The sequence below is a fragment of the Bos javanicus genome, chromosome 18 (assembly GCF_032452875.1).
Source record: "Bos javanicus breed banteng chromosome 18, ARS-OSU_banteng_1.0, whole genome shotgun sequence".
Classification (NCBI taxonomy): Eukaryota; Metazoa; Chordata; class Mammalia; order Artiodactyla; family Bovidae; genus Bos; species Bos javanicus.
In genome coordinates this window covers 42,999,494-43,060,441 of record NC_083885.1, presented here as the reverse complement: position 1 = coordinate 43,060,441, position 60,948 = coordinate 42,999,494, and the positions used below count along the sequence as shown (strand labels likewise).

Sequence of the window (60,948 nt, the reverse complement as noted above, 5' to 3'; positions counted from 1 at the left end):
CCTGATCTTCACAACAACTCTACAAGGTTTAAGTATCACTGTTTTACTGATGAAGAAACCAAGGCTCAAAAAAAGGTTGAAAGCCTTACTCAAGGTTACATAGCTTAGACCCAAGGACCATCCAGAACTGTCAGAACTTGAGTAGGTATCTTACAGATGATCTTCTCCTTTAGTCCACATAACTCTGAGGTAGGTATTATAACATCAATTTGACATTTCAGAAAATAAAAGCAATAACTGAACTTACAAGAGGTTAAAACAGGTAAAAGCAAACTATATTTTGTGCCAGTTAAGGTAGCAATACTCATTTTGAGTACAGCCTAGTGGGCTGTCCAGGGACACGATGACTGCTTCCCCATTAGGAGGATTCACTTTTTTTCCCCCCTGTGATTACAAAGCAGGTTTTTAAAAATGTCGCACATGGGGCTTCAGGATGGAGGGGACACATGTATGCCTATGGCTGATTCATACTGATGTATGGCAAAAACCATCACAATATTGTAAAGTTAATTATCCTCCAATTAAAGTAAATACAGAGTCACACAGTAAACTGGGGCCTTTTTATCAGCACTGGAGCACAGAGCACAGGGGTGGCTCCAGCTGGGCAGATTCTGAAGGGTTTGTTAACCTACAAGGTGACACCCTGCATGGACTCATCTCAGCATCACGACCATACCGTCTGCCTTCTCATGCTTCCTATGGAGAAGGGCTTAGAAAATAAAGAACCTCGAAACCACTGGTTTCCCACAATTATTTAATTATCTCTGCACAACTATTTTTTGTAGAATGTTAGCTGTAGAGGACCAGAAATAAATACAGCTTCAGATTTGAACCGTATCCTGCTGTACTTTTTCTTAGAAGCCTGAAATAGAATTTTCTAACACCTTTTGTGGTTGGAAATACTGAATTTAAATAGGATTGCAGATACAAACATGTAGATTGATGTGTCTATTTCCATAAAATGCAGCCACCATATTGGTGAAGTATGGATACTAAAATTAATAAAATGACAAGTAGAAAAAAAAAAAACACCCAAATCTGGAGATAGGCACTGTAGTGACAATAAGCCTTTACATAACGTTAGGTGCTAATAAAAGATGTGAAAAATGAGTAACTTGTTTTATTTTGTTGAGGGACTCTTCAGGTCACAATTTTCTGTTGTGTACCTATTTAAGATGATACACTTTATTGATAAGTCAACAGGGCTTCCCTGGTGGTCTGGTGATTAAGAATCCGCCTGCCAGTGTGAGGCATATGGGTATGATACCTGGTCTGGGAAGACTCCACATGCTGCCAGGCAGCTAAGCCAGTGTTCCACACCTACTGAACCCCAAGGGCTCAATAGCCTGTGCTCCACAACAAGAGACGCCCCCACAATGAGAAGCCTGTGTACCGCAACTAGAGTAGTCCCATACGCAGCAACGAAGACCCAGCACAACCTAAATAAATCAATCTTTAAAAACTAATTTTAAAAACATGTTACTATTGCTGATAGCAGTGGCAATGACGTGCATAATTATTCTTTCAATTTTTAAGAGGATAAAGCTGAGAAATTGGGGCTTACCTTGTGGTTCAGTCAGTAAAGAGTCTGCCTGCAATGCAGAAAACCCGGGTTTGATCCTTGGGTCAGGAAGATCCTGTGGAGGAAGAAATGGCAACCCACTCCAGTATTCTTGCCTGGGAAATCCCATGGACAGAGGAGCTTGGTGGGCTACAGTCCATGGAGTCACAACAGTTGGACACGACTTAGCAACTAGACGACGACAAAGCTGAAAAATTAGAAAGATGGAAATAGCTGGATCTGACTGCATGGTTAAAGAATAAATAAAAACCCACCCACCAGTCTTGTCCTTTTCAAACAACGGCCCCATGTGCCTCTGAATTGCCGTGAGGGTATATATGTCTTACATTCAGGTTTGCAACTGTCCCAAATGGTTCCTTTACTATCTGGATTAAGTGACACAACTGGTGTAAATGTAGTTGAGTTAGGAAGCAAAACAATACCAACATTTGATGGTTTTTTCCTATAATGGTAAGAATTTATATTAGATGCCTAAAATTAAGCTTTAATTCAAAGGATGATCTACTATAATCAACTTTTTTTTAAGGCAAACAATTTAAACAGGACTTACTCATACTGGAAAAGTAAGAGATAAAAATCAATGTCATAGCATTTTATGGTTCAACTGAGAAAACTGGATACAGTATATTAATATATCACCAGAAAAATGAGGTCTACAGTTCCCCAACACAACACACACTGGATTCTGCTGCACATTTAGGACTCTGGAAATGGTTTAAGCATCTTAAGTCATTTGGATTCTATGATATAAATCAAAACATACTATCTATTGTGTGGCACCAATTAAAAACAGAAACGTCTCTAAGAATTTACAGGGCCAAGAATGTTTATTTTACATCTTTGCTGCTTGATACAGAAGAATCTATGTAGGTGAACACTGTGACTTTTTCTTAGGTCTGCCAGTTTAATCAACAGTTCTACATCAAGGCCAACCACAACCATACCCGACCTGAATCTGGTTCTAGGCTCAGAGAAGCTATTCATTATAAAGAAGTGTATCTGAGGCTCTTCTTTATATCCTGGATTATGCAAGTCAACTGGTCACCACGGTTGAGTGGATTAGCTGCCACAGTTAACTCCCACCACAGTTACATCACTGAAGGGGTGAAGTAGGGAAGGTACATCAGCACCATAAGGTTGTCAGGAGGAAAAGGGTACTTTTTAAAATGGCATTATTATTTATGTTATTTTAAACAAATGATGTTTGGCTTTAAGTAGGGATGATGAAACACTTAGGTTGAAGTTGTAAAGTATGGGTAGGGCTGTAGAAGAAGACTATAAATATTATAGAGGGAGAGATAATATCATTATAAAATAGTGCTATATAATAATGTTTTCTTTATAAGAAGCCTTTTTTCTTTTTCAGAGCTTTAAAGCACAGATCATACCACAGTTCTATGTCAGAGGTCAGCAAACTCTGCCAAATGATTTACTATTAAACAGATCGTAAGTTGGGTTTCATGGTGCATGTATTTTCTAACAACTATTTAGTGCTGCTGTTGTACCTCAAAATTAGCCGTATACAATATGCAAATGACTGGGTATGGCTGTGTTCCAATAAAACTTTATTTTTACAAATATGGGTGTCAGGCCAGATTCCAAGCAAGAGCTGTCAGTTTACTAATCCCTCTTCTAAATAAATTACCACAGAAAAACAAGGTGAGCCACATATGCAATTTAAAATTTTATGGCAGCTACACAAAAAAATAAGCAGGTGAAATTCATTTTAATATTTTATTTAATCCAAAATATCCCAAATATCATTTCAACAAGTAATCAATATAAAAAGCTATCAATGAGATACATTAAAAAAATACGTCTTCAGACCTGTTGTATATTGTACAGTTAGCATCCTCGTCATTACAAGTGCTCAGCAGCCACATGTGGCTGGTGGCTACCAAACTGCACCGTATGTTCTGGATCTTCTGTGCTGGGATTTCTACAGCTATCTGGAGGTTGGCAACAGAGTTGGGATTTGGCTCTTGAAAAGATAGGGGATATAATTATGCTGCCTCTGGGAGACAGGACAAGGGATTAAAGCTTTTGGGAAGAAATATGTGGCCTCGGACACTAGCAGTTGAGGTAGCCCATGATTCTAGGGCAATGTAACTAGACCAATGATACAGTCAGACTAGCTCCACTGCCAGTGCAATGAATCAATGCACATGCAAAATTTAACTGCCATTAAGAGAGCTAGTCTTTAGCACTTAGACTGTATCAGAATTTAAAGCATATATGGATGTGAAAGATAGCTGGGTAGCAAGGAAAAAAAAGCCTCAAAAATTAAATTGAATTTTTAAAAAGATTAAAACAATCTAAATGCTTTTTCAGTTACCTCTGTCCAACACAGTATAATGCTAGTCACCAATAGTTTAACATGTTACTAAGAGGCAATCATAACCCTTATTTTAAGCCTGGGGAAATTCTTCATTATTTAAGCCCAAATTTCTAAGTGATTAAATCAACATTTCCAAATTAAGAATGGACATAACTTTTTGTTAATAAAACTTAGAGGCAAGTGTTTTTAACAAAAAATTTATTACCAAAATACAATATTAAAGTCAATACATGACAAACTCCTGTAAAGCAAAATAAATTATTCTAACATTGTACAGTATTTCCAAAGGTAGTTAAAGAAGCGCTAAGACCTTGCTTCGCTGTTTATTGAACAGATAAACTGTTCTACCATGAACACAATCCTAGAGTTTTAGGCGTTAAGGCATGCAGCTTGATGTGCAGGATAATTTTACAAAATGCAAATCATCCTATTTTAATAAGATACAGTGTCAGAATTAACTGTAGTCTTTACATGTCAGTGTTTCGGAAATTTTCAGACTTTGGCTATAGAAGCAATGCCGTAGTGTTACACAATACTTATTTCTTAAAAAAATACATGTATTCATGTCCATGAATATCAAACTCAAATTTCTATTAAATATATTTTATAGAATATTACTTAGAGCACCTTGCTGTACAATAAAAAAAGATTAAATAAGTGTCTATGAAAACTAAAAATATAGTAAGTCTCAAAGAGAAGCCTGCTTGTCTCTGTCAAGCCAAGTACATTGCAGGAAGATACAATGTAAACGTAGGTGCCCACCATTCGCTTTGTGAGAAGAGACAAAAAAAAAAGAAATAGTAGCAAAGCCACTGATAGCTACCTCGAAGGACCAAAGATCTAGAATAAAGGCTTCAGTCAGTGTCACTACACTGCGCTGGTTGGACTCAGAGCTTGAAGTCTACAGGTCAACTGGAATACAGGCATGGTACTGTTAGAACACTGGGGATACCAACCATATTCGGGATTACTAGAGAAAGAGAAAATGATAGAGCCCTGATAAAATATTATTTATAATGATCAGAATGCATCATCTTCCCCCTCCCCACCTTTGCCTTATCCAGTAAGTTTGTTTTAAAAACTATGCTCACTGTCAAATCTTAGAATTTAAGTGTTCAGCATGGAAAACACATACTGAGTTTTCTATAACAAAAGATCGAGTACCAGTAAATGTTATTCCTATATAAAGAGAATTCCTGCTGATTATTTTAATACCTATCTCTTCTAGAATTAAAATTGCATATTTAGTCTTCATCAGTACTTTTAGAAATACTCAATTGTTCTTGGTGGAGACAGTTAACTTAAGGCTTGTCACAAAACCATTATGGGAAAGTACAAAACATTTTTGGTGTATGGTTCCTCCTACAGGCCAGGAGAAAGCTTTTGGAGATATTTTAGGCTAGAGTCAGATGAATATTTAAAGACTTTTGAACTTCTGGGTTAATTTTTTTCCCATGAGCTAGGTAAAATTTAAATTTGTGATTCCAAATGGAAAATTTAACAACCAATGGAAGTGGTTTAAGGAAATGAAGAAAGTTAATTCAAAAATTCATTGTTGAAATTTTGGGAATGTTTTTTAGTTATTAATATTTTCCAAATGATTATGTAAAATTAAAGCCAAGGAAAATTTATGAAACAAAAAAACTCTTCTAAGGTTGTCAGTTTTCAGAGTAATAGATTTTTATACATAAACACTGAGCCAGAGCCACCAGTAATGAAAAATCTGAGTGAAAACAATATAATAATAATGGAACCATTTAAAATGTATCATTTGAATTTGAAATAAAATTTCACTGTGTTTTAATCCTGAAAACAGGAGAAAATGAGAAAACCGACTGTATGGGGTCTTGAGTAATGCAGTTTAGTATATAAGAATTCATCTTCTCTTTTAAAAACCAGATATCAGAAATGGATTAACTTTCACAAATAAATTAAAGCTACCTAAATTAAACAGCTGCAAAGTTACAATCAATTCTGTTTGTTCAAATATCACCATCAAATGAGATTAAAAAAAAAAAAAATCAGACAATATTTCAAGTGCCTGGCCCCGCTTAAGTAGTTCCTAAGGCTATCTGAAAAATGTTAATTCATTTGACTCAAACCTGGACTTTGGGAAGAGAATTCTTTCCTAAAATGTGTCCATTGAGTATCCTACTCAAAAACTTCCGTTTCACTGTTTTCTAAGCTTATGAGAGTCACAGCCTTAGCTCTAGAGGATGAAGAGTCAGGTTCAGAAAGAGCACCATGAAGATGGCTCAGTGCATGGTGCAGGTGCACCGCCGCTTTCTGATTTGTAGGCAGAACTGACATTAGCAGAACAATGCACACACAATGATCAGGGCTACAAGAGCAAACCAACAACTGCTATCTTCACCCTTTGAAATACGCTCGAATACAAAATGTGTAATTAATGAGAAGATTTCATCTATCTGATGGCGCGTTTTCACTGGCTTCCCATGTGTCCTATTGCACACCAAAAAAAAATGCAATTTCCTGGATAGGAGAAACCCAAATGTTTTTTGTTATTAAAAGTTTTAGAAAAACTTGGATTTTTTTACTATATTTTAGCCACATTTGGTTATACTTCGTATGCTAAGTGTAACTAAATAAAAAACTAAAGGAAATAAAATCTCAATAGTAGTACTCATTTGAAGGGGCTTCTGAATTTCATCCCACTTCCCCTAAATGATTTTTATTTAACAGTTTAAACTATTTCCAAGGTCTCATGGCTAGACGCAGTTGCCTACTTCGTTGTTTTAACAGACTTTTTTAGACAGCAAGCTTGGCCTAGTTTAGAAGAGCGGATTAGAAGGCCTAGGTAACTACTGAGGAAACTGGGGTTTCTATCCACACTCTGAAAAGAATCTCTGAGAAGTGCACTGTGCTCCACGTTTTTATGAACCTTGAGTTTTGATTTGAGGTCGGTAGGAATTCACCTTTCTCCTCTTTTGCTCACAAGACATTCACTGTAAATTTAGGACAATAATTTACTTTGTAAATGGTTACTTATAATCTAGATTTGGATTTAGAGATCTCTTTTCTTTCTAAAGAGTAAAGTATTAATATATCTCAGGTTGAGTGTAGATTTATTCCTATCAATCTGGTGAAAGATTTGGATCGATCATCTCAAAGCCCTGTAATAATCTTTTTTTTCTTGTTGATACCACAAACCCTCAGACACTTGCCTCCCATTTCTCACAAGAGGCCTGTCATTCATGTCAAAATTGAGAATAAAGAAAACTAAGGTCTGCTTAAGACTGTGACACTTTAGTTAACAGTATGTTTTGGAATAGTTCCTGAAAAGCCCCTTCTTAACTCTTTTGCTTGCATTTCTACACTATAATAAGCTTTTAATAATAAATACACTCAAACTAAGAGGTAACAGAAGGTTATTATAAGGTTATATCTTTGCTGCCTCCTCAACCCACTTCCCCTCACTCAAATGCTTAAATATTATTACCCCTTATCTATTTGGAATTTCTTTTATTACATTACAAATTTGGTTCCAAAGTACCATCTGTCATTTCCTCAAGAATCACACCAACTATTTCTTCTGTGTCTAGTAAGTTGCTGGACAGCACGAAGGGCAGACTGCAGTTTAAAGGAGTCTTCCTCGGCTGGTTTCCTCTTTGGATAACAATTCCATCTAATTTGTGTTTAGAGTTGTGTTGTGGTCCTTATTCAGGATGATGTTTACAATTTCACCCTCATGCTCTTTCATATGATCCAAGAGATTCTCTTTGCTGGTAGATTCAAAACCACATATACAACAACAGAAGAGTAGAACGCAGTACTCCACGCCAGGAGGGGCCAGACTGGAGTTTTTTGAGGTATTACTTGCAGGGCTTAGCTTCTCATTCTCGTTGGGACCTCTGACTTCATTGGGAGCCTGGGGAATCAGCTCTGAGGATGACACCAAATTTTCTGAACTTCCAGAAGTGAGAGAATCGGCTCTTTCTTCATTGCTGTTTAATACTGTCTTTCCAGAAGATTTCCCCCGAATCCTTAAAACACATCAAATACTGAGTTGGTTATAATGTAGACTAGTAGATTTAACTCTAACTTTACAGAAAATATATAGATATGCAACAGTAATTTATTTATATGTAACAGTAAGATCAAATACCTGCCACTTTGTGAAATTGCATCATTAATAGCCTTGTTCACTTGTTCGTAGTTGTAATTTTGGTCACTGGCATGCTTCCACATGTGAGACTTCAAAGAAGGAGGATGGCTGCACACATACCCACACAATGAGCATCTGAAAAACCGAGAAGGAAATCAGATGACCCCACAATTTCATAACAACTGTTAAATTTGTTCTCCTGAGGACTTACTAGATATCACATTTCACTGAATCTAAGATGCCACTGATTATAAGAGACATATTGATATCAGAGGCTAAAATGTCCTAGTGCGGATCTCTCAGAATCAATGAAATAAAAGTATTTTACATTATAAAGAAATGATAAGAGTCAGGACACAAACATCTCAAATTACTTTAGCTATTAAGTATTTGGAAAGATTTTCTAACATACTAACATGCTAAATCTTTGCACTAAATTATTTAACCACACACATACACAAATACACAAAATCAATTCTCTATACCACTTTATTTCTTAAGAAAGCAAAAAGGAATTAAATAATTTTCAACATTAACTCTGTGCTTACTTATAAATTCACAGGAAATGTAAGCAGTAGGCCTGAAATGCTTCAACAATGTAGATTTCATAAGTAAAACAGATACTTATCTTAAAGTTTCTAGTCCAAGTAACAACTGTTTGACATAATTGGGCACATTCAGTAAAATCTGAACTGAATAAACTCCTCTTTTCCTTCTGTACCCAGTTCCTATCATTGACATCTCGCATCAGTATGGAATATTTGCTACAACTGATGAACCAATATTGATACATTATTATTAACTAGTGTCTACAGTTTATATTAGGGTTCTCTATGTTGTACAGTTCGATGTATTTTGATAAATGCATAATGCCATGAATCCATCATAACATCATGCTGAATAACTTCTCAACCTTAAGCACCTTCTGGCACTCCGCCTACTTAGCCCTCCCGCCCTACCCACTGGCAGTCACCAATCCTTTTGTTGTCTCCACAGTTGTGCCTTTTCAAGCATGTTGCACATTTGGAATCATACTGTATGCAGCCTCTTCAGACTGGTTTCTCTCCCTTAGCCATTTGCATGTAAGTTCTTCCATGTCTTTTCAGAGCTTGAGAGGCCCCTCTCTCCATCGCTGAATAATATTCCACCAAGCTACCACATTTGTTACTGTTTTCCATTTGTTGTTCTTGTTCTATTATTTTCTTCTACTCTTTTTCTGCCTTTTGTGGTTTTCACTCAGCATACTATATGATTCAATTTTTCTCCTTTCTTAACATGTCAGTTATACTTATTTTTTTACTTTATATTATTGGTTTCCCTAGTGTTTGGCAAATACATTTACAGCTAACCCAAATCCACCTTCAAGTAACACTATACTGGCTTCATGGATAGCTCAGGTACATTATGATCAAATAAAGACATCTAGTTGCTCCCAAGTTTTGTCAATTATGAAAAAAGCTTTTATTAAACATTCATGTGCAGGGTTTTCTGTGAATATTAGTTTTCATCATTTGTGTAAATAGTTAAGAGCAGAATGTTTATCTTTTTAGGAAACTGCAAACATACTTTTAAACAGTCATTTTTATTAAATACTTAATTACCAATCTAACAAATCAGGTAACTTACCTGAACTCTTCACCACCACAACAAGAGAGTCAGCAGAGGGGTAACAGGACCACTTTGAGACATGCCAGAACATTCTGTTCTTAACAAGGTCTGCTCTCAGGATAAATTATTTAACCAGAGCCTAACCTACTGGAGTTTTATCAGAGCATAACTGACCTGAGGGAAAGAAATACTCAACTCCAGGACATTCCAGCTATCTTGTCAACCAGGGGCTGGGGAGGGAGGGGGCTGAGAAGCACAGTTGACAGCCCAGAGGCACAGGCTCACTAAAAAACTGAGACCTAGGCATGGACTACAGAACATTTTCCCTCCCTTTACTTTTAACCATCACATTCCTACTGACAGCAGAGCCTTTTACCCAGTACATCATGCCTGATTATCATGAAAAAATTATAAGACATACTAAAAGGCAAAAACCAAAGCTGAAGAGACAGAGCAAGCACATGAACAAGAGTCAGATATAGCAGGATGCTGGAATTATTAGACCGCTGATTTAAAACAACTATGATGAATAATTCTAAGAGCGCCAAAGAAAAATACACAGCACGGGAAAACAGATGAGTAACAAAGATGAGAGACGGAAATTCCAAAAAAGAACCAGAGGGAAATCAAAGAGGTCAGAACCCTATAAAATGAGATAAAAAAATAGATAATAGAAATTCGGAGTCCTATAATGGGCTTATTAGTGGACTGGATACACCTGAGGAAAGAATCTCTGAGCCTGAGGATATCACAACAGATAGAAACCTCCAAACCAAAAAGCAAAAAATAAATAAATAAATAAAAGGACTGGAAAAAACAGAATACACAACTACAAAAGGTGTAATCTATGTGTAATGGGAATACTAGAAGAGAGAAAGGAACAGAAGAAATTTATTTTAAACAGTAATGACTGAGAAGTTCCCTAAATTAACATCAGATATCAAACCACAGATACAAGCCTCTCAGAGAACACCAAACAGGATAAACAGCAGAAAGACTACACGTAAGCCTATCAGTTTTGAACTACAGAAAATAAAAGAAAAAGAAAAAAGGAGCCAGAGGGAAACATAAGCAAAGAAGAATTAAACTTCTCAGAAACAATGCAAGAAAGTAGAGTGAACTATTCAAAGTGTTGAGAGAAAAATCAACCAAGGTAGAGTTCTGTACCAGCAAACTTACTCTTCAAAAGTGAGCAGAAATAAAGACTTTCTCCAACAAACAAAGTTGAAGTAATCTGTTGCTGGTAAATCTGTCTTGCAAGAAAGGTTAAAGAAGTTCTTTAGAAAGAAGGAAAATGATCAAGTTCAGAAATGTGGATCTACACAAACAAAGGAGAAACGTCACACTGCCGCTGCTGTTCAGTTGCTAAGTTGAGTCTGAATTTTTGCCATGCCGTGAACTGTAGCCCGCCAGGCTCCTCTGTCCATGAAATTCCCTAGGCAAGAATACTGGAGGGGGTTGTCCTTGCTCCCTCCTGGGGATCTTCCTGATCCAGGGATCAAACCAGTGTTTCCTGCATAGGGAGGAGGATTCTTTACCACTGAGCCACCAGGGAAGTCCCAGATAAGGTGTAAGAGAGGGTAAAATAAAAGTTTTTAATTTTAATTGATCTGAGAGATAACAGTTTGTTTAAAATAATAATAGCAACAATATATTCGATTATGTATGCTTATGTATGTGTGCACCACGTGCGTGCACGCGCACACACACACACACACTCTATGTATAAGTGAAATGAAAGAAGTAATGCAGATAATGGAACAGAAGAATGAGGTTATTTTCTTATAATGTACCTGGGATACCCATGAAGCCAGTAATGTTACTTGAAGGTGGATTTGGATTAGCTGTAAATGTGTATGCCAAACCCTAGGAATCCATTAATGAAAAGTAAAAAAAATTAAGTACAACTGATATGCTAAGAAAGGAGAAAATGGAATCACATAACATGCTCAATGAAAACCACAAAAGGCAGAAAAAGAGTAAAAGAAAAAAATAGAACAAGCACAGCAAACAGAAAACGGTAACAAATATGCAACTATAATTTCAACTATTATCAATCATCATTTAAACGTCAATGGTCTAAATACACCAATTAAAAAATGGAGATTGGGACTTTCCTAGTGGCTCTAAGTCACTTCAGTCGTGTCCGACTCTGTGCGACCCCATAGACGGAAGCCCACCAGGCTCCCCAGTCCCTGGGATTCTCCAGCCAAGAACACTGGAGTGGGTTGCCATTTCCTTCTCCAATGCATGAAAGTGAAAAGTGAAAGTGAAGTCGCTCAGTCTTGTCCGACTCTTAGCGACCCCATGGACTGCAGCCTACCAGGCTCCTCCGTCCATGGGATTTTCCAGGTAAGAGTACTGGAGTGGGGTGCCACTGCCTTCTCTGTCCTAGTGGCTCAGGGGATAAGAATCGCCTGCCAACGCAGAGGACAAGGGTTCAATCCCTGTTCTGTGAAGAGACTCCACTACAACGAGAAGCCCACACCACACAATGAAGAGTAGCTCCCACTTGGTGCAACTAGAGAAAGCCCGCATGCAGTCCCAGTGCAGAGCCCAGCGAAGACCCAGCACAACTAAAAATACAGAAAAAGACAGAGATTGTCAGGCTGGATCAAAAACAAGACCCAACTATATGTTGTCTATAAGAAACTCTCTTTATAAAGACACACATCTAATGCATAAAGAAGATCTACAGTAAGCCTATAGGTAACATCATACTTAATAAGAAACTAAAAGCTTTCCTGGTAAGTTTAAGAACAAAGCACAGATGTCTTGTCTCACCATGCCTGTTCAGCATCATAACTGAAGTCCTAGTTAATGCAATACATGTGTGTGTGTGTATACATGTATACAGTTTGTTCATGTGTCATCTGATTGTCTACACAGAAAATCTTAAAGCACATGCCAAAAAACTAGAGCTAGGAAGTAATTATATCAAGATTGCAGGAAACAAGGTTAATATATAAAAAAAAGTCAATTGCTTTCCTATATTCCAGCCATAAACAAGCAGCATTTGAAATTAAGAACATTTAATCCCACTTACCTTAGCAGTACTGAAGACAAAATACTTAGGTATAAAACTAACAAAATATGTACAAGGTCTGCCTTTATGAAGAAAACTACAAAACTCTGATAAATCAAAGAGTTACAAATGTAGAGAGTGTCTATATTCATGGATAGGAAGATTCAATACTGTCAAGATGTTAGTTCTTCCCAACTTGATCTACAGATTCAATATTATTCCAATAAAAACCCCAGCAAGTTATTTTGTGGATACTGACAAACTGACTCTAAAGTTGACATGGAAGGCAAAAGATCCAGAAGAGCCAACACAATGTGGAAGGAGAAGGACAAAGTTGGGAGTGTGCCACCCACATCCATGGAATCAATAAAAGATGAGTAGTCACCAAGGTCTGAGTCACTGAGGGGGAATAGATAGGTGGGGTTCAGCTGACTTTTTTAGGGCAGTGAAACTCCTCTGTATGATACTGTAATGGTAGATACATGTCATTATACATTTGCTCAAATGCACAGAGTGTGCAGTATCAAGAGTGAACCCAATTATAAACTACAGACAGCATTACAATGACAGGTCAATATCGGCTCATCAATTCTCACAAATATACTACTCTGGTGGGGGATGCTGATAACGGGGGAAGCTATGAATGTGTGGGGCACAGAGTATATGGGAAATCTTTGTGCTTCTGCTTGATACTGCAGTGAACCGAAACCGCCTCTAAAAATTAACCTATTAAAAATAAGCTGACAGTGGGGCTTCCCTGACGGTCCAGTGGTTAAAGCTCTGCATTTCCACTGCAGGGGGCATCAGTTTAGTTCAGTCGCTTAGTTGTGTCCAACTCTTTGCAATCCCATGAACTGCAGCACGCCAGGCCTCCCTGTCCATCACCAACTCCCGGAGTCCACTCAAACCCATGTCCATCGAGTCGGTGATGCCATCCAATCATCTCATCCTCTGTCGTCCCCTTCTCCTCCTGCCCTCAATCTTTCCAGCATCAAGGTCTTTTCAAATGAGTCAGCTCTTCGCATCAGGTGGCCAAAGTACTGGATTTTCAGCTTCAACATCAGTCCTTTCAATGAACACCCGGACTGACCTCCTTTAGGGTGGACTGGTTGGATCTCCTTGCAGTCCAAGGCGGAGAAGGCAATGGCACCCCACTCCAGTACTCTTGCCTGGAAAATCCATGGACGAAGGAGCCTGGTAGGCTGCAGTCCAAGCGGTTGCTAGAAGTCGGACACGACTGAGTGACTTCACTTTCATGCATTGGAGAAGGAAATGGCAACCCACTCCAGTGTTCTTGCCTGGAGAATCCCAGGGACGGGGGAGCCTGGTGGGCTGCCGTCTATGGGGTCGCACAGAGTTGGACATGACTGAAGCGACTTAGCAGCAGCAGCAGCAGTCCAAGGGACTCTCAAGAGTCTTCTCCAACACCACAGTTCAAAAGCATCAATTTTTCGGCACTCAGCATTCTTCACAGTCCAACTCTCACATCCATACATGACCAGTGGAAAAACCATAGCCTTGACTAGACGGACCTTTGTTGACAAAGTAATGTCTCTGCTTTTCAATATGCTGTCTAGGTTGGTCATAACTTTCCAAGGAGTAAGTGTCTTTTAATTTCATGTCTGTAATCACCATCTGCAGTGATTCTGGAGCCCAGAAAAATAAAGTCAGCCACCGTTTCTCCATCTATTTGCCATGAAGTGATGGGACCAGATGCCATGATCTTAGTTTTCTGAATGTTGAGCTTTAAGGAGAGCTTTTCACTCTCCTCTTTCACTTTCATCAAGAAGCTCTTTAGTTCTTCTTCACTTTCTGCCATAAGGGTGGTGTCATCTGCATATCTGAGGTTATTGATATTTCTCCCGGCAATCTTGATTCCAGCTTGTGCTTCCTTCAGTCCAGCGTTTCTCATGATGTCCTCTGCATGTGAGTTAAATAAGCAGGGTGACAATATACAGCCTTGACGTACTCCTTTTCCTATTTGGAACCAGTCTGTTGTTCCATGTCCAGTTCTAACTGCTGCTTCCTGACCTGCATACAGGTTTCTCAAGAGGTAGGTCAGGTGGTCTGGTATTCCCATCTCTTTCAGAATTTTCCACAGTTTATTGTGATCCACACAGTCAAAGGCTTTGGCACAGTCAATAAAGCAGAAATGATGAGATATTAATTTTTTTCCCTAAAGGCTTACTATTCCAGTGACTAAATAGCCTAGCCAGCTTCTTCGTATTTAACTTAGTTTGTACCTTTAAAGTTCCAGAGACCTTTATATAAAAGTTTTTTTTAAATATGAAGTTTTTATAAAAATAATATACATGGCATTATTTACTATTATTCTTTTAATCTACTATAGAAGTCTGTTTTCCAGCACTTTATTCAGTATTCCTGCACTGATAGTCCTAAGTGAGATTGGTGTATATATATAGTTTTCTGTTGCCCTTGCCAAAATTTAGTATCAATATTATTCTAATTTTATAAAAAGACTTTGAAAGCCTTTTTATAAAGGCTTTATATTAAAGAAAAAAGAAAAAAACTTCTATAAAAAGGTGAAGGGCTTCCCAGGTGGCACTAGTGGTAAAGAACCCGCCTTCCAATGCAGGAGACATACGAGGCACAGGTTCAATCCCTGGGTCGGGAAGATCCTCTGGAGGAGGGCATGGCAACCCACTCCAGTATTCTTAGCTAGAGAATCCCATGGACAGAGGAGACTGGAGGGCTACAGTCCATAGGGTCTCTCAAGAGTCGGACATAACTAAAGCGACTTAGCAGGCATTGCCATGTTCTTCATGGGAGGCTTATTTTAGGAACACAGAGAACTTAATATTAGGAAATATATTATAATAAATCATTATTTGAAAGGATCAGAAAGAGACAAGTCATTTTCACTGATGTTACTGTAACTTAATCCAAAGAAATTCAATATCCATCTTAAAAAAAATTTTTATTATGGACAACTGAAGCAAAAACTAAGTAGGAAAGTATAATGAATCTCCATTTCTCAACTCCAGTAATTACTGACATTTTGCTCATCTTGTTTCATGTAATCCCTCAAATTTGCCTGATTTCTGCAGAAATGGTTTATTTGAATGAGGATCCAAATAAGATCTATAGAGTTATCCCTGGGTATATGCAGGGAACTGGTTCTAGGACCTCCCATAGATATCGAAATCTGAAGATGCTCAAGTCGCTCATGTGAAATGGTTTGGTTGGCACACATCTTGAACTCTTTTAATATGTAATAATTCTTTCTTTTCCCCATCCCCCTCATGCCATTCGTATGCTGAAGACTCCAGGTCATCTGGCTCCTAGAACATTTCACAAGCTGTACTGATTACTTTCTGTTAGTGTCATGTTTCTATATTCCCCACATCTTTTTTTTTTTTTTTGTAAGCAGTCAGAAGGCAATGGCACCCCACTCCAGTACTCTTGCCTGGAAAATCCCATAGATGGAGGAGCCTGGTGGGCTACAGTCCATGGGGTCGCTAAGAGTCGGACACGGCCGAGCGACTTCACTTTCACCCATTGGAGAAGGAAATGGCAACCCACTCCAGTGTTCTTGCCTGGAGAATCCCAGGGACGGGGGAGCCTGGTGGGCTGCCGTCTATGGGGTCGCACAGAGTTGGACATGACTGAAGCGACTTAGCAGCAGTAGCAGTGAGAGATCTAGAAAAGTTTCTAAGCCTTTGCACTTGACATTTGGGCTAGACAATTCTTTATTGTGGGGGCTGCTCTGAGCACTGAGTGTATCAGTGCATCAGAGCATCACTTTCCTCTACCCACTAGGTGCTGCTAGCATCTTCTCTTCCTCTTGTGAAAACCAACAATATCTCCAGACACTGCCAAATGTCTCATCTGGGAACTATGATGTAGAGGTTTTATCAGATTCAGGGTTAGTTTTTTCCATTTCTATTCTTTTTCAAACATAACTTCATGGGTACAGTTGTGTTCCCTACCACATTTTAGGAGGCACTTGAATCAGGCTGATAACACCTGAACCCAATTAACACTCAATAAAATTTCTCTCCAAAATATGCTAGGCAAATAATGCTTCAACATGAAAAAATATATCTACCTAAACCCCCAAAACTAGCATAAAGCTTAAAGCAGAAACATCAGAAACTTTCCCATTAAGCCCAAGAACAAGGTAAGGATGGTCACTATCCCCACTGTTATTTAGAATTGTGGAGGTACTCTGTTGCTGTTATTTGGTCACTCAGTCATGTCTGACTCTCTGCAACCCCATGGACTGCAGCACGCCAGGGCTTCCCTGTCCATCACAATCTCCAGGCGTTTGCTCAAAGTCAGGTCCATTGAGTCGATGATGCCATCCAATCATCTTATCCTCTGTTGGCCCCTTATCCTCTGTTGGCTCCTCTTGCCTTCAATCTTTCCCAGAATCAGGGTCTTTTCCAATGGGTCAGTTCTTCGCATCAGGTAGCCAAAGTATTGGAGATTCAGCTTCAGCATCAGTCTTTCCAATAGAATACTTAGGGTTGGTTTTCTTTAGGATTGACCGGTTTGATCTCCTTGCTGTCCAAGGGAACTCTCTAAAATCTTCTCCAGCACCACAGTTGGAAAGTATCAACTGTTTGGCACTCAGCCTTCTTTATAGTGCAACTCTCACATCCGTATATGACTACTGGAAAAACCATAGCTCTGCCCATATGGACTCTGGTCAGCAAAGGGACGTCTCTACTTTTCAATATGTTGTTTAGGTTTGTCATAGTTTTTCTTCTAAGCACCTAGTGTCTTTTAATTTTATGGCTGCAGTCACTGTCTGCAGTGACTCCGGAGCCCAAGAAAATAGTCTGTCACTGTTTTCATCTTTTCCCCTTCTATTTGCCACAAAGTGATGGGACCAGAGGCCATGATCTTAGTGTTTTGAAAGCTGAATTCTAAGCCAGTTTTTCCTCTTTCACCTTCATCAAGAGGCTCTTCAGTTCCTCTTTATTTTTTGCCATTAGTGTGATGTCATCTGCATAACTGAGGTTACTGATATTTCTCCCGGCAATCTTGATTCCAGCTTGTGCTTCATCCAGCTGGGCATTTCACATGATGTACTCTGCATAGAAGTTAAACAAGCAGGGTGACAATACACAGCCTTGACATACTCCTTTCCCAATTTTGAACCAGTCCATTGTTTCATGTCCGGTTCTGTTACTTCTTGACCTGCATACAGGTTTCTCAGGAGGGAGGTAAGATGGCCTGGTATTCCCATCTCTTGAAGAATTTTCCACAGTTTGTTGTGATCCACATAGTCAATGAAGCAGAAGTAGTATTTTTCTGGAATTCCCTTGCTTTTTCTATGATTTAACAGATGTTGGCAATTTGACCTCTGGTTCCTCTGCCTCTTTGAATCCAGCTTATACCTCTGGAAGATCTCAGCACTGACATACTGAGTGCAGCACTTTAACAGCATCATCTTTTAGGATTTAAAATAGCTTAGCTGGAATTCCATCACCTGCACTAGCTTTGTTCATAGTAATGCTTCTTAAGGCACACTTGACTTCACACTCCAGGATGTCTGGCTCTAGGTGAGTGATCACACCATCATGGTTATCCGGGTCATTAAGACCTTTTTTGTACAGTTCTTCTGTGTATTCTTGCCACCTCTTCTTTATCTCTTCTGCTTCTTTAGGTTCATACGACTTCTGCCCTTTATTGTGTCCATCTTTGTAAGAAATGTTTCCTTGATATTTATAATTTTCTTGAAGAGATTTCTAGTCTTTCCCATTCTATTGTTTTCCTCTATTTCTTTGTTCACTTAAAAAGGCTTTCTTATTTCTCCTTGATATTCTTTGGAACTCTGCATACAGATGGGTTTATCTTTCCTTTATTCCTTTGCCTTTTGCTTCTCTTCTCAGCTATTTGTAAGACAACCATCTTGCTTTCTTGCATTTCTTTTTCTTGGTGATGGTTTTAGTCACCACCTCCTGTACAATACTATGAACCTCTGTTGATAGTTCTTTAGGCACTCCATCAGATCTAATCCCTTGAATCTATTTGTCACTTCCACTGTATGACCATTAGGTTATACCTGAATGGTCAAGTGGTTTTCCCTACTTTCTTTAAGTCTGAATTTGGCAATAAGGAGTTTATCATCTGATCAGCTCCTGGTCTTGTTTTTGCTGACTGTATAGAGCTTCTCCATCTTCAGCTGCGAAGAATATAACCAATCTGATTTCAGTATTGACCATCTGGTGATGTTCATGTGTAGAGTTGTCTCTTGTGTTGTTGGAAAAGAGTGTTTGCTATGACCAGTGTGTTCTCTTGGCAAATTCTGTTAGTTTTTGCCTGCTTCATTTTGTACTCCAAGGCCAAACTTGCCTGTTACTCCAGGTATTCCTTGACTTCCTACTTTTGCATTCCAACCCTCTATGATGCAAACGACATCTTTTTTTGGTGTTAGTTCTAGAAGGCCTTGTAGGTCTTTATAGAACTGTTCAACTTCATCTTCTTTGGTATTAGTGGTTGGGGCATAGACTTGGATCACTGTGATACTGAATGGTCGGCCTTGGAAACGAACTGAGATCATTCTGTCCTTTTTGAGATTGCACCCAAGTACTTCATTTCGGACTCTGGTTGACTATGAGGACTACTCCATTTCTTCTAAGGGATTCTTGCCCATAGTAATAGATAATATGGTCATCTGAATTAAATTTGCCCATTCCCGTCCAATTTATTTCACTGATTCCTAAGATGTTGATGTTCATTCTTTCCATCTCCTGTTTGACCACTTCCAATTTACCTTGATTTATGGACCTAACATTCCAAGAATATTGCAATATTGTTCTTTATAGCATCTGACTTTCCTTTCAGTTACTAGTCAGTACAATTAGATAACAGAAAGAATATGTGTAAATATCATAAAGGTATAGTTGAGAAAAGTATTTGCAGATAATACAATTATGAACCTGGCAATCCAACAGGAAATTAATTACAAGTAATAAGATAATTCAATAAGCGTATAAAGCTAACATGCTGTATACATCAAGTTTCCCCACATAACAATACTGAAAACTAGGAAAGGATCCAAGTTATGAGAGCAATAGAAAAAAAAAAAAAAAAGGAAAAAGCCTAATAGCAAGTGTGTGTGTAAGCAGTCCTTGCCCTGAGTATTTCTGACATGAATGGATTTTCGTTACTATGGCATATAGTTAGATGAGTCTCCTAACACCACTGTTCAAATTTCAAAGTATTATTAACTGTGAGTAACTGTAGTGTACAAACTTCACCAGGAGCTCTTTGGTCCACTCTGAAAACAATAAAACAAAATATAATCAGCGACTAATTTATGTGATTTCTTTCAAAGTCTGTCAGTGATTAGTCAGTTGCTTCTATTAATTCAGTCACAGACAGCAAAGCGTGTCGTTATGTCGCCTCCTTGTATCCCAGTGATAAATCCATGTAACAATTTACAAAAATTGATGATCCAAAAAGAGAACTGGCCAACAAAATGGAAGAACACACAGCAAGAAACCCAAAAGTGGTAATGCTGGAAGTGAAATCAGACACAAACGTAAATGGACTTAGAGAACAAACAGCTGACCAGAGGAAAGCTGATGCTGCCACTGCTGAAGCAGCTCTAGGTATGCAGCCAGAGGATCTCCATGACATAAATAAGGAAAGCTGTTCCCAGGGAAAGTTACGCCAGAGAAAAACTTCATATAACAGAAACTCTTGGAGATGTTTCATGACATTTAAAGAGCAAAGGATAAAATGTTCAAAGTTGATCCCTACTTAGAAAGGAGTATGGCCATTGGCCAGGGCACAGAAAAACTGCTCACCCTGTGCTGTAAGGCAAACAGTGAGAACACAAGCACTGTGCAAACTATGCTTGAGTAGAACACTCATTTTCAGTGTTTCTAAGTTTTAAGCTACCGTGTACTAAGTTAATATTACTTTTACTATTTTTCATTTCCTTATACATCTGTAACTAACAGTAAAAGAGCTTAATTTTTAATTTAAAAAATCACAGAACTGTAGGTTTCACAATTAAGATGGCTTTACATAATTTCAGCTTGCCAATCATGTTTATGGTCCCATACTATTGCACAAACTGAGAACTACCTGTATACTTAATGCATACATATATGTGTGCATGGATATGTGCACATACAAAACAAGAAATGTTCACAATAACACAAATGGAGAAAACTCTGCATGCTTATGAAGGACAACAGATGACCTGAAAAAAATGGAAGAGCTCAAACCTTGTTTGCATCAAGTTATCAATTCCTTCTAAATTAATCTAGAAGCTTACCACGATCCCAATACAAATAGCAACACAATTATTTTTAAGAGGAAACTATGACAAGCTGATTCTAAAGTTCATCTGTGCATGTATGTATTACCCAATCAAAACCTCAAACAAGAAACTGAATTATCCACAAAATCTACATACTTCACTTCCTTATCACCATTTCTCCCAAAGAATTTGGAATAGTTTGCATATACAATTGGAAAAATGATTTTTTGTTTTGCGAAATGAAAAAGAGTGGTATAAAGTGTCCATGCAATTTTACAAAATGATAAACCCTGGGTTCACAATAATTGCTTAAGGAGAAGACTACCTTTGTCTTAAGACCTCTTTGTGGGTTCCTCCAAGATCTCATACCTGTTCCTCCTCAAAAGAGGCATTACCTCTCTGAATTGTGTATATGATTTGTTTACTTTCTTAGTTTTATCTTTACGTATCCCTAAAATCTAAAAAGAAATGACACAAATGAACTTACAAAACAGAATCAGACTCACAGAATTCCAGAAGTTTACGGCTGTCAGGGGGAAGGATGGAGGGAAGGGATAGTTTCGGAGTTTGGGATGGACATGTACACACTGCTGTATTTAACATGGATAACCAATAAGGACCTACTGTCTAGCACATGGAGCTCTGTTCAATGTTATGCGGCATCCTGGATGGAAGGGCAACGTGGGGGAGAACGGATACATGTATACATATGGCTGAGTCCCTTCCCTGTTCACCTGAAACTTTCACAGTACTGTTACTCCGCTATACTCCAATACAAAATAAAAAGACTTTTTTTTTTTTTTTAAAGAGGAACTGACGAGCCTCTTGATGAGGGTGAAAGAGAAGAGTCAAAAACCTGGCTTGAATGTCAACATTCAAAAAACTAAGATCATGGCATCCGGTCCCATCACTTCATGGCAAATAGAAGAGGAAAAAGTGGATGCATTTTCCTGGGCTCCAAAGTCACTGTGGATGGTGACTGCAGCCATGAAATTAAAAGATGCTTGCTCCTTGGAAGAAAAGCTACGACAATTCTAGACAGCATATTAAAAAGCAGAAACATCACTTTGCTGACAAAAGTTCATAGAGTCAAAGCTATGGTTTTTCTAGTAGTTATGTACAGATGTGAAGTTGGACCATAAAGAAGGCTGAGCACCAAAGAATTGATGCCTTTGAACTGTGGTGCTAGAGAAGACTCCTGAGAGTCCTCTGGACTGCAAGGAGATCAAACCAGTCAATCCTAAATCAACCCTGAATCTTCACTGGAAGGACCGATGCTGAAGTTCCAATACTTCGGCCACCTGATGCCAAGAGCCAACTTCCTGGAAAACACCTTGAGGCTGGCAAGGATTGAAGACAAAAGGCTAAGCGGGCAGCAGAGAATGAGATGGTTAGATGGCATCACTCACTCCATGGACATGAGTTTGCGCAAACTCCAGGAGATAATGGAGGACAGGAGCCTGGCGTGCTGCAGTCCGTGGGGTCGCAGAGTCAGACACGACTCAGCAAATGAACAACAGCAATCCCAAAATATTGTTTATTCACATATTTTTTGAGCATATAAATATAATCACACTTTATGTATTCTTGTGTGACTTGCTTCTTTGTCTTAGCTCAATGTGTCTGAGATTCATTCATGCTGACAGGATCATTTATTTACCTTACAGGTTATGTGCTTTACTTTGATTTTTATCTCTGTAGTTTCCCAGTTTCCCTGATAGATAAAATATACACATAAACATTGTTTTAAATATTTACCCAGCATTTTAGTCATCTTCACTGGGACAGTTGTTCAATTTTATCTAGTTCACTATACTGTCTGAAATCAGAGTCTCTGCTTTTGGATGTTTAGTTAGAATTGCAAAGCCAATTTCTGTTCTAACTCAACTGGTCAGCCAATGTGGTCTTTATTTAAACATTTCCCTGATTATATAATCTATATCCTTTACACTGTCGTTGTTGTTCAGTTGAGGATGAGTATCTCTCAGAGCTGGAGAAAAGCTAAAATTTACTGTGAAATACTACTCATGGTCAGAAATGCTCTTTTCTAACAATTCAGGGTCTATCACTTTCATTAGCTTTCCTATGTAAACAAGGCATATAGATGAAGCCTTTTTTACTTTTCAAATTTCTTTCTCATTCTACTGGATAAAGATTTATTTCTGTAAATTTTGCTGTTGTTCAATATCCCTTAATATGAGGTCCTTAAAATCTTTTTTAAGAAGAGAAGAGATAAAGCAAGAGCAATGTGCTGAACAACTAAGTCCTAATTCTATGAATACCTGCCTTAGCCTGGCACAAAGGTTATTCTGAAGGAACACTTACAATGGTGAATATTCATTTAAAGATCTAAGTATAAAAAAAAAATGCAGGAACAATCTGAAAATGGTAAGCATTTACTAAAATGATTTTTAACTGATTAGAGGAGAAAGAATACGATAAGAGAACCTTAACTTCAAAGTTACGTAAAGGTAGCTTAAATCTATTTTTACTCCCTTTTAAAGAAAATATTTCTATCAGCTAAAATAGTTTCTTATTTTCATTCCTTCTCTGCTTTTCCTGTATAATTTCATGGGGCAAACCAAATTCTCTTAGTTAAAAAAAAAAATTAGAATGAACCACTATTAATTACTGTCTTGTTTTATTCACTTCACTGCACTTATTTTCTGAAATTCTAGTTTTACCTTTTTATTATCTGTGTTCTTTCATGAAGGTGTAAATTCCATGACTATGCGTTTTGCTGAGTCAGAAAAACAGAATGTTAATGATTCAATAGAAATCTGTGATATCATGATTTTTAACAATATATATTTGGTCTTCATCCCAGTTCTTGGCACAGAGCTCCTATAACCCTTGAATTCCCCAAGAGATAGTGTGATAAAGATCTTCTGTATGTTAATGAGGTGATTTGGGGGAAAGTTTCTAGGTCAGTGGTCCCCAGCTTTTTTGGCAGCAGGGACTGGTTTCATGAAAGACAATTATTACATGGATAGGGGATGAGGGAGATGGTTTCCAGATGATTCAAGGGCATTATATTTATTGTACACTTTATTTCTATTATCATTACATTAGATCATCAGGCATTAGATCTCAGAGGTTGGGGATCCCTGCCCTAGGTAACCTAAGGATGGAAGCTGATTGCCAGAGGAACCAACCATGTGATTAGAGGGTTGGAACTTCCAGTCTCAGAGGACAGACTACTGAGATTCAGTTCAGCCATCAATGGCCAATGATTTAATCAATCGTGCTTATGGAATGAAGCCTCCATAAAAACTTGAAGGATGGTTCAGAGAGTTCCCAGGTTGGTGAACACGTGAAGGGCTGGGAGAGTGGCACACCCAGAAAGCACGGAAACTCCACCTCTCCTGGCTTTGCCCTGTGTCTCTTCATCTGATTGTACACCTGTATCCTTTCTAGCCAATTAATCAAACCTGAGGAGGGAGTCACAAGAACCTTATTTACCTGATTTATGGCCAGCCAGTAGAAGCACAGGTAACAAACTAGATTTGCGATTGGCATCTGAAGTGAGGGCAGTCTTGTGGGACTGAGCCCTTCACTGGTGGGATCTGATGCTGTCTCTGGGTAGACAATGTCAAGACTGAATTAAATTTGCAGGACACTCAGCTAATGCTGCTGAGAACTGAGTTGCTCAGTGGTATGGAAAACATTCGACATCAGAAAATCCAAGGTTTCTGAATCTGGCTAAAAACTTGAACTGAATTTTTCTATAGGCTTTTTCCCATTGCTAATAGGTCAGTTACTTTAATCCCCACAGAGCTAAGAATGTGGTTACACTACCCTATTTCCCTGGCCTGGGGCTTTACTCCAGATCTGATTTAATTAGGAACAATTGTCTTGAGGGGTTAGGCAGAGGAAAGCAAAACCAGATGTCCTGCAGTACTGGAGGTATGACTTGAACATATGTGAAAAGACTGAAGTAGAAACCTTGCAATAGGATTTGTCTTACCACATTCAATTAGTTTTCTGTGCTTTTAAAGGAATACATAAACTAAGGCCCAGAGAAGATTCACTTCAAATTTTGTGATGAATCTAAGAACTCTTTGTGCCACTGTAAGAATCAAAGTCCATCAGTTCATTCTTTCTAAACAAAACACATTTCTTTTCCCTCCAAATTAAACTGTAAGCTAAACTGTTTTCCTTAAAACAAATTCAGGGTTTTCAAAGACTTGAGATTTTTCCCAAGCTAATGCAACTGATAATTCAACATGCTTTCAGATTAAAAGAGATTTAAGAAATCTGTACAGTGGAAGGCAGGCTTCCCAGATGGTACCAGTGGTAAAGAACCTGCCTGCCAACATAGGAGACACAAGAGACACGGGTTCGATCCCTGGGTCAGGAAGATCCCCTGGAGGAGGGCATGGCAACCTACTCCAGTGTTCTTGCCTGGAGAATCCCATGGAGAGAGAAGCCCAGCAGGCTATAATTCATAGGGTCACACAGAGTTGAACACAACTGAAGCGAGTAAGCACAGGGTGGGAGGAGGGAGGGAGGTTCAAGAATGATGGGACATATATTAATATACACCTATGGCTGATTCGTGTTGATGCATGGCAGAAGCCAACACAATATTGTAAAACAATTATCCTCCAATTAAAAATAAATAAATTTAAAAAAATGAAGTCTAAGTTGGTGGAAGTGATGACATGTGACTTCCATGGGTATGTCATAAAAGGTAATACTGCTTTCATCTGCTTCTTACCTAAGCATTCACTTGTGGAACCAGCACACTTGGAAAAGGCCACGTGGAGAAATCGTGTACGTGCTCCAGCTGAGGCCCTAGTCGACAGTTCAACTGGTGAGGGAGCCCTCAGATGCCTGCAACCCCTGTCATCGCAGTTACCTCCAGACTTCAAGTCTTCCCGCTTGAGTCCCAGACCTCATGGAACAGAGACAAGCCACCCCTATAATGCCCTTTCTGAATTCCTGAGCTGCAGAATCCCTGAGTTGAATAGAAGAGCTGCTGTTTTACACCACTAAGTTGGGGGTGGTTTGGCAGCACGTCTCATGAAGAGTTCTCTCTGGCAAAGCAGATACAGGCGGAGTGGCACAGCTAACAGGAGCAAGGGTTCAAGGCCTGGCTCTGCTACCTGGGGAGATAGTGGGAGATCGTTTCATCTACCCAGCCTCCTTTCCATATCTATTAATACAACATTAATAGTAGTAACATTCCTAAGAACGGGGCTGTCATGAGGATCAAGACAGCTGACACAGACTGAGTACTCAGCACATTGCCTGGCCCATGAAAAATGTTAGCTATTATTCTTGTGTGTTAGTCACTCAGTTGTGTCTGACTCTGTGTGACCCCAAGGACTGCAGCCTGTCAGGCTCCTCTGCCCATGGAATTCTCCAAGCAAGAATACTGGAGTGGGTTGCCATTTCATTCTGTAGCCATTACCATCTGTAATATAGCTGTATAAAGACCAGACTTTTTACAATGACTGACCACATATAGGAGGCAACTCTGTCATTCCAAATGTCATTTCCATTGCTTAAACCCTTTCTGGTTTTTTTTTTTTTTTTTTTGAGATTTTTCTTTTACTTTTTGTGTCATATTATAAAACTAGGGTCATTAATACATAAGCACACAGAATTTTTGACTCAGTTAATGTGAATCCCTGAAAATAAGCATCATTATTTTATAAGCACACATTTTACCTCTCCTTTCATCATCTACCTTAATTGCATGACTATTCAGAAAAATCAGCATCAGTTTCAGAGTATAAAGATATATAAGGCCTAAGCACAAAGAAAAAGATTAATACATCTGATTACATTAAAACTAGAAATTTCTTTTTTTCAAAAGATACCACTCAGAGTAGCTTTAAGTATAGAAGATATGTGCAATACACATAATAGACCAAAAAACAAACAAAAACCCTTGCATTCAGAACACATAAAGAACTGCTGCAAAATCAGTCAGAAAAAAGCAGACCACCAATAAAGAAATGTGCAGTTAACACGTGAAAAGATGCTCAACTACATAAATCATCAGGAAATGCAAATGAGAACCACCACAACATATGTACCTACAAGAAGGATCAAAATTCAAGACTGATAAAACAAAGTATGGATGAGGGTCTGAACTGGTACAACCACTGTAAACTGGCATAACCATTTTGGATAACTGTTGACAATATCCACCACACCTCAATGTAGCATGTTCTACTGCTGCTGCTGCTAAGTCGCTTCAGTCGTGTCCGACTCTGTGTGACCCCATAGACAGCAGCCCACCAGGCTCCCCCATCCCTGGGATTTTCCAGGCAAGAATATTGGAGTGGGTTGCCATTTCCTTCTCCAAGTAGCATGTTCTATTACCCCCATATTCCATTCCTAGGTATACACCAATGGAAAAGAACCCATTTCATGAAAAAATATGTAAAAGAATATTGGCATTATTCATAATGGGGGAAAGTCTGGCCAATAATCTAAATACCCATCAAGAGTAAATAAAAAATAAATTGTGGCATAATCTTAAAATGGAATATTATACAGCAACAAAAAGGAACACATTAATCCTACACTGAATTACACACAATGGTGCTGAATGAAAGAAGCTAGACGTAAAAGAATATGTGCTGTATGACTTTATTCACATTAAGTTCAAAAACAGGCAAAACTAATTTATGATGTTAGAAGTCAAGATGGTGGTTACCTGGTGGGGGATGGGGTAGTGAGTGGAAGGGCTAAGAAGAGGGTGCTGCTGAGAAACTGGCAATGGTTTATTTCTTGGTCTGAGGAATTACAATGATGGGTTTAATTTGTGACCATTCATCAAGCTGTATGCTTTTGATTTATGTAATTTTCAGGATATATGCTGCATTAAGTTATAAAGTCTATTTCAAAATTTTAAAAAAGAGAGACTTAAGAAACACATCAATCAAATGCAATGTTTGGACCTCCTGATATAAACAAAATAACTCTAATAAAAGATACTTCTGAAACATTTAAGGAAATACTGGGTATTTTTAGACTGGGTATTAAAATAGGATTGGTACTAAAAAATCAACATATAGTAATATATCTGGGCGACTCTTCTACTTAAGGAAGTATATTACCACATATTTATTTTCAAAACACAATAAATATATAGAACCAGAGCCATTTTATAGATGAGAAAAACTAAAGTATACAGATAACTATCAGTCATTTGAGCCCAACACTGGACTTCCCGAGTGGTGCTAGTGGTAAAAAAACCTACCTGCCAATGCAGGAGACCTAAGAGATGCAGGTTCGATCCCTGAGTCGGGAAGATACCCTGGAGGAGGGAATGGCAACCCACTCCAGTTTCCTTGCCTGGAGAATCCTATGGACAGAGGAGCCTGGAGGGCTACAGTCCATACAGCTGCAAAGAGTCGGACACGACTAAAGTGACTTAGCACACAAGCACATCAGTCATTTACTGAGTACCTAGTATGTACAGGCAGCGTGCTGAGTGCTTCAGTCCAAAGCCCACGTATGTCCCTGTCTGTCATGTTGTTCCTCCTGCCTTCCGTTTTGCCATGTAGTTTTGGAACCCAAGTACTTATATAATTATGTTTCTAAGGGAAAATGGGCTCAAAGCCACAATCAGGAGGAACCAAGAGCAAAGTGTTTTGTTGTTCCATCTCCAGCTAGTCATTCATAAAAGTGGTATCACAGGAAGGAAACCAGCAGTAACTCTAGTACCGCAATATTAAGCTAAACCAGAGACAATCTAATATCTGAAAATTTTGAATGCACCTTTAACTAATTTTGGGGTCAATGTTATAATTATCGTAAGTGGTATGTGGTTTACTTAGAATGTTCCTTAATAAAGCACTGAAAAGAACAAAGTTTGCTACATTTGGTAGATCTGACACAGGATGAGGTCTTTTTAATCTTTCCCTGTCCTAACATGGGAATGGAAAATAGCTCTCTTCCTTCTGCAGTGAGGACAGGGTTTCTGAGATGTCCTCATGAGCCAGGCCCTTCAGTGCTCCAAGAAACACGCTATCAGAAATGAACAGTGTACGCGCTCTGAGAAAGCAAGCCTCAATTCTGACCATAAGTGTGCTAGGCAGCAAAACTGAATGAAGCATACATGAAATAAGCCAGGAAAACTATGATAACTCAATATTAGATCAGATATCAAGAAGGCTATGCTTTCTATCAGAAAGTCCTAGAAACATATTGGAAAAGAATATGGTAACCCATAATGCTCTGTAGAGTGCAAATCTCATGAAGACAAAGGGGAAGTATTTAAAGAAGATTAAAAGAAGAATCACAGGATTTGAAAGTTGGAAAACAAGTGTTACGTGAAAGGTAATAATTACATGGAGGGGTGGGCATGACATTTTTTCTAAGGCACTCAGGTCAAACACAGTGAAAAAGTACAGTGTGAAAAAATTTGGAAAATAACCTACTAAGACTTCTCTGATGTAACAGGAAGAAGATTCTCACTGTATGTATTCATTATTTAAAACCATATATAATTATTTAAACCCATACACATATACTCTATATTAAAACCACGTATATATATAGAGAGAGAGTGAGAGAGAGTGTGCCACAGTATGGGATCAAGCAACGGCAATTTAAGGTACAGTCTGCCAGGTCCTCATTTAGATATTAATATAGTAACTTTCCCACAGTGACCTGGGTCACATCTATAAAACCTGGGAAGAGAGTTAAAACAGGAACCAAGTTTTGTCAAGGGGATAGAAAAGCTCAGGGCACTGCTGAGCACTATCGGTCACAGTGACTTGGCTTGGCTTTGACTGGAAACTCGATGTTCCCTGATGGCTACCAGTAGAACACACTGCCCTGTGACAGCTGGACAACCTTTGCAAAAATATCTGTATCTTTACTATACATAAACAACAGGTAGTTTATTCTCCAGAGGCAAAGTTTAAGCAGTAATTATTTCTATTTATCAGCCTATCTTAATCAACTGAGAACACCTATATTTTCTGAATACATATTAGAATGAGCTTTTGTAAAAAATCAAGTAACAAAATTAAATGATCTTACTCTATACATGGTAAGATTTATTTTCAAAAACAGAATCTTTCACAGGGAATTTTATTGCTTTTAAGTTTTAAGAGTCTTTTGCTGGACTATTGAATACTTAACTACCGAATTATTGAAATGTACTCTAAGCAATGAAAATTGCTATGATAATTTATACCCACATGAAACTGACAGATACAGACATCTTCCTTTATTGCTGCTAGGCAAAATCTAGTCAAAAATAGGCCTATCATCCTGAGACTAAAGCTTAAAATTCAAGTTCTTTAACAAACTACACAATACTCGTGAAACCAGGAAGTGAAAGTTTCTTAGAGCTTAACCTATGCTTAAACAACTGTTTCGAATTTTTAATTACTTCCACTTTTTCCTTTACAGTATTGTAATACAAGTATTAAAACTCCAGGATCTTCACACTTACCTGTAAGGCTTGTCAGAGTTATGGATTCGTCTGTGGTTTCTGACACCAACGTATGTTGTACTTGTATAATCACATACATCACATCTATACTGTTTCTGGACTGAAGACTTATTCCCTGGACAAAGCATTTCAGTTTTAGTGATGTGATTGGATTAGATTAAAACAACAATATTTACATTCCACTGTAAATGAGAATTTATACCACACAGTATTAACATTTCAATGCAGGTTTTCTCACTGGTTAATAAAGTCAACAAGCTTTACAGGTTCTCCTGAATCTGTACTTTCTGTGGATATAAAGTGAGGATCATCTGATCTGTAAAAATACATTGGGTTAGCTTCTACATAACCTTGTACAAAATTCTAAACTATAATGAACCTGATGCCAGCTGCCCTGCTGACTGAGTTGCAACTGATTTAACCAGAGATAAACTGTGAATCTGAAAGGTGTTGGTTTATAGGATATAGCTTATATAGCCCATATAGGATATAGCCTTCAGGAAACACTGATTGCCAACCAGCTGTAATTTAATACTATAATCCAGTACTGTAAAGTACAGCTACAAAGCATCTACAACAAACTCAATATACAAAGTCCAAAGCCTTTTCACTCTGTAGGTTTCCTTTGTTTGTAACTTACAACAGAAGGAAAAGCAAAGGCAAATTATTAAGTGCTATGTAATGCAGTATAATTATACCCCATAAACGGACAGTTTAACAAGGACTAAGGTAAACATGCAGCTCTCTGAAATCCAGGAATCACAGATCCATGGAATTAGGCCCTGTTACTAAACTCACTCTGCAACAAGGCGCTGGGTGTGAGGGTTGGGCAGGATTCAAATCAGGGTAAGCTTGAGGCAATACAAGCAGAATGACTTGATCATAGAAAACTATTCCCGAAGATATTCAACAATTTATTTACTCTTCTGTCAGCACAAAGTTCATAGGCCATTCATAGCCTGAATGCTTTATATTCAGAAACAGAGCGAGCATAGAAATTGCAGAACAAGGCAGAACAGGAAGAAAGCTTAGATAGAACACCAGCACCCGCTGCAGAAAAGTAAAATTGGTGATACAAAAGAACTCCCATACGGAAATTTTAACAAAACAAAGAAAATCCTTAGGTTAAATTTAAGCTTTCTAAAATTGCAATTTTCTTTGGCTAATAACTACTTTTGCCAGGCAGAACAAAAATGTCCTAATTTCCTGGTATAAATCTGTAACATTAATATACACACTAATCATAATTATAATCTAAGTACTGCTCTTAATTGGTGGGTTAAAAAGTTGGACTTGATTATAAGTGGCACTACTCCAGATATAGTTTAAAAAAAAAAAAAAAAACCCGAAAAAAAGAAGTGTGAAATATTGTATAATGGTTCTGTGTGAGAAATATTACAGATCAATGACAACTAATAAAAATGACAGATGGGAAAACTTAATATAGCACAGAATGAGAGGCTGTGTTACTTCAAGCAACTGTTTCCAACGGAAAGAATACTAGATTTAAATTTCAAAAACTTGGGCTCAGTCCCTGCTCTGCCACTTAGCATGAGTGTGATCACGGGCAAATTATTTCCCCTCTTGAGGACTTGGTTTCCTCATCTACAAAATGGAAATACTGGAACCTTCTGCATGGTTTGTAAGCCCAGGAGCATGCTTTACTTCACCGCAGTCTGTACGTTACCTGTGTGCTGGTGTCAGTCTGACCCGTCACTAGCTGGAGCCTCCCTGAGGGCAGGGATCTGCCTGTTCTGCTTACATAAAATCCCCAGGGCTTGGCAAATCACAGGTTTACAATAAAGAAGAATTAAGTTTCGTTAAGAAACTCCATATGAAAGTGCTCTGTCTACCGCTCTCTGAGTATCTGTGGTGTTTGTTAATGTACTCGTTAATACCATTGTGTGTTCCTCACTGGGCTGGGCCCCTCAAGGGCACTGACACCTCGACTGCACTTCAAGCACTTAGCACAGAATCCAGCTCACGATGGGCACTCCTTACCTTCTGGCAGGACAAATGTCTGAGGTGCTATTACACTGGGCCTCTGAGTCAAAAATGAGCTACAAGTTACCTGGGCTATCGTGACAGAGACTCGAAGCCACAGAAATATACATCACCCCTCTTGTTTAATAAGTTTATTAAATGGTTAAAAGTGTTAGGATAAAATGTGAATCATTTTCACCTTCTTTGCGAGCTCAAAGCTTGTTCTTCAGCCCAACCACCAGATTCTGAAATATCTAATATTGAATCAATAAAGCATCAGTGCAGATTAAGCAAGCAGGAATTCTCAGTCATCTGAATTGTTATCCTACCAGCAAATAGAGTTAAATAGGGGGTGGGGGGGTGAGGCATGAAGAAGCAATTTAAAATCTATACATGTAACCCTAAGAAACAAGAGTTTGAGCCACAAAGGAAAGCTGCTGCAAAATGGAATGTGGTGGAGAGATGTAATGCTATGAAGCCCAAACTGGTTATTTTAATTCTGAGCTGACATTTCAATCTTTTTAATTCAAATTGTGGGTTTTAATTTGTTAACTCATTTGGACAGTTTTAAATTATTGCTTTTGGAGATGGGGCTAGAAAAGACATATTCCACCGCTGGTAGTAACCGCAGGTGGTACCAGTGAGTAGTACTTACTTTATTCCTTCATTAGGGATTTATGGCCCAAAGATATCAAATGTTTTAATGTCTCCTTTAAAGGGGATATGGAAACATAATGAATTAAAATAAAAGGAGGCAGTTAGGGCTATTTTGTACAAAGGAAACAAAACAGTTTCAGCTCAGCCATCTATTGCGGGAACAGATGCTATGTCATAAACTCCTTTTGTTTTGGATAGTTTTACAGGGATGACATCTGTTTGACAAGGGAATTTTGGTGCTACAGTGGTGTCAAAATCAGTTCTTTCAGAAACATTCTAGAATCAGTTATGCTTTCTGGGGTATAATTTAATGAAACATTATGGTAAAACATTTTACTCTGCAGTTGTTTCTAACTTTAATTCTGAGGAAATCTAAAAAGGAAAGTCACCCCAATATGTTTTATTTCCCATAAACGCTATGTACCACAATTGAGACATTTAAAGGATATCAATTTAAGTGAGCTGATGCAAGGAAGCACAGCTTATTACACTTTATCCCTAATTCTCCGGATGTGGCATCCGCCTTTTCATGGAACTCTAATTAAATCTTTTGATTCTAATATTCCTATTAGCAGAAACTCGGCCGACTGGCACCTAACTGGTACATAAAAAGAGCCTGTGTTGTTTTTTTTTAAATAATGCAGATGAAATCTGGCAGTCACACTTGGATAAGAATAAGATCACAGCAGGAAGCCTCAGTTAAAGTTTGAGGTGGGGGCCTACCATCTGCAAAAGCTCCGTTCTCAGTGGGTCAACCGGTGCTGAGAGAGGGAGGAGGCTTTCCTTCCGCGCTGCAGCTTCCCTGGCTTGCTGGCGTGTTACCTCAGGGTTTCTGCTGTACCTGGCTCTTACAGGACAGCGTGAATTTCAGAGTACATCTACCTACAGTTGAAGCTGAGTACTTCCTAACAATATTCACTTAGTACTCAAGAGATAAGAGATAAGATTCACTCACATAGTATAAAAACAGAGGAGAAGAGACGCAGCCTTAGTCCTGAAAATAACTCACATGACAACAAAGGGCATTTTTTTTCACTTCGTACACTAGTCAATTTCATCTATATATACATTAAAAAAAAATGCACAGATACCTTCCTGAACACATTTTCCATCAGTTTTATCACTGGAAATTCTGGACTCATTAGAAGTTGCTATTGACAAGGTATCTGGAAGACTGTGTTGCTCCCTCTCATGGTTCCTCAGTTGACTCTAAAAAATTGAGAGAAATATGTAGTTTTCAATAAACACAGTTGCACAGTTATTAGGAGGCTACAGAAAGGAGTGAACTGCTTTCATTACCAGTATTTAAAAACCAAATGCACTAAAAGATAACTTGACACATTTGACAACTTACAGGAAGAAATACACTAGCGAAAACACAATCTTATCAAAAAGGCAAGTTAGTTCCTCTTTCCACGGTCTCTGAAAGGAAGCCACTGCTGTCTTAGGGGCGCTTGTGCAGAGTGTGTGTGCGCTTCCTGAACCACTGCTGAGCCCAGAGGAGGAACAAGCAGAGTCTTCAGAGTAACTCAATACCTTCACGAAAATCAATCCAATCAGTTAACTTTTGCACTTCTGCCTTTAAATATCAACTAAATGTGTAAAAGAGACTTCACTGAACTGTGACTCCAAGGACCTCTTCCTCCTCATCCCCACCCCCATGAATCAAGTGTATCAGCAGAAGAAACTGGAACTTGCCTCTGCAGCGCATCTGTATGGGCTGCTTGTCCAATGGCCAGAGGCCACTTCAGAATTACATGAGAGCAATCCAAGTGAGAGTAACTATCTCTGACTCAGAGGCTTTTTTTTAAAACTCTTGATTACCTATTAATTACCAGTGGACCTGGACCCCAACACTGGCTAATACAAGAGCAAAATTCTACATCTCAGTTACCCCTTTAGGGATACATTCCCTGCCCCACCCCCTCACCAGTCAACTGGCACACTGAAGAAAAGTTCTAAACCAGTGATTCGGTGGATGCAAATTTCCTTTACAAAAACAGTACTTCATACTGGTTGCTGGTTTTAGGTGGCACATAAAATGAAAATCAGTCAAGGTAATCCTTGAAAGTCCTGTAAACTTCCCATAAAATATAACACACATGGCTCTGTTTCCACTGCACTATCTTTCATTATATCTCATACAGTCCATTTCTCCCTGTGCAATGGTATAAATCACCCTTGGCTTGTCGTGTGGCAGCTGACGTGAATGACTTGCATTTAGGGGCCACGTAAGATTAAAAATAGGTATTTTTTTGCATTGATGACATAAGGCTAAATGTGAGTCAGATGTGTGTACAATGTCCCTCCACAGTACATCCCCTTGCAATTTCCTTGCACTTTAAAATCAACACAATTTTAAAAAGATATACACGTGAAAACACTAAAGCAATAAACACAGGATCTGTTAAAGACGGGGCATGCGGGGAAAAAGAATCCTATGCCAGACATCCTGACGACCCAGATTCCAGTCCCAACTTTAACATTAATTAATAGGCATGCCCTGGGCACATTACCAAACTATTCTGGGCCTCAGTTTCCCTATCTATAAAATGAGGTGGGTGGACTGTACCTAGAAAGCTCCCTCTTTGCTCTAAAACTCTACGGCTTTCTGAAGGACTTCACGAGCCCATGCTTACCTTATAATGGAAGGAGTCTTCACACTGCTTGCACTGGTATATTCTTGTTTTGCAGTGGTTGATCATGTGGCTCTCCAGGTCTTTGCTGTTGTCGGCAATGTGCTCACAGATGGGACACTGGTAGGGCTGTCTCTGCCGATGGACTCGCAGGTGCTGCTTGATGTAACCCTTGTTACCGCTGCTGTAGTGGCACAGCCGGCAGCGGTAGGGCCGCTCGGCGTTAGGGATGTACTCCACCACACTGCTTCCTGACAAACTCGCATCGCTGTTGGGTTGGCATTGGGCGTTATCCTGCAACTCTTTCAAAATGTCATCATCGGAAGCATTTTGGTCTGTCCTTTCCCGTAACTTTTCAATCACAGTGAGTAGGGACATGCTGATGCCCGTCTTAACCTGCCCGTCTGCCAGCTCCTGCCTACCCTCTGGGAGTGCTACTAAGGTAGAGTTGCTTTGGTTGAAACTAGCTAACCCCTCAGGAGAGTTTTTCAGTGGGGACATCATTTTAGAATATGCTGCCACTGCCCCGTCTACTTGCCTTTGTCCGGTGTCCGGGTCTAAAAGGTTTATGTTCCCATAGTGCCCAAGGTTGGTTCGTGTTAGTTCTGCAGCTCTTATGGGCATTGTAACCAGGGCTTCCGCAGCTAGGGAGTGTAGTCTAAGAGACTCAGAATTTGTCCTTCTTCGGCCTGGTGGAGCATTCTCATCAGTAGCCAGTCCTTTGTTTATTAGCTCACTGTCTTTCTTCTCTGAGTTGCCCCAGCCTATGATCAGCCCCCCGATATCAACAGTGCATTTATCAGCGTGATAGACTTCACCTCTTCCTTCACACACGAGCTTGGCTTCTGTTGGGCTCAGGCTTTTCCCCTCCTCGATTTCGGCGTTCATGAGGAAATGTTTCTGTGAAAGCGTTTCTTCGGCACTTGGCAGACGCTCCACTATCACATTAACATGGCCTTTTTTATTTGGGCTGCTGCTGATGATTTTCTGTGCTGATGAAAGCAGGCTGTCACCAACCAGGCTCTCCTCGGCATCAGAAATCACCTCAAGCATTTCTTCCTCATTAGGGTCAAGGGTAACTGACTGACTGAGATGAACCCCACCTTCTGCACTCTGCTCCAAAGGAGAGGAAGACGACAATGGCTCTGAGCTGCAAATCTGCACCTGCACTGACGGCCCGTTGTGGATACTCAGTTCGTTGTCTCCGATGGCAATGACTACTGCGTGGACACTGCTGGGTGCAGCAGCCACTGAAGAGTCTAGTAGGCCTAGGGGCTCGTTCTCATTTTCAAAGATTGGATAGGAGCAGTCGACCTCCCCGGCATGTTTCCAAGCATGTGTTTTCAACATTCTCTGCTGCCCACAAGTGTAACTACAAAACAAGCATCGATACATGCCATACTGTTCATAGGCATACCATTTCCTCTTACCTATTTCTGCCACGGACGCTGTTTGGACAGTATGAGTCTGTAGGTTGTCCACACTTGCTGGGATGTCAGGAATGGTTTCATTCTTTCTTTCTGAGGTTTGGTGACACAAGGGGTTGGTGGGGCTTATGCACTGTTGGGCTTTGGATTGAGTGTGGCTGTTGGCATCATTTTCATGGTCATTTACCACGTGAGCTTCAAGTTCCTCTTGGCTTTTTGATGTAATATGGCACTCTGCGCACATTAATATCACTTCATTCTGCTGACCATGCTGCTTGATATGATCTTTTAACACAGAAAAAGATGATGACAGAAACTTACAAAGGCTACACTGGTAAGACATAGCCTTCCCATCACTCTGGGCAGGAGAGTCAGGGGTAAAATGTATTTGAGACATCTCAGCCCTTCTAATATCAGTAGCAGGTGACTGGGTTACTTTAGCTGGAATCTCACAAGATTCTTGACTTTCAAGAAGAGAGGGTGCTGCAGCACTAGAACGTGGCCGTTTTTTGCCAATTAAAAGACATTTTTGTGACTTTTCATGTTCCACTATCTTGCTTAACTTCTGGATAACATGGATTAATGGATCTGTTTTAGCTTTTCTTTGTTCATCAATTTCCAGTGATGAACTGATGACAGTTTTGGCAGTCAACATAGCTTCCTGTTCCCCAATATCTGGCACCAACATGGCAACACTGCTGCCTTCTTCCATATCTAAAAAAACAGAATATATGACAGAAACACCAGGTTACAGGATCATTATAGGCATATAATTCAGGAAATCTAAACTACTCTTAGGAGTTTAAGCTGATCTAAGTATTTTCTAACCTGGGAGCTCCATACTGATATACTTGGCCATCCTCAGTAGAGACTTAAATTGCTTAGAAATTTTCTTTGGAGTGTTGTCCCCTATTGAGACAGATGATTAAGGTCTTTCAATCCTTCATTTCTTTCTTTGGAAGTGAGCTAACGACATCTCCTTTTTTCTTGACTTTCTTTCCCCTAAACATCTAGTTGGACCTAATCAGTACTCCTTTTGTACAATGCCAGAAAAAAAAAAGACTGCTATTCCATTATTAAAGGGCTACAGTCATTCTCAGGGCATATGCAACCACCTCAAGTATTATGAAACACCATTCTGTAAATTCAACACATGAATGATGCAATTCTCAGGACACAATTTCTTGCACCAAGTATAATTGTGATTTATTACTAAAACCATGAACTTTTTTTTGCCTCCCCAGATCTTTACAACTGTGAAAGTATGGGCATGTAACTTTATGTAAAGGGCTTAGAGAATTTTGAGAAGTATTATACAATTGAAACTAAATAAAAGCAATGATCCAGTTCCTCCTTTTATTTATTTTCCTGACGATAAACCACAAACTACGCTGTGGTTTTTTTAGAGGTCATATTAGTGGTCAACTATTACTCATACACACACACACTCAGATACATATACATTATATATATGGTTTTTTTCTGAAAGGGAAAGGGGCAGCAGAGAAGGCAAAAACTGATATCCCAGTTGTGTTTTAGGTCTAAAAAAGCACAGAGGCCTTAAAAGGGGTTATCTGTAGGTTCAAGTAATGTGTCATGGCCAAGGAAGGCATTCAACATGAAATGCTTTATCTTTTAGCCTAAATCTTGAATACTTTATTTTCTGGCAGAACTTTCAAGCATTTCCTTTGGCTTAAAGTGAGATTAACTTGTTGACTTGGAACACATTTTTAAGTTTAGGCTTTTTTCCAGCACCAAGTTTTGTTTTTCCACATTTTAGGTGCATTCTGGAATCTTACTCACAACATTCAGTAAATGCCAGCAAAATTACTAGAACTAGCTACAGGGCCAAAGATCATATTCTTAAACCTCCGTACAGGCTCTGAATTCATTTCGGAAGGTGAAGCAAGGCTCCTCTTCCTGCAGGTGGCTGAATCAACTTTTAGGGGCCCATTAGCTGCTGCCAAGATGGTACCTGAATTCCTGTAAGACCTCACCAGTCCTCTGAGCAGTTTCAGGCCCTTTCCTCCCCCATCAGCTGACAGCAGTTATGGCTTTCCTGCTCTTATTTTCTACTCTTTGTGGCACACTAACTTTCTAAAGCCAGATCCATATCATGCAAAAAGGCAAGCATTCTACTCTGTTTCTTTAGTACCACTTCTCCCCTCCGTCCTGACACTCTGCCTTGCACGATGGGGTTTTTCTCTCTTCTACTTCTAGCTGCACTCCCAGCAGGGTATGCATTCCACAGCCATTACAGCAAAGACAGCTATGCCAGCTCCCCAAGGCCAGTGGCCCTTGGGTCACTGTCCCCCTAAACAATCTGAGGGCATTACCTCTCAAAAGACTATTTCCCTTATATTTCTCTCAAGCAGGAAGAACAGGGATGTTTTTAAATCTCTACAGTCAATCTTAAGTCACTAAAGAAGGGACCATTGGGAGAACAATTTGTTTCTTTAGAAAAATCCTTTGTGGCTTCACAGTGAAAATGAAAGTGTTAGTCGCTCAGTCGTGTCCAGCGTTTTTGTGACCCCCATGGACTGCAGCCCACCAGGCTCCTCTGTCCATGGGATTCTCAAGGCAAGAATACTGGAATGGGTTGCCATGCCCTCCTCCAGGGGAATCTTCCCCACCCAGGGCTCGAACCTGAATCTTGTCTCCTGTATTGGCAGGTGGGTTCTTCACACTAGCACCACCCGGGAAGCCTGCGCTGCCTGACAAGTCCACATGTGTAGGCCAGGGGAGCTTTGGCTCTTCAAGTGATTGCTGATTCCCTCTAGGGTCATTCACTTACGGTTTTATTTCTTTCAGTTCAATTGATTAATGCAAATTTCTTAAATAATAGTTACTAGGACTCCTTGAACATTCCATTTCTTACATAAGATTTGGTGCCCTACTACAGATGGAAGGTCTCCTTCCCAAGAAATGAGACAGCTACGTAGGCTGATTGATAATCTGGAGGTTAATAAGTGAATATTTGCTCACAGACTCTGCACACCCACAGGGTTACAAAGGTGACTCATATTATCCTTGTACTATTTAATGACATAATAGGAGGGAGACAGAGCAGTGCAAATTGCTCCCTGAGGATATTTCAGCATGTACCTTAAAAGAAAGTGAAATGAAGAAGAGGAGGAGCTCATCTCATCGCAAGAAAAAGACTAATACAAAAGAATCTGACAAAACATTCAGATTTTAAAGCTGTGTCTGCTCAGGCATTAAGAGCTAATGGAAATTTGCAGCAGATGCTCCAATTTTCCCTGAACATTTATGCAAGTATCTCATTTTAGAGACTGCATACATTTGGGGATAAGTACAGAAATGGCACCTATAAAACAGATATCACAACATAAAATACATCAGGAAACACCTGAAAAACCAGTTTGGGTCCACATGGCAAAGTCGATGCACAAGTCTCATTATAACAAAAGCCTCTGTTAAAAAAGGTTAGATAAACAGCTCATAATAAAGTATACTAAGAGAGGAAGTTAAGTTGAATACTGGCCAACTCTTAAAATTTTCACAAAAATTTCACTTAGGCCACCAATGTGCATGTGCATTTGAGATCACATGTCCTAAGATAAAATCTGCATAATAAAGGAGATAAAAATAAGGAGGACAAATACAATCCCAGTGGCTCAAGAATGCTGACAACCTGGATTAAGATAATCTGCATACTATCCATGGCCTCCAAGAGATCAAGGTAAATGCAACTTTAAAAAAACATCACCAAGGGTGGAGGGGTCGGGGCGCTCAGAGAGGTGACAAATCAAGCCAGAACAGCAAATTTCCCAACTGCAATGATGAGTACCCTGGAATTCATTATATTATTCTTTCTACATGTGTAAACTTCAAAGAATTTTAAAAGTTATGCACAAGGCATCAAGCTAGGTATCAAGAAAAAAGGGAAAAAATTTTACTCACACAGTTTAAAACTGAGTTGAGTGGGAAAGACTCACATACTTAGAAGTTAAAAACAATTAACCACTTTTAAATAACCCAGCAGTACCCAATGTGAGAAGGTCAGTTTTCATTCCCATCCCAAAGAAAGTTCAAACTACTGTACAACTGTGCTCATTTCACATGTTAGCAAAGCTATGTTAAAAATCCTTCAAGACAGGCTTCAGCAGTAGGTGTACAAGCTGGGTTGAAAAAAGGCAGAGGAACAGGAGATCAAATTGCCAGCATTCCCTGAATCTGGAGAAAGCAAGAGAATTCCAGAGAAACATCTACTTTTGCCTCACTGACTACAGTAAAGCCTTTAACTGTGTGGATCACGACAAACTGAAAAACTCTTAGAGATGGGAGTACCAGACCACCCTACCTGTCTCCTGAGAAACCTGTATGTGGGTCAATAAGCAACATTTAGAACTACACATGGAGTAACTGTTCAAAATTGGGAAAGCAATACAAGACTGTATATTGTCACCCTGCTTATTTAACATCTATTCAGAATATATTATGCGAAATACTGGGCTGGATGAATCACAAGCTGGAATTAAGACCGCTGGGAAAAATACCAAAAACCTCAGATATGTAGATGATAGCACTCTAATGGCAGAGAGTAAAGAATTAGAGAGCCTCTTGATGAGGGAGAATGAAGAGAGTGACAAAGCTGGCCTGAAACTTAACATTCAAAACACTAAGATCATGGTATCCAGTCCCAATCACTTCACAGTAAACAGAAGGGGAAAAGTGGAAGCAGTGACTGATTTTATTTTCCTGGGCCACAAAATCACTATGGACAGTGACCACAGCCATGAAGTTAAAAGACGCTTGCTCCTTGAAAGGAAAAGCTATGACAAACCTAGACAGTGTATTAAAAAGCAGAGGTCTGTATAGTCAAAGCTGTGCTTTTTCCAGTGGTCGTGTATGGATGTGAGAGTTGGAGCATAAAGAAAGCTGCATGCTGAAGAATTGATGCTTTTGAACTGTGGTGTTGGAGAAGACTCTTGAGAGTCCCTTGGACTGCAAGGAGATCCAACCAGTCCATCCTAAAGGAAACCAGTCCCGAATATTCATTAGAAGGACTGGAGCTGAAGCTCCAATACTTTGGCCACTTGATGTGAGGAGCCGATTCATTGGAAAAGACCCTGATGCTGCGAAAGATTGAAGGCAAAAAGAGAAGGAGGTGGCAGAGCATGAGATGGTTAGATAGCATCACCAACTCAATGGACATGAATCTGAGCAAATTCCAGGAGACAGTGGAGGACGAGGAGCCTGGCGTGCTGTAGTCCATGGGGTCGCAAAGAGTCAGACATGACTTTAGTGATTGAACAACAATCACCCAAGGCGAAATAGTTAGAAGGCAACAGCCTATGGCCAAATCCTAACAGACTGAACTCATTTCGGTCAGGAAGGGAAACAAAGGCTCCCTGAAGAGGTAAGATGCATACTGCATTCTGACAGAAGAGCCTTCTGGATGTCACCCATCTGCCCCTGTGGGCTCACTGACTGATTCTCCACTCTGCTCTCTATTCCAGGAGGAATTACATCATTAGGCTCCCATGCCCTCTGGCTGAGTTATGCCAACGGGGAGCCATAAGAGGAAATCAGGAGGAGGCAGCAAAGGGAGATCAAGACATTCATTTTTTTGGTTCCCTCCCTCGAGGTCACCTTTAACTGGCTGTGATCCTCAACAGAAGGCTATTATCTCCAGGCAGGCTGTTCTACAGGACTCTCTTTTCTCCTGATGCTGCTAGCTCCAGATAACTGAATGATTCCTGGGGCTTGACTATATAGGTCCTCCATCTTTATAAGTATCTTTTAAAATACATCCTCCCTGAATTGTCCTAATCTGAGTGTGCCTGCCATTTGCTTTCTTGGAATTTGGTGACAAGAAAGCAACCATAACATCAGTAGATTTTCAGAAGACAGAATAAGCATGCTATCTAGAGATTAGAGAAAAGACCAGTATGGCTGAACAGTAAGGTTTACTAGGATGAGCAAACTACTACTACAGGCACAGCAAAACAGGGTGTTTCTCATTTGAAATCTTTAGACATAACATTCGACCAAATATATCAAACTGTATAAGTAAATAAATGTTGTATCCCAAACCAGAAACGTTCTACAACCTTCTCCACTTTCCTAAACAATAGACTCCCACAGGCAAAAGCTTGTAATTAATGTCTTTCCCAAGAAAAGAGCCAACTTATATCAGCTGTCTTTATTTCCTTACAATTTGCTATTTGGCTTATTTGTACATCTAATTAGTTCCTTTTACTTATAGCAGTATGGTTATCATAAGTAAAATCAAGTTGAACAATTCATGTGGGCCTGGGTGGGACTGGATAAAAGCTGTAATTTTCTGTGGAAGAAAAGGCAGTTCAGTATGTTATATAAAGCATCTTTTCTTTCAGACTAAGATTGTTCTTCCAATTAGAAAAAAAATTGTGTTATAGAAGTAATGGTCAATTCCTCATTTTTCCACATTATTGTAATTCTGAAAGAGAATAATATTTATTTTGCTCTAGCCAAAAGGTGGCAGGGGGCATAGCTCATGGGTTCCTCTCCTAGAGGAACCTCAGTTGTGTGACCTTAGGCAAGTCACTGTTTCCAAGCGTTTTACATTCTGCAGCTGTAAAACTCCAGAGTTGTGCTGGACAAATTTTCATGTTTCTGGGCTTTAAACTGAAAAGTTACTTTGAAAATGCTTACATGTTATTTGTAGATTTAACTTACTAATGCCTCTAACATACTTGAGTTAAAATCGCCTTAGCTTAATGTAATTAACTGCCCACCAAGAAAAAAAATGACTGTAAATATTAAAGTATGTCTAATATTCCTTAGCTGGCATCTAGCCTGGGAGAATATTCAAAGTTGGCAGCTGCAATTAAGACATAAGGTGAAACTAACGTTAACCAATATTCAGATTTAACATTCACTGAGCACCTATAAAATGCCAAGCAGTGTGCTGGAGACGACCAAAGTAAGTAAGAGGGAATCTGTGCCCTTGAGGTGCTCATAGACCAGAGAACAGTGCCAGTACAGATTCTTGTATTACTAATGTACCTGGGAATAGTGGCCTCTTTACTTGCAGATGAGGAAACTGAGGCTCACAGATGTAAAGTAATAGCTAGCTTAAGAATTAGAATACAGGTCTATCTTATTCTAAATCCATCATTTCTCAGTTCAGTCGCTCAGTCTTGCCTGACTCTTTGCGACCCATGGACTGCAGCACGCCAGGCCTCTCAACATACCAATTTTCCTCTTAATTCTCAGCGTAAACAAAAAAATGTACAAAGTATAAATATTGAAAAGAGCAATAGCCCCTTACAGCTAGGCAGTATCAAACATGTATGTTTGAGCTTCATTAAGTCTCTGGGACAGGTTACCTGGGTGTTACATAATTCTACAAATAAGGAAACACTCAGTGCAGTTTAAGTGACTTACCCAAGGTTACATGGCTGTTAAGTGGCAGAGCCAGTGTCTTTCAAATCAATTCCTGAAATTAATACAGTCCCTTGGATCAATCTTCAAAATCCAGCTGTAGCCAAGAATGAAAGTATATAGTATCAAACATTTCTCTTTCTTGGTGAAACCAAGTAGTATTTTTTTTTTTTTTTTGTGGGGGAGGACAGTGAAAAATTACCCAATATTTCATGTAAAGAAATTCAGAGGAATGTTCATTGAACCCAATTATGTGATGCAAATTTACAAAATTTACCTAACAAGCAGACTTCAGGATTTGGCACAAGTTGGAAAAAAACAGCTCTGGCAATTTCTCCAATAATCGTATATTTCATATTTTAGCTCAAAATTTATCTAATTGACTCAAAATACTATTGGCTTTACTGATATAACTTTCTAATGAATAAAAAGCAGTAAGTTGTACACTGCCATTTTAATCTTAATCAAAAATACAGTCTAAATGGTTGATTCTGCAAACTTCGAATAGTTCTACAACTGAAAGGCAGCATGAACTGATAAGTCACAGTCGACTGTACTACGTATATCATCTAAGGCACTTTCTTGCCCCGGTCCTACATTTCTTTGCTATTTCTTATACTAGCCAGAATGAATTTAAAAGATCAAAGAATAGTATTCATTTCACCTATAATGCAACTTTATCGACTATGGTTAAGTAAACCGTTCATTGCCAGGGCAAAAAGCACATATTTGGCTCTCCCCTGAAATTAATTTTAAACGAGTTAGTGGGGTAAAGGAACGCAGGACCAGACTTTCTCTTTTAATCAATAATACAACCCATACACTGAGTCACAGCAAAGAAAGTACAGACTGAAAGAGGTGATAAATCCAGTAATTGCCGGATAAGAGAGATGCAGACCGAAAGCAAATTACAGCCCACTGCGGTAACTAAAAAGATCGCCTGCGGGTTGGGATGGTGACCTCGGCCTAATTAATCATCCAGGCCTTCCACACACAAACTGTTCACTCCGGATGCCCCCAGGTCTTAACGGTGGGGAGCTTTTCCCAGTGATTTCAGTGACTGATCATTAGAGAGACCACTTACTTCATCGAAGTGGTTCGAAATAGGTGCAGAGACAAGAATTGCTTTACCACTAGCTCCTCCTACATCAAGCAGTGGCTGAAGGGCAGGGGCGATAGATAGGGATTGAGAAAAGTAATCAAGAGACGTGGGGAAGACACCGTTTTCGCTTCATCCCGCCTAGGCGAAGCGGTTTCACCTGTGCAAAGGGAAGGACGCGACGGCCGGCGAGCCTGCCTGCGGGCCAGGCTGGTGAGAGTTAAGCCGGGAGCAGCAGGTTCCCCCCACCCGCAGCTGCAGGGCAAGCCCGGGGCCTCCACAGCCCTTGCTGTGGACGGGACAAAGGATTGAAAAAGGACACGGAACTTGGGGCATGTGGCGAGCACCGGGAGTGTCGACAGGCTGAGCAGGAAGCCGGCGCCGGTAGAGGCCTGAGGGGAGGACGCACATGGCCGGCGGTGGCGCTAACAGCGGGCGGAGGAACGGCCCGGGGACGCGGTACCTGCGGTCGGGCGGCGGCTGCTGCTTCCGCGAGCCTCCTTTGCCGGCCAGGAGCCGGCCGTGCCCTCGCCCTCGTCCTCGCCCAACTCTCTCACGGCTCTTTTCCCTCTTTTACGCCGCTTTCCCCATCCTCATCAGGAGCTCCAAAATGGCGGCGCTGGGGACGGATCACGTGAGCTGCGGGTAGGTCAGGTGACCCGAGTGGCGGGCGGCGAGGGCGGGGCGATGCTCAGGCCCCGCCCATGGGCATCCCGGGTCCTGGGGCTGGGCGGGCGCGAAGGCGATGCCACTCCCGCTCATTGCCATCCCGGCTTTTGGATGGGTTTAAGGCGCGAGTTGTCGGACTCCTAAGGTCCCATGGCGAGGCCTTGTCAGCGGTCTTTGGTTCTTGAAGTCAGTGACTCGTCACTTTGGAGTCTCCACACGTCGCCCAAACCCTCTGTGGGCTGTCTTTATCACCCCATCCTCTCCCTCACTGGCTTTCAGCAGTGGGCCTTGACATTCTTTCAGCCCTATCCTTCTGAGTTTGCTACTGCTTTTGGCTGGGCTATACTTTTTTGTGGTGTTCTTGGCTAAAATGTAGAGGTCATACCTAGGTGCATGGCTGGACTTGAGGTGTGCCTGGTGAGGAGTAGAGCTGGCCCTGGGAAATCTATTTGCTGGTGAGACTGAAGATTTTCAGGAAAATTCCTGGGCTTGTAGGACCAGACTTGGTAGCTTGCTTGACCAGGAGCACAACTGCAGTCCTCTGAGGGCAACATAGTGTTGGTCATTTGGATCTGTCTTATGGCATACACACCAGCTTTATAAGCAATCCTGTTTTGTCCCTGGCTAACAGAGTAAAATGCAGTGTGAGTGAAGCTTTCTGCCCAACTTCAGGGGTGCTGGGCAGGTCGAGTGTCTTAGCAACTCAACAGCAGGGTGCTTGGATCCGGACTGAGAAGGAGGGCCATGAATAGTAGGAAGGGAGTGAAACTGAAGATTCCAGTCATAGTAATGCACTTTTTCATTGAGATACAGGTGTACGTGGAGGACAGTGTGGATTTAACCATTGCACTAAAGTGAGTCACATGAATTTGACATGAATTGGTTTCCCAGAGTATGTAGAAGTTATATTTATACTCTAAGAGTATGTAGAAGTTATATTTATACTCTACTGTGGTCTATTAAGTGTGCAATAGCATTGTACCTAAAAAACATTATGTGTTGTGTTGTTTAGTCGCTAAGTTGTGTCTGATTCTTTTGTGACTATACCCCATCCCCCCGCCCCACCAGGCTTCTCTGTCCACAGTATTTCCTAGGCAAGAATACTGGAGTGGGTTGCTGATTCCTTCTGGCAGGAGAGGGAACCCAGGGATGGAACTCATACCTCCTTCATTGCAATCGGAGCAAACACTGTTGAAAAATTGGCACTGATAGACTGACTTGATGCAGGGTTGCCACAAACTTTCAATTAGCAAAAGATGCAGTATCTGCAAAGCTCATTAAAAGGAAAAAATAAATGAAGTGCAATAAAATGAGTTATGTCTGTATCTCTTGGGGACTTCCAGGTGTATACAGAGACCTTTGCAACCGGCTGGGCCCTCAATTATCAAGTGGGAGAAAGGTCCAGAAAAACCTAGTCATTGTGCAGACAGGTCAGTGATTCCTGAGATGAGGTATCTGAGGATACAAATTCACCTGAATTGGGGGCGCGGGGGGAAGGCAGGGGGAGGTTGGGAAACCAGCAAAGTGAGAATTCTGCTAGTCTACAGAATTCTTTGCCAGTTGGACTAAATAGCTAAGAAGAAGGAAAGATAAAGGGGTGAGTAATTTTTTCACTAAAAGAGATTGAGCAGGAGACTAGCATGGAAGGGTGGAAGGAAAAATAATTGAGGAAAACCAGAATGCATAAAAGGAAGAAAGTGAGAACAATTAATGGGCAAATTTCTTTCTTTTTTTTCTTCTAGAGCTACTGACACGAACAATCCTTGTTTGTAACTATTGGAATAGAGGCTTTTCTTCAGTACTGTCTTAACTGTAATGTCCATGAATATAAAAATGGACAGAACAGAAATCAGCGTTATTTTATCAGAGTATGAAAAAACGGGGAGAAACTGTAAACGGGGGAAAATAATGGAATTCTAAAACAAGTGAGAGGTTAAAGTTCCTGAGGTTGTCTTTTCTAATATTCACAAGCTATTTCCCAATGTTCCCCTTCCAGCACAAAGTAAACTTCCTGGCTCAGAGGTGTGGCCTGTGCCCAGTGTTTGCTAATGAATTGTGTTGCAGAAGTGAGGGCCACCTCTTCTGTCCTGGGGCATTTATTGCCACGGCAGTTTCCTCCAGAGTGCCCTCTCCCTGCTGGCTTTATGACCAGCCAAATAATGAAATGGTTTGAAATGGTGGCCACCCTGTCAGCCCACATTTTATGTTTTTTGGTCATGCCTCACAGTATGCACGGCCTTAGTTGCCTGACCAGGGATAGAACCACTGCCCCCTGCAGTGGACATGTGGTGTCTTAGCCACTGGGGGACTGCCATTGAAGTCCCCCAGTCCACATTTTAGAGTGGTGGTGAGGAGCTAAGCTTCTAGTTGACCCACTGCGTAAATGTAGAATGAGGAAGTCACTGAGGTTTTGGAGCTGTTTGTTACCACAGCACCACATGGTCACTGCTGATTGACACTCCTCTTCCCTACACTGAAGCAACTGGAAGAGACAGAATCAATAAGAAGAAACCATTACAGGCAGAATTCCTGAATGCAGAGAAGGTATGAGACACAAGTTCAGTTCAGTTCAGTAGCTCAGTCATGTCCGACTCTTTGCGACCCCATGAACTGCAGCACGCCAGGCCTCCCTGTCCATCACCAACTCCCGGAGTTCACTCAGACTCATGTCCATCAAGTTGGTGATGCCATCCAGCCATCTCATCCTCTGTCATCCCCTTCTCCTCCTGCCCCCTAGTCCCTCCCAGCATCAGGGTCTTTTCCAATGAGTCAACTCTTCGCATGAGGTGGCCAAAGTATTGGAGTTTCAGCTTTAGGATCAGTCCTTCCAAAGAACACCCAGGACTGATCTCCTTTAGAATGGACTGGTTGGACCTCCTTGCAGTCCAAGGGACTCACAAGACTCTTCTCCAACACCACAGTTCAAAAGCATCAATTCTTCGGCACTCAGCTTTCTTCACAGTCCAAATCTCACATCCATACATGACTACTGGGAAAACCATAGCCTTGACTAGACGGACCTTTGTTGGCAAAGTAATGTCTCTGCTTTTGAATATTCTGACACAAAGTCCGATAGAAAAACCTAGGCAACTTCAAAAACTCAGTGGAGCAAAACTCAGTGTTTTGCTTTCCTACCCAAAAAGCTCTCCAGAAAATTGCAGTAAACATTTTTAGGTCTGGGAACACAAAGACATTCAGGTGTAATTCAACTGAACTTGTGGACATCTCACTGAAATCTCTTCTAGGCACCTTCCACTTGCCATAGAATATCATTTGTTATGATTTAATTAACCAATCCTAGAAAGATTTAGGGTTATAGATAGGAAACTTGCTTACCCAGTTATCTAGTACCTACTCAGTGGAATCCTATGTTGTCTCCAGACAAGAGATGACCCAGATAACTGAATCCTGTCTCCACACATCTCATTATTCTACTTTGGAGTCATTAATTAGCTGATCAGCTTAAGGGTTTCACTTCTACGATCGTCAGGGGTCTGTATCTTTTAAAGTGAATAGGTTGTCTGATAATACATTGTGTGTGTTTGACAACTTAAGCCAGAGCACAGTTTAAATTTGGGGAACATTCACAACAGTGCGGTGAGCACGTTGCCAAGGTGATGTCTGGTTGTAAACTGAATGAGACGTGGAACCAGTTGAAACTTGAGGAGAAGACCAACCTGTTTCCAGCCATGATGTTCATGAAGGACACCTTGTCTTTGGTGTAATAGGATTAGGTTAGATTTCTTTTAAAGGGATGATTATAAGTCTTTGGCACAGCACAGAGTTACAGGAGACATGTTAGCCTGCGTTTCTTTTAGTTGTCATTTTTATCATGACCTTTAAAAAGTATACTTTGGATGAACTGCCTCAAAAAAAGGAAAGATTAATAGACCCACAGACATAGAAAACAAACTTATGGTTCCCAAAGGGGAAGGTGTGAAAAATTGAAAGTGTTAAACAGCTCAATTGTGTCCGACTCTTTTTGACTCCATGGACTGTACCAGGTTCCTCTGTCCATGGAATTTTCTAGGCAAGATTACTGGCGTGGGTTACCATTCCCTTCTCTGGGGGATCTTCCCGACCCAGGAATCAAACCTAGGTGGTCCTGCACTGCAGGCAGATTCTTTACCATTTGAGTCACCAGATCAGGGGAAGGTGGGGGGACTGGTAAATTAGGAGCATAGAATTAATATATGCATGTTATTATATATATAACAGGGAAGCAACAAGGACCTATTGCATATCACAGGGAGCTATACTGAATATTTTATAATAACTTATAAGGGAAAGATTCTGAAAAAAGAATATACATATGCATATATATATATATATATAATTGAATAGCTGTGCTGTACATCTGAAACTAACACGACACTGTCAATCAACTATACTCCAATTAAAAAAGGGAAGATTGTGGGAGGGTCAGAGATGGCAGGGGACTAAATGTGAGGGGAAAAAGATATGATGGTGTGAGTGGAGAAGGTACACACAAATTTTTTCTTGACTTTCAATTTAGCCGTTGTGGGGCTGTGAGCAGGTGGGCTGTGTCTTTCTGGTGTTTCCATCCTGTCTGTAAAAGAAGTTCAATTTATCCTCTTCTTTAGCTTCAAATGTCTGCTATATGGAAGTACAGAGTTTAATTATAGGAGTCCTTTGGGTTCAAAATGGGACTTCATCATTAAGAATAATGGCAAGGCTTGATTTTATTAATGAATGAAAAGATTGCTTGATGTAAGTCAGAAGGAATGTAAGATTAAAAGACATGATATATTATTATATATACAGCTGTCAGTAATAAATTAACATTAGCACTAGGTTCCTTACACTTTGCATCCTGAATGTACACCTAGAAATACTTCATAATTATAGTTCAGGTCTCAAGAATCATCATAAATTATCCATCTGTCATTCATTCACTCCTAAAAGCCACAGACCTACATCATTTCAATAGCAGACTGACATCTAAAATCTCTGGTGCTACGAGGCACACATATTAATTTATTTCTTATTGAGGACTGGATTAAACTAGAAGGATACACAACTAATAATGACCAGGAAGAACCGGAGGAGGAGCAGGGGGCATCTGTTTGTGAGAGTGGGGCTTTGTTCTTGCTTAACTTTCAACTCAGCGATTTTGGGTCTGAGCTGTTAACTGGTTTAGAAGAGGTCCCCGAAGAGCTCAGACTGTCACAACATCTGAAGCAGCACTGTGGTGCAAATGGTGATGGAATTCTGTATGGAGCTCCCTTAACCCTGGACCGTCTTATACCAGCATCTGTGAGTGAGGACAGGCATCAGTGGTGGTGACATCTAGTGGCTTACCTGGGATGTTGCAGTCAAGCCACAGAGCCCTCCAGTGGGAAGCAGGGAGTTTGCCTTCTCCAGCTCACCCAGGCCTGACCCCTGGGGCTCTGAATCAGTCTAAGAGTTTGCTTTCTGACAGAGCTGCCCTGCATTCATGTTGATTTATGGTTGGGGTCCAGGAGAGGCACAGGCAGGCTAAGAGTGGAGGTGGAGCGGGGCTGTTCAGGAGGGTGTCAGGAGGCTCCCTTCAGTCTGGTCTGCATACGCCTTGGACTGTGGGCTGGGCAGAGCTGCGTGGAGGAGCAGGGAGCTGGTTTCCACCAGACTGTCTCTCTGCTTCAATGCAGACTGGTTATTGGAGCACTCAGGCACTTTTCAGTCGTCTTTGTCAATAAAGTCTTTTCCACCAGGGGAATGAAAATGAGATTTTGAGGCCTCTGGAGGGCTGTCTCCTCTGGCCACTTTATCTGCCCTGGAACCTCAGCCGAGTTGGGTGGCAGCTATTTGCCGTGTCCACAACCCTGTTGACAGATAATACCACCTGCCTCTGAATGAGACAGTGTGATTCTAATAGGGCACCGTTAAATTCTTCTCACAGAAGCAGTTTCCTTAACGCAGTGACCTTTATTGATGAGAGGGGTAGAGGAAGAAAATGAAGAGAAGGAGATGAAGAAGGACACTAAGAGGAAAAGTAGCTGCTAATCAAACCAAGAGAGTCTGGCTAAAGGATAATCCCATGACCTCCAGATGTGTCATTTGTTATTTTGACAGGTCCTCTCTAGGTGATAGACTGGGAGAAACCGGCAGGGAGTGTCACCTCTTGCTTCCTTAAGGCATTAGTAACTGGATAACCACAGACAGTAAGTAGACCTCCTTCTACGGTCCTCCAGTCTGAGCTCTTCATATACTATGGGAGACCATGCATAAGGAATGTTATTTGATCTTCTGGGATGTTTATTTCTTTGAGAAAAAGACATGGGTGAGAAAGGGAAGGGAAAATGCATATAGTGTCAGCCCTCTCTCCTCATTCTGCAGGCACGGACCCAGGATGAAGGAGTATATAGCACTCAGAGATGTTCTACACTGTAACTGTCATGCCTTTTCTGGCAATGAGGCCAGAACTGGTCATCAATGGCTCCAGCAAGCTGTAAGATTGGGAGGACCCACCAGAAGTCTATTGTGAGATGGGAGTGGCATATCCAGGGTCAGGCATGGTGTGAGATTGCAGGGCACATGTGAGTTTCATGAGCAAGTTTCCATGTCATCTTCATGCAGGGCACAGGTGAGCATCATGAGCCAGGCTTCCATGTCATCCACCTCTCTTGCACCAACATCTCTCCCTCAGCTTACAACTCTGGGCCCCAGAGAGGGAGATTCCATGCCCAGATGATGGGAAGGGAGAAGCTTGAGCTAAGGTCTTGGTATGTGAAAGGATATGAACCAACATGAATGGAAGTGTGAGGTGAGGGTGAACATCAGGCATCTGTCTGGATTGTGAAGACACCTCTGCCTGACATAGAGGGATTGGAGTGGGGAGTAGGGAGATCTTTGGTCTGAAAGGCACACTGGGGTTGAGGCTGACGTAGGCAAAGACAAGCAGCGAGCATCTGTTGGGGGATCTGGTGGTGTAGGGCCCTGTGTTAGGGGCTCTGCTTGTCTTGTTTCACACGTCTTTGTGGACTTGGCTCAGCGATCATTAATTACTTACATAATCTCTGCCTCAGCATCTGTCTACCTTGGCAGGGAATGAGTTCCAAGAGCCTAGGGAGCTTGCCAGTCTTGTGCATCAATATTCCTTGTGGCCTAGAATAAGACCCTGAATGTAGTTATACTCAGTAAACACTCGTTGATTGAATGAAAAAGTGATTTCATTCAGCAGATGTGCTCCCAGACCTGAGATTTATTTGAGGAGCTACTTGAAAGCTGTGTTTGGGGAGCATTCAATTGAGAACTAGGGGCTTAGGAGGGTCCAGGAACTAGTTGGCCTCAGTGAGGTTCTAAGAATCCGGGCTGTGGACTGGGTATCATCCTGAGCTTCCAGACCTATTGGCACTCACTGGCTGTGTGATCTGGGGCAAGGAACTTAACCTCTCTACCTCTGCTACCTCATTTGGAAAATGAGGATAGGGACACCTATCTGGCGAAGTTGTTGAAAAATTTTAAAGGACATAATGTATAGGAACCACTGATGTGCTCAATGGATAAACAAGTATTATTATTGCAAAGGTTTAGACTAGAATAATATGCAGGAAGAGATGGAGGTGGGACTCTGATCAGAGAACATGTAGCATTTGAGGTTAATTGCAACTAGGGTATGAAGTGGCGGGCAAGTGATTACCTCTTGGGAGGTGGGAAGGACAGACAGCTCTGGGCTCCAAGACCCATGACAGAAGCAAGCACAGAAGTCAGAGGACACGCGGAAAAGAAGAGGCCAGAATCAGCCAGCTACTCTGCAATCAGCGCATCAGTTGTTAGCCCTGTTTGTCATGTCACATACGACTACATGGGTTTCCAGCCTGTTTTTCCTAAACGCAGATTTTATTGGCAACAGAATGTGTGCTGACACCCTAAGATTTTGTTACATTATGGTTAAGAAGTCCAGAAGACTTTGGACTTGGCTTTGAAAAATTGAAAGTGAATTGAATTTGCATTATTTAAGTGGCTTATTCAGATTAACACTGCTATTTCTTCAGATTTAGAATTTCAAAGACTCAAGATTTGATATTTCAGCAGCAACAATGACATCTAGGGGTTGGTTTGTACAGGTTTAATCTTAGATATATGTCCTCTACATTTTGAAAAAAAAGGGGTGCTCACACATTGATTCCATCCAAAGTGTCTGGACTGTGTGAACTTGGTCGGTGGCCAGAGAGACACTGATGGATCAAAGTAAGCAAAGAGCCAGAAGTGGCTTCTGCTTCATCTAAGAAAACCAGTTCCTTCTAAAACTGCAGCACCTCTCAGCTTACTGAAAATACTCATTTCCCCCATGACCTTTTAACTAATGATATAATAGCATCCTTCTCCATTCTCCTGCTTGAGTCTCGACTGCTCTTCCTGGGAGTGACAGAACTGCCTTTCCTGCTTGGAAAGGGGCTGGGACCACAGGTTCTAGCTCCTTCCAGTTTTTTCCATTTTTTGATTGTTCACCTCTTTCTACCCTATGATTTTACCAGATTCTTTTTAATGCATCAATCTGTTGACTTTGGGGCTTTGACTGTCAGACTCAGAGGGAGCTTTTGGTCTGTTTTCAGGGAGTCAGTCAACTAACTGTTGATTGAGCACCTTCTGGGTAGTCTTATCTGTGTGCACACCTGTGTTTGTGTGTGTGTGTGTGTCCTGTGGGATTGATAGGGGCCCAAAAAGCAATCCTCCTAAATTAAGTCCTTAAAAAACATAGTTTGTTTAGAGGACACCAAGCATACATGTTAATAGGAAATAAATTATACATGAAAACATCTATGAACATACTGGAAAAATTCACAAACATTCAGATGATGTTTAAAGTTCCTCTCAGCCTGAAAATTCTGTGATTTTGTGCAGATTAAAATTAGTACCCTGTGACACTGATGCATAATAATGTTGGTAGCAACACAAGAATTATAGATTTTTTTTTATGTTCTAGTGAAAGCAATGCAAAATTGGAGCTGACCTTCATCATTATCAAGCTGTGAGGCTCACTTCTGATTTGCAGACCTGTACAGAGTGAGCTTAGGCTTCCCAGGTGACTCAGTGGTAAAGAATCTGCCTGCCAATGCAGGAGATGCAAGAAATGTGGATTTAGTCCTTGGGTCAGGAAGATCTCCTGAGTAGGAAATGGCAACACACTCCAGTATTCTTGCCTGGCATGGACAGAGGAGCCTGGCAGGCAACAGTCCATGGGGTCTCAAAGAGTCAGACACGACTGAGGACGCATGCAACGACAGGGTGAGCTGAGGGTTGGGAGACCTGGCCCAAGTGTACCCCTCTGGAAATGCGCACCCCGATTGTTTAACTTTCTGATTATCTTAAGATGGGCCGGGAAATCCTTTCTTACCAACCTTTGCTGTTGAACGTTTGTCTCTTTAGCTTATTTGTCCAGTTTCCTGCCATAGCCAGCAGAATGTATAGAACAGACTGTTAGGCTGTCAGTTTCATGTTCCCAAGAGTCCTCGAATATTTCCCTTTCTGATGGTGCCTCAAAGTCTCTGGTGGCTCCTGATAGAGATCCAGACCTTTCTCCTGTCTTCAAAGTCTGGCCTGATGCCTCTGGCCACTGCTCCAGCCACAGTCCCATCACACCTGCCCATCCTCAGGCGTACTTTCTGGTCTCCCAGCTATACCTGGTGTCCTCCAGCCTCTTCCCACTACTCTTCACATGGTTATCTCTTACTCTTCTTTGGTCTCAGCAAACAGCCGTTTTCTCAGGGAGGCCTTCCCTAACTTTCACACCCAGGTTAAGTCCTTTTACCCTCTCTCAGAGCCTTGTGCCCTTCCTTTGATCACAACTCTTGGCATTGCTGGAGTTTATCGTATGTCTGTTGCCTCCATGTCAATCCCCCTTCATAAACATTGTATTCTGTGGCATCAGCCAACGTGTTGTGTTAGTGTAGTGCCTGGCACTAATAGATGCTAGTGAAGAAATAAACTGAATGAATGAATGAATGATGAATATGGTGGAGTTTGTTGTAAATGACTGAGATTCTTATAGTGTTTCAGTTTCATCAATCCAGTGTCAAATCACTCTGATTTAGCCCATTCCCATTCCAGCTGCTATCACAGAAAGCCATAGACTAGGGACTTATAAACAACAGAAATTTATTTCTCACAGTTCTGGAAGCTGGAAGGTCAAAGATCAAGGTGCCAGCAGATTTGGTTACCAGTGAGGACCCACTTCCTGATTCATAGACAGCTATCTTCTTGCTGTGTCCTCACGTGGCAGAAGGAGCCAGGAAGCTCTCTGGAATCTCTTTTATAAGGGCACTAATTCCATCCACGAGGGTCCCACCCACATAGTCTAAGTTCCTCCCAAGAATCCCACCTCCAAATACCATCACACTGGGAATGGGTTTCAACATGTGAATTTCAGGGGACCACAACATTCAGTCTACAGCACTCCATTTGATTGTACAAAATAGAAAACTAGATGGTAGATGATGTGGGTTGTATGTATGTGAGTCCTAAGACCCACTGAGGAAAATTTGATTTGAATGAATATTTCACCATGTCTCAGTGCTGATATAGAAAATCCTAATCACTTGAGTCGTCTCATTGATCAAAGGTCCTCCTGAATATTATCAGTGAGATGCTGTACAATAAAGAGGCACTGAGGACTTCCCTGGAGGCCCAGGGGTTAATACTTTACCTTCCAATGTAGAGGGAGTGGGTTCAGTCCCTAGTCAGCGAGCTAAGATCCCACATGCCTAATAATCAAAATGTAAAACAGAACCAGTGTTGTAACAAATTCAATAAAGACTTTAAATATAGTCCATGTTAAAAAAAAAAAAAGATATTAAAAGGGGACACCCTGGGCTTCCTTGGTGGTCTAGAGGTTAAGAATCCACTTGCCAATGCAAGGGACACATGTTTGATCCATGGTCTGGGAAGATCCCACATGCCAAGGAGCAACTAAACCCATGCACCGCAACTACTGAGCCCAAGTGCTCAGACTACAGAGACTGTGCCCAGAGCCCATGCTCTGCAACAGGAGAAGCCATCACAATGAGATGCCTGCACACTGCCCCTAGAGAGCAACTGCTGCTCGCTACAGCTAGATAAAGTCCTTGCAGCAGTGAAGACCTAGTACAGCCATAAATTTAAAAAAAAAATCTTTTTTTAAAGAGGCACCTGGTATAACTAGTTTTGCTTTGATGAAGTTCATCGATGTTTTGTTGTTCAGTCACTAAGATGTGTCCAACTTTTTGCAACCCTGTGGACTGCCGCACACCAGGCTTCCCTGGCCTTCACCGTCTCCTGGAGTTTGCTCAAATTCATGTCCATTGAGTCAGTGATGCCATTTTTGTTATCAGATGGCCAAAGTACTGGAGCTTCAGCTTCAGCATCAGTCTCATTGATGTTAGTTGAGATTTCTTGGGATCCAAACCCAGGCGGAGTCCAAGAATGGGAGTTGCATTCTCACATCCTGAGGGAAGAACTCCTTCCACTCTCTCTTGGAAAGAATTTTCTAAAAATCTTTTGCCTCACTAACCTCAGGTTGGAATCTCACTAGCCTCGGGTTGGTATAGTCTTAATGTTTTATCTCTAAGGGAAAGATGATCAGGTAACATCTTAATTTGGAGCGGAGATTTGTCATTGGTTATCTATTTTGGAAAAAATAAGAGTAAACTCAGGGTGACATAGTGTTAGCATCCAAAGGCTTTTCTCAGGGTATTTTCCTAATTGTTTGTGTATTTATCCTAGATTTCAAAGTCAAGAAAAATGGCATGCATAGAGTTTAAGGGCACAGAGTCTGGGCCATGCCTGCGTCTATTTCCTGGCTCCATCACTCACTAGCTCTCTAATCTTGGGCACATCACGTTGACTCATTGTGTCCTGATTCCTAGCTTTCAACATTCAAAGAACAACATTCCAGATCTCACAGTCATATCATGTGGGTTTTATGACTGAATACCCTGGACAGTGCTTTAAACATGCCCCGGTAGAAAACATATTTCAGCCTTAGCTACTACTCTGTATGAGAAGTGGAGGGAGTTGTGCTTTTACCTATTCCAATGCATGGATGGAATTTGTGGTTTGCAATTTCTCACCCACTTGTTTTGTTTTAAAGCACCTAAGGTATGTGTGGTGCTAAATAAGATGCTATTTCAGGGAAGTTATCACCTAATTGGAGAGAAGGGCCCTGTAAGCACAATTGCAGAATGTACTGAATCCATTTATTCAGTCAACAAATATTTCTTGGGACTTCCCTAGTGGTGTAGTGGTTAAGAATCTGCCTTCCAGTGCTGGGGACACAAGTTCGATCCCTGGTCAAGGAACTAAGATCCCACATGCCCTGGAGCAACTAAGCCTGCAAGCTGCGATTACTGAACCTGCACGCTCTAGAGCCCGCATGCCACAACTAGAGGAAGCCTGAGCTCCACAAGGAAAGACCCTGCAACAAAGTTCACCTGTACCTCAACTAAGATCTCACACAGCCAATAAATAAATAAGTAGATAAAATACAAATATTTCTTGAGCATCTGCTGTGTGCCAGGTGTTATTTGAGGCACGAGGAATATGGCCGTGGAAAGGACTGACCAGGTTTCTGCCTCTGTGCACCTTATAATCTAGTGTTTTTGCTCTGTCTCTCAGTTATGTTCAACTCTTCGACCCCATGGACGGCAGCACACCAGCATCCTCTGTCCTGCACTATCTCCTGGAGTTTACTCAAATTCATGTCCATTGAGTCAGTGATGCCATCCAACCATCTCATCCTCTGTTGCCCCCTTCTCCTCCTGCTTTAATCTTTCCCAGCATCAGGGTCTTTTCCAGTGAGTCAGCTCTTTGCATAAGGTGGCCAAAGTATCGGAGCTTCAGCTTCCACAACAGTCCTTCCAGTGAACACACAGGTCAACAGGCAGACCAAGCATAGCATGGCTGCAATCTAAGAAGAAATAAGAGCGAAATGAGAGGTTAGAAAGTACAGGGGAGGTGCGAGTCAGTCACTGTTATAGACAAATGAGGTGCTCAGAAGAGGCTGCCCAGAGGCAGACCAGAGGGATGAAATCTGGGAACTGATTGTTTCAGGCTTGGGGGACCACAGAGTGAACAGAGCCTGGACTGAGCTACACCAAGCACAGGAAGGCCAAGAGGAGACCCAGACAATCTTGAAGAAAATGATAGGCATGGACCAGCAGAGTGAAGGAGGAAGGCATTTCTGTATTCTGTTGGTGGGACCCAGACAAAGGGCTCCCTCAGGGCAGTGCTGCTTATTCCTCCCTGACTGCTGGGAAGGACATTGTTGGGACTCTAAGGTTCCTAGAGCTCATGCCCCAGTGCCCAGCACTTGCCATTTTCTGCAGCTGGTGCCAGGTCCATCTGAACCCTTTCTCCTCTCCCTCCCAGTACTGGGAAGCTGAGGCAGGTGCAGCGACGCCAGCCGGGAGCCCAAGAGCAAATGGGATTTTAAAGTTGTTAGGGCATTTTGGCATCCAGTTCCCTGAGATGAACAAAGTGTCTTGTCTGGTAATTGCAATTAATGGCTCTGCTATTCAAGCATATCCGTCAATAAATCTCCTCTAATAACCGATTGGGCACAGTCGTTGCCATAGTTATGTCTCTAAATTGAGCCCAGGGTAGTTGGCCATGACACTGACCTTACAGGGGTCAGGTCTGCTTCCTGACTGTATGACTCCATATCCCAGGAATTAAAGTTACCCGCCGAATGATTGGCTTCGGGCCAGCTGAGAGACAAGCTCAGCCCCTTGCCTTAACTGCCTGGAGATTTCCTGTAAATCTCTTAAATGCGGAATAAAAATCTTCGAAACCCTATAACGTCAACAGCTGTACTCATTAATGCCATCTGACCCACTTTTGTATAATGCTGGGATGTAGTTAGCAGGAGACCACCCATCAGATCTGTGATCACCGGTGTTATTCATGGCAGGCCCTCACCTCAGCATCCCTGCTGTTGAGGTCAGCACCCCGCCATGGAGTCCTTGTCTTCAGGGCCTCTCTTCTAGAGAATTCCTTCCCCCAGCCTCAGGTTCTGTCTTCAGAAGCCTTCCCTTTCTGTGGGCCATTATTCTGCAGCCTCCTGGGTTGGCTAGTTCAGCTAAGGGCTTGAATTTCTGAGCCTCCTGCCATTACTTTCAGAGACCAAATCTGGTCCTTTTTCCTCTGACTTATGGCACTCCTATATCTTCAGGAGATCTTGGATTTCTGGAGCGCCATCTCAAAACCGAATTGGGAACACCTAATGAGGTGGGGGTATTTTTAAATGTGTCTATTTATATGTTTGAGATGATTGCTGTTGATTGCACAGAAGGTGGAAGAAGGGACCTGGAGGCAAAAGTACTCAGTAATATGTCTCTTGTAATTTGTATCTGTGTAAAACCCTGTGTGAGGGAAAGGAAAGACAAAGAAAACTTATTTTCTGACTCTGGCTGGAGTCAGATTTAAGTGTGTCTTGATTTAAATGTTCAAAGCTCCATTTTCATTGTTTCTGATTTTTGCTTTCTTTCTCTTTTTTGTTTATTTCTGGCTGCGCTGGGTCTTCATTGCTGGGCACAGGCTTTCTCTAGTGGCAGCAAGCGGGGGCTACTCTTTCCTTGTGATGCAAGTTGCTTCTCTTGTTGAGGAGCACCGGCTCTAGGGTGTGTGGGCTTCAGTAGTTGTAACACACTGGCTTAGCTGCTCTACAGCATGTGGGCCATTCCCAGACCAGGGATCAGACCTGTGTTCTTTGCATTGGCAGGTAGATTCTTAACCACTGGACCACCAGGGAAGTCCC

At 40.9% G+C, this 60,948-nt stretch overlaps 1 protein-coding gene across 3 annotated transcripts; it reads right to left on the bottom strand.

Moving 5' to 3' along the window:
* Positions 1 to 3,302: 3,302 nt before the first annotated feature.
* ZNF507 (zinc finger protein 507) lies at positions 3,303 to 46,198 on the bottom strand. Of its 3 annotated transcripts, XM_061387883.1 has the most exons (7): positions 46,009 to 46,198; positions 44,450 to 44,543; positions 35,631 to 37,768; positions 34,083 to 34,200; positions 30,352 to 30,466; positions 8,047 to 8,181; positions 3,303 to 7,924 (listed from the first exon to the last, which is right to left on the bottom strand). In XM_061387883.1, exons 3-7 carry the CDS (start codon positions 37,764 to 37,766, stop codon positions 7,567 to 7,569), a joined length of 2,862 nt encoding a protein of 953 aa, XP_061243867.1. In that variant the 5' UTR covers positions 37,767 to 37,768; positions 44,450 to 44,543; positions 46,009 to 46,198; the 3' UTR covers positions 3,303 to 7,566. The 3 variants fall into 3 exon arrangements, with proteins under 3 accessions (XP_061243867.1, XP_061243866.1, XP_061243868.1); XM_061387882.1 differs by lacking the exon at positions 44,450 to 44,543; XM_061387884.1 differs by lacking the exons at positions 3,303 to 7,924; positions 30,352 to 30,466 and having other exon boundaries at positions 8,053 to 8,181.
* Between the last annotated feature and the right edge of the window lie 14,750 nt (positions 46,199 to 60,948).

What these genes read in the sequence shown, in the direction of transcription:
- ZNF507 (XM_061387883.1), bottom strand. Translation starts at nt 37,766, where the DNA reads ATGGAAGAAGGCAGCAGTGTTGCCATGTTGGTGCCAGATATTGGGGAA. An exon ending in TGGAAAATGTGTTCAGGAAG is followed by an intron (nt 30,467 to 34,082) that starts GTATCTGTGCAT and finishes TGCTTTGTCCAG; the next exon opens with GGAATAAGTCTTCAGTCCAG. An exon ending in GCAATTTCACAAAGTGGCAG is followed by an intron (nt 7,925 to 8,046) that starts GTATTTGATCTT and finishes ATGTGTTTTAAG; the next exon opens with GATTCGGGGGAAATCTTCTG.